Genomic DNA, 70,326 nt, shown 5'->3' on the forward strand with positions numbered 1-70,326 from the left:
TATTTACTTTGCAGCTGCTATAAAACACCAAAGGTTGAAGTCTATAGATTGAATCATCCCTTTATCTCACAAATGCAGAATTGCACTGCTGCACGCTGTCATCCACTCAGAGTTGGGGTTTGAAGCGTACCTGGGCGTTGATTGGCTGAATAGCCTGTCAGTCACATTTCAGGGCGTTGCCTTTATTCGGCAGCTGTCAGATTCAGACGCGGTGCTTCTCACACAAACGGCAAAAACACGAGCTAGTTCAAACAGCGAGACATATTAACCCGTACATATCTGAACAGAGATGTCCTTCTAAGCAACGGAGGTAAGCAAGTCATTTTTAAGCGAGCAATTTAAATGAAAATATCAGTGCCAGATGTTGAAGGAAAATTTCACCGCGTCGTACAATTAAACTAACGGTGCAGGTGATGTTTTTAGCATGCGCCTAGCTTGCGCTATCGGTCATGGCATTGCTAGTGACACAGTAGTGCTGTCATGGAAAGCAGTTAGCTTCAAGGCTGTTTAATGTCATGCCATTAGTTTAAGTCTCTCACATTGTCGCACCATTGTATAAAACCCTCTGTCATCGGATGAAGAGTGTTTACAGTGCTAACCTAGTCAATGGTGTGTTCACGCACACAGGCATAAATACGAATTCCTGGCACCCTGATTGACTGTTTCTCAGGCAACAGTCCCTCCTTCACTATATTAAAACAATCCGTGTTGGTTTTCTTTTGGTTCCCCAGACATTACGAGTTGAACCATCAGTCACTCTCATCCTCTGCTTTGTGTAGTTGAAACATAATATTTCTATTTTGCCTATTTTCAATATGCCACTCTTTTTCTTTTCTGGCCTTCCTTTAGATTTCCTGGACCATCCATTATCTGACTTCACTCACACATACCCTGACCCCCCTATCCCTAACATATTATCACCATGGAGACTGCCAACAACTACGTGCTGATCCATGGGAAGAATATATCCCATAATACCCTGGCGGGCTCCACTGCGGTGCCCCACATGTCCATCGACAAGCTTTTCCCAGCTCTCCTTGAGTGCTTTGGCATCATAATGTGTGGCTACATTGCTGGCAGGTAGGGCGTGTGCAAAAGCAGCTACTATTGTTGCTAATGTTTTTTAGTGAAGCTTTAAGTCATCATTGATCTTTGGCCGGAAATTAAACGGCAGCCCCCGACCAAAGGGCTGCCATTCTGTCCACTTCAGTTTTGCATGCATCCAGTCTGTAGTTTAAGATTCTGCTGTATGTGGGAAATTCTGCAGATACCCCAATGAAAATATATAAAAGTGACAAATGCACAACCACTGTGACTATTACATGTGTTTATGTCCGTTTCTTCCGTTCGTATCTACAGGGCAGATATCATCACAGAGAGCCAAGCCAAGGGTTTGGGGAACTTTGTGTCCAAGTTTGCTCTTCCAGCCCTGCTCTTTAAAAACATGGTGCTGCTGGACTTTGGAGATGTCATCTGGGCGTTTTTCTGGAGTGTCCTGATTGCTAAGGTTTGTGTCTGTGCATGTGTGTGTGGTCACGTTTTACCAGTATATGTTTGTACTTTGTATTTTATATCATGGTTGTTGGAAATAATTGTAGATTAGGAAAGCATATTTTTTCTGTGGAAGAAGTAGGGCTGAACGATTTTGGGAAAATACCTAATTTATTTTTCTGACAGATATTGCGATTCGATTTGTGATATAATTGTATGCGTATATGCCGTTGCTTTTGGCCACTTTTGATTGGTGAGCATGCTAGGTACACAAGGAGAACGGCATGGATTTGAAACATGATTGAAACAGTTTAAACCCTGGAAATCACTATTCTGATTTGAAATAAGTTAATTATTCAACCCTAGGAAGAAGTACTGTATACAAATATACACAACCTGACCTTGATAATCTGACCCTGTGTGTAGGTGACAGTGTTTGTGCTGGTGTGTGTGCTGACTTTATTGGTGGCCAGTCCAGAGAACAGATACAGCAAAGCTGGCCTGTACGCCATCTTCGCTACGCAGAGCAATGACTTTGCCTTAGGGTATCCCATAGGTGAGGCAGATACAAAACACTGTCGCTGATGTAAACCATTCATACAGATTGTCAATTAAGAAAAAATACTGTATCCCAGACATAAACAAACCCCTCTCCCTCTGTTTCTATATTTCTAGTGGATGCTTTGTATCGGAGTACGTATCCAGAGTACCTCCAGTACATCTATCTAGTGGCCCCGGTCTCCCTCATGCTCCTCAATCCCATTGGCTTCGCTCTGTGTGAGGTGCAGAAGTGGAAGCAGGCCGGCCATTCACAGCACAGCACTCTAAGCATTGTGGGAGTTGTATTCCTACAGGTATGGTATACAGGTATTTTTATGTGAATAACAAACCAGGCATAAAAACCTTTACACCCTAAGAGATTGCAATATTATTATTTTATTACCAAGTTTTAATGTCATTGTATCCAATCTTTCTGTTACCCCTCCAGGTGTTAAAGAACCCAGTAGTTTTCATGGTGATGGTAGGAATCATCGGCCACTTTGCCCTTGGCCAGCAGATCCCTGCCGTGCTTTCAGAGTTCATAGATGGCCTGGCTAACTCTTTTGGAGGGGCGGCCTTGTTTTACCTGGGTCTTAGTATGGTGAGTTTGGTTGTGTTCAGTCTTTTTGTAATGTCTGGATTCAATTTTTATTTACTTAAGCCTTTTACTGTACATTTTAACTTAATAGTTTCCCTTTTGAATGGCGACTGTGAATTCAGTTTATTTCTTTTATCTAAGAATAATTGATTTAACTTACTGTATTTTCAACTATTAGAACCCTGTGTATGTATGATGGATATGTCCACAGTAAAGTCATCTCTGTTTCTCTGGCAGGTCGGTCAGCTTAGAAAACTGACACGAGACAGTGGAGTTGCCTTGATTCTCCTCATCACAGCCAAACTGTAAGCGGGAATGGATGGTGTTTGTCTGATATACCATTCTTACATTACTTTTAAATGTATATACAGTGCATGTATACCTGAATAAGTAAAGTACATACATTAATGAAGAAGATTATTTGAGAAAAACTCAATATAAAGTGTCCAGTACAAGGCCAGCACAGACTACAGCCTCAGAAATAAAAATTAATTCTCTGTGACACATGGTCAAAAAACCTAAAAATGCTAAGCTTGACAAAGGAAGTATTTATTGCAAGTGTATTGCCTTAAATTGTGTTACACTTTACAGGTATATCTAACTTATATGTAAGTACTCAAATATAATAGGATAAAAATTGTGCTGTGCATCCAAAATCACATTAGAAAGTTGAATAATCGTTGAAGCTATAGCTACCAGGGTTTTTATACAAAGTGTATCAGCGTTAGTACAGGTTTTCCAGCCTGATCTCCATAAACTAAACCTGCCTTAACAACTGGTCATTGATTAAGTTGTATGTATGTATTCTATGTCTTTCTCCAGCCTTGTGATGCCGCTGGTCTGTAAAGACATGGTCGATATTTTGGATGTTGGAGTCAACAGCACAAGTTCCAACCACACTAGTTTGTCTAACTTTGCTTTCCTGTATGGAGTCTTCCCAACCGCGCCTAGTGTGGCCATCTATGCCGCACACTATAACATGGAGCTAGAGGTGGTAAGTAGTGTTGATGTAGTCATCCTACTTTAAACAGCACACTTTAAAACATCATGTTAAGTTTTGAAGCATGGTCAGGTCACAGGACAGGAATAAGATACACAACAATATAGAAAAGTCCAATTTTCAACTCGAAATCTGCCTTGTACTTTCTACTTTCTACAGTATTCATTATTCATCACCCGCAACATGACACCATTAAGATTGTATGTTATTTGGAAACAAGGGAAAAAAAGCACTGTCAACACGGACATCATTGTTTGGACTTGTTTAGTCCGTTGGAGCAAGCTAAGGGGAGTTTGAGAACGTCTGAATTGTGTCAGATCAAGTAGAAACACAAGCTAGCTGTGTTTGCTCTTTGCTTGATAATTTTGTGTTAAGTTAAACGTAACTTCAATGGCTATATTTTAATTGTATTGTTCAGGTGATTGACATGTATTGATTTATGCCTATAAAAGGTTCATAAGAAAAGAAAATTATAACTAGGGCTGTCAAGCGATTAAAAAAATTAATCTAATTAATTACAGGCTCTGTGATTAATTAATCTAAATTAATCGCATACTTTTATGACACTTTTATACCTGTTTATAAACGGCTGTATAGCCTGCTACAGTCTCTCTCTCTCTCTCTCTCGCTCTCTCGCTCTCCGTCTCTCGTAACTTCTGTCTCCACACAGACAGCGCTGCACTCCCACAGATGCCTATGCCGATTCATTCACCATCGTCGTACTCATAGGCAAAAATATTGACACACACGCACGCACACACACACACACACACACATACACACACACACACGGGCGGGTGTCCGTTTACACGGGAGACGAGACAGCTAGCAAACAAAATTGAGACACACAGAGGAAGATTGAGAGATACTGTTTTGAACCTATATTGTTGCACCCACAAAATCAATAATGCACAGACACTGTGGAGAATAAAGTAAGATGTCTTCCTACCTTCATGCTTATTTGCCCAAAGCATCACATAAACCGTCCATAGAGCCCTCGGCCTCGCCCTTTCCTCTGCTTCTCTCTTTACTTTTCTCCCTTTCACCCGTGCGGGCTGTGTATGCAAGCTACAGGTGCAGCTCAGTGCAGCTCACAGAGCTGCGCAGCACTTTTGCACCGGGTCAAAGGGCACTATAGAAGTGCGATTAATCTGCGTTCATTTTTTTAATCGCGTACATTTTTCTGTGATTAATTTATCGAAATTAACGCGTTAATTTGACTGCCCTAATTATAACTGTAAAGTTTTTGAATGAATAAGGACGGATCCAAATTTCTTGCACAGTATATTGATACAACATCCCCACAAATCCATTTGGCCAGTATCCCCATGTTAAAATGTCAGTTAGTGGTGTGCCTTGTGTTTTTTTTTTCAATGGTCTTTCTCTCTGTCCTTTCCTTTAGGTAACATCAGGGATGGTCATCAGTACGTTTCTGTCTGCACCCATCATGTACGTGTCGGCCTGGTTGTTAACGATCCCTCTGATGGACCCGACCCCCCTGGTGACGGAACTCGAAAACGTCAGCTTCAACATCAGCATCGTCAGCCTTGTAGCACTGGTGAGTGTGTTTGCAGCCATATCTCGGCGTAAGACTTATTTATCTTCATGTCCTCCAGTGGTTGTTGATCACAAAAAACTGTAATAATAAGTAGGGTTGCAAAGGGGTGGAAAGTTTCCGGTAAATTACCGGAAAGTTTCCGGAAAGTTTCCACGGGAACTTTCGCTCGGGAATTTTGGGAATATTCAAAATCGGAAATTATAGGAATTAACTAAATGTCGGTAATTTAAATGATTTTTTTTTCATATCCAAACATAAATCTAAACATTTAAACACTATGTTTGGTCATAGGCAGACATCCATGCAAAATAATACAATTAAAAAAACATTAGATTTGAACAGATTTATTTGTAAAAAGAATTTTCAAGTTTTGATTATTTTATGAACAATCAATAATTTCACTGAACAACAAAAAGATGTATGTTGAGTTAAATATTACTCATCTGTCTGACCCCACCCATTCAATGAATAAAGTAAATTGCCCCCCCACGATGTGATGGAGGAATGCACAGTGCATGTAGGGGACGTGGCCTCAGTACCCCTGCAGTAGGATGTGTGCTATGTGCAATTTGCCAAGTGTACTTGCATAAAATCTGGTTGTTTTAGTCAAGATTATGCTAAAATATATTTTCCCCAACTATATTTAAAATCACTGTTTAAGCCTCTGTAAGCCTGGTCTAGTAAAAATCAATAAATTATATCAAGTTGGGTGTCTCAATAAACTTTTTTTAAAAATCTGATTTGAAATTAAATGTTCATAATAAATATATTAAAACTTAGTTGAAAAAACTGCTTTTTACAGTCTAGAACATTTGCCTGGACTGAAATAACATAGTTAGGAGAATGTAATGCATTTGGGTAGCTTTAAATTTAGTAAATTCCCGTTTATTCCCGTTAATTCCCAAAATTCCCATAAATTCCCATGGAAAGTTTCCAACTTTGAAAATTCCCGGAATTTTGCAACCCTAATAATAAGTCACGCGCCTGTTTTTTTTCTTCTTAGGTGTGGACCATCGTGGTGATGTTGCTAAGCAGGAAATTTAACAGACTTCCTCACCTCTTTGCCTTAAATCTCTTCTTGGCTCAGGTCAGTCTCCAGTCACAACTTGAGCTCAACACTGTGTTTAAAGTGTTGTAGAGCACGCATTTCAACAGTGATGTTCATTATAATGATATTCGGATGTTGTTTTGGTTCTCCGCACTTTATAACACTGTTAAGAAAGGTGCTGTATACAGTAAATAAATAAATGTAAATGCCTTTGTTCATTTATCCTGGAAATTATAAATTGAGCCCATTGACTCCTTATGTTTACCGTTACTGTCCTACCTTAACCTGCTGTACTTTTCTCTGCTCTAGTTTTTGGTGTGTGTCAGTATGATCCTGTGGAACTTCTTGGTGAAACAAGAAGATAATCTGATCGGTAAAACATTCACCTTCGTTCTGCTATATGGCTCTCTGTACAGCACATACATTTGGACAAGTAAGTGTTTATATTTATAACCTCAGTTTCCCCATATTCAGACTACATTTGACTCAATACTATGATTTATTATGTTATTATGTACACACTGGCTCTCACATTCCTTTGTTTTGTTCCTATTTTCAGGTTTAATCCCTCTCTGTCTGGCGCTGACTAACAGAGACGATCTGCTGAGACTCCGACCAGGAGTGTTCATGATTTTAGGTTGGGGGTATGTCAGGACAAATTGTGACTTTCATCTTAAAGACTTTAAAATCTTGGTTTCAACCTTAACATTGTTATAAAATAATTGGTTTGATCTTCAGATCACTGCATTAAAATTATATTTAAATGACTGGAATAGGATCTCAGATATCTGAGAATAACTGTGTTAACATTACGTGTGTGCAGGGTTCCTTTCCTGATGGTCGGGGGTCTTCTGATAGCAGGAGAGAGGACTGACTCCATAGACTCTGCCTTCTTCTACGGCAGGGCTCAGGTTAGTTGCTCTGCTCAGCTTGAGTCTGATTATTTTTCTGTTTTAAGAAACTCAAAATAAAGTATTCCAGTATGTTTTTATTCTGTTCTCTCTCACTCCAGATAATCAGCACTGCGGTGGTGCTTGCAGTCAGCATGGTGCTGGGTGCTATATCCCTGATGGGTCTCAGCCAGGGAGACAGGGAGCAGAGAGGCTACGAGGCCCTGAGCAGAGCTGCTGGAGCAGGCATCAATGATGAGCTGAGGCCCCCTGGTGGCCTGGAGGATCCACCACAACAACAGCCAGAGTTGGCAAATTCCCCCGCGGTCAGCATCAACTCAGGTAGATTGATGTTTTCCCTGCTAACACACCTTTGGCCTAGTCTGACTTGCTTTGAAAGCAATCATCTGTCTGTTGGGAAGATGCAATCCCATTTTATGTGCCTGAATAAATACAAAATATGATCATAATCTGATTGTGTTAAATGGTTACAGGCAAAATATAAGATTATGTTTCTGTTGTATTGCCAGACCTCCACAGTTTCTCTCCTCTCCAAGCCTTACCTGACATGATAGCTAGCACGCAGAGGGAGCACACAAACAGCACAGGTAAAAAACAAACACTCTTTTTTATTTACTTTTCCTTCTATTGAATGTGAATTGTAATTACATAATTGTAATTTAAATGTGGTTGACAGCGAGTACACATATTTAAGCTTTCATCCGGTTCCAAAAAGAACAATGTTTATTACAATTATTCTTCCACAGCATAACATTGTCATTTTTTGGAATATAATTGATATCTGTCAGTAATGTATCCAATCAAGCCAAAGGGAACCAAAGCAAGACACCAGCAATGTATAATGCAATGATTCAAACAGCATTGCAATATCTGGATGTGAGAAATGCATCAAATCCCATTTAAGGTTATGGTGTGTTGTCCTCTGCAGGCCACAGTGGGGCGCTGTGTGATGGACTGCAGCAGAGTTCATCCTCCTCTGAGCAGCCACTGAACCTGCCGCCTCCCGGGCCTCCAGCCACAGATGATAAACAGACAGTGAGACACGTTCTGCTCTGTCTGCTGCTCTTTGTCTGCCTGCTCGCGGTGAGGATGTAATACTCGTTTCGTGTCCGTGCGAATGTGTGAGCGTAATTGGCAAATTAGCAGGTAAAAGAAAAGGAAATTAAACATATATACTCTCCAGATAGTCGATGTGTGTCGATGCTTATGGAAGGAGAGTGTGTTTTGGCATTCACATCACACCACTGGTTTTCCCTCCTTTATTTCTGGTCATTAAAGGGGACAACATATTAGGAAAAACTCACTTTTTCAGTGCTTATTCACATACATTTTATTACCTGGTGGCTTGAAACCCACAAACACTTAAATATATGACAGCCCAGTCAGTTTCCTTTGGGCTGTGTTAGATCGGATATGTGGTTCATCGAGCCGTTCAGATTTGTCGCCCACACAATGACAATCTCAGTCTTGTATGTGAACACTTGCTGTATTTGAAATGATGTTTTCTATGTTGTTGTATCCATACAGTGAAAATATCATTAACTAGTAGCCACACAATGTGTTGTTGTTTATTTATTTTAAAATTAGAATTTGTACTATCAACAAGCTGGATTGTCTTAGGTAGTCGTAGAGTACAATCAGATTGATCTAACAATATATAAGTCTATGGAAATAATATATATCGTCACCTTTTACTTGGCTGACTTGTATAAACCTAATATGTGGAGCTGAGTTGTTTAGATAAATGTCCTGATTGATGAATGTGTCTGTCTATCTAGAACCTGTCCAGCTGTCTGTGGTGGTTGTTCAACAAAGATCCAGGAAGACTATACCTTGAACTACAGTTTTTCTGTGCCGTGGCAAACTATGGACAGGTACAACTGTGTGTGTGTGTGTGTGTGCGTCTGTGTAAACATGAAGTCCAAAGGTAATGCGTTCCAATTTAAATAATATCATACATAAATACCTACTTCTCTTTGTCTTTGTGCCAGGGTTTCCTGTCTTTTGGGATCTTTGGTCTGGACAGACATCTCATCATCCTGCCTTTTAAAAAGAGGTGAGCTGAGGATTCTAATCTAGATGATCAGCAGATTGTCTGACTTCTCCATCATTGTTTATAGATTCCAGATAATGTGTGTGTGTGTGTGTGTGTGTGTGTGTGTGTGTGTGTGTGTGTGTGTGTGTGTGTGTGTGTGTGTGTGTGTGTGTGTGTGTGTGTGTGTGTGTGTGTGTGTGTGTGTGTGTGTGTGTGTGTGTGTGTGTGTGTGTGTGTGTGTGTGTGTGTGTGTGTGTGTGTGTGTGTGTGTGTGTGTGTGTGTGTGTGTGTGTGTGTGTGTGTGTGTGTGTGTGTGTGTCAGGTTGCTCTGGCTGTGGCAGGGCAGGGACAGTGAGGACATGAGTCCCTCAGGTGTACCAGAGGAGGTCAGACTCACCTGTACCCAGTTTGTCCGATACCACAAAGACCAATGTGTACAAGACATAGTACACACACGCAGGTAAGGACACTAGTTCTTGTGTGTTTTGCATATGTCATACGGTAATTTTATTTCCTGTTTGGTAAAAGCAGAAAGCTGACGTGGTGTTTTGATTTAAAAATCCTTACATTTGTTTTTTGTGTTCGGAAAAAGTGGAAATACACTTCTCTTAATGTTTATTATTTAGTTTCTCCATGATTTTTCTCTGCATCCTCCGCATGGTTTTTATCCGTTGTTCTGATTGACTGCTGTCACTGACATTCTCTTTCCATCAAGTAGTTAAATTTCTTAAAACAAATTCAAGTTGGACCACCAGACATTTCTACTGTTGGTTGTTTCCACCATGGTGTGCATTACATGCTTAATTTTGCAGATATAAATAATTATCTAAAAAAAACATGGGCTGTGACTATTGCTATTACCATGCAACCATTTGAAAATTCTGTATAATTAATCTTTTATTATTTTTTTTTACATTCCAATGTACTTACAGTATATTGTTTTTCTCGTTTTATTTAAGGTGGTAAGCAATGTAAAGTCAAGTTGTCATTGTTTTTTGACTGAATTGAACTACTCTTCTACAAAAACTAAAACACCTTTTATTAAAGATTTCTCTGTCTTGGGTGATTTTCTTTTCTTTTATTCTAACACATGCATCTCTTTCCACTTTTCCTTTCTACTGTTGCTTGTTCTTTCCTTTCTTTCTCTCACATTTCCTTTGCCTGCCCTCGTCCCCTTTTCCCTTTCGTCTCTATCACCCCCTAGTGGCTCGGGGGACAGTGTGAGCGCTTCGACAGGTGAATCCTTCCTCTGATAATGACAGGTGAGGAGGAGGAGAAGGAGAAGCAGGATAACTAGTGGAGGCTTTGAGACATTCCCCCTCCCATCAGCCCTGGCACCTACATCTGTTTCAGGATCCTCTCCAGCAGCTAAACCGGGAGGCGAAGAATTTGAACCAGATTCCCCAAACTCTCGATTCAGCTGAATCCTCCTGCCAATGTTCCCGTCCCCGGCTTGAGCCTGAGAATGAACACAGAGTAGTACATACTTCCATCTCTGATATCCCAGAGGAGCCCGTCTCCCAGCTCCAGTCCAACCAAGCTCACAACTCAGTAATTCCTCCCCACCCACACCTGCATGGTCTGGCTTCATGCTCACCCCGACCTCCCCTGCCCCATGTAGAGAGTGTGTTTGTGGGCAGCGACTTGGTGGACTGGCTGGTGGAGAGGGGCCTGTGCGCCGGGCAAACCGAGGCCCGACTGTACGGTGTTCGACTTCAGCAGGCAGGAGTGTTGGATCACCTGACAGCTCAGCACCACTTCAGGGATGAACCCAACCTGCTGTACTACTTCACACAGGGGAGATAGACAGGACGGATATGGGAGGAAGAACCAAGAGGCAACCACCACCACTGCTGAGTGCCAAAGCGTAAGCGCAAGTGCCTTATGGTGCAGTTTTTTCAACCAATGACCCCTATATGCAGACTGCCGGAAAGGCTAATTGTGTTGAAGTCCTTGGAACAAGACACAACTTCTCTATAAGAAGAATTTCCTCCAGGAAGAAGAAACTTGCTCCCTCCGTTGCTAATGTCACCTCTTGAAATGTAGTTATACGATTTATTTCACGATGATATTTAAAGGTGTGTTTGCTTTGATTGACGGGAGGAGTCTCATGCTATTCATGGTGGTTGCTGCTTGCTTGTCCTTGTCATTGGGAGTTATGGAAAGAGAAATACAATAATAAGAGGAGAAGGATGAGTAAACAAGCCCTTACTCTGGACCAAGTATGTGCGTCTCCTTTCCAGATGTGAACAGAATGGCATCTCTCTTCCTGAAAAAAGTGTTTATGATCATCTTCTTTTCTTTAAAGCCAGTGAATATTTTGAGTATTCCCCTTTTCAATGTGTGAAGGATAAATAAGCTTTGTTTTAAGGTACAATTCATCAGCCAATCATCCTTATATATATTGTATTATTTTTGTGACATTTGTGAGAGAGCGGTTAGAATACAATAAGAGCAGACCATTGAACTGATAGCACTGTGTGTTTGCTCTTAGCCAATGAGCTCTGAGCTGCAGGGTAGCTCATTGAAAGCAAGTCGTTCTTTTTCATGTTGCCATGTTTTCCTTTTATGACACATAATCATATTGAATCGTCCTGTTACTTCCGTATTTGATGGTTTGCACGTTGTGTCCTTTAACCACTCTGCTCTCTGTCCACAACTTGCATGACTCAGAGCAGTATGGATCTCTGCTCAGCACTGAATCTTTTGCACTGACTGAATAATGACATTCTTTAAAATGTTATATATTATGTAACTGATTGGATATTTTTTTTTGTGATGTTGCTTGTGTTCTCTGCATCTAACTTATCTTGTTGCCGCTATCAATTTGGAACATTTGTCTGGGACTGCCCATGCCAGACCTGCACTCAAGTTATTTTTGCTACTGATCCCTAAAATGAACTCCTAAAACACAGTTTCTTACCTCAAGAACACAAAAGTCTGTGGTAAAGTGATACATGTATGACATTAACCAGACCCCCTTTACCTAAACACGCCTTTTTGATTATTGTTTTTTTTTAAAGTGATCTACAGTTTGATAAGACAATTGCAGTCCTAAACTATACTACTACTACTATATTGTACATTAAACTGAGCCATTTGGATGAAGTGTTTAGGTCTAAGCTGAGTACCACTACTGATCTGTTTAAGTGACTTGGCAGAACCAACTAAATTGATTTACTATTGTTTGCCTGTGACTGTAAGTTGCTGCCATTTGTGAAACCATTACTAGTTGAAAGTGTGTTGTCAGGTTGTAGGAGATGGATGAATGGTGATATATGCCCACATGACAAAGGTATAACTGATGCTGTGATTTTATATTTTTTCTGCAAGACACAAGGAACTTGAGGTCGATTTAAAGTAAGATAAAAAGTTCCAACATTTTAGTGACTCTTGGCATTTCATCCGAAACATGAAGGTCCAAAGAAAGGATATTCCGCTAATCTTCTGGATCCCTTTTCTTCATAACAAACCTAGTTATTACTATCTATGTGCATGTATTTATATCCGTGTCGTCCTCTGCCACCTGACCTGACACATTTATCGTCATGCAGTTCACATCAGGTCTTTGTTTATTACTGAGTTGTTTATATGAGATCAGTGCCTGTCTATGCCAATGTGAAGGTCTGTGTATGAGTGCATGGACACATTTTTTTGTGAGTTTGTGTGTATGTGTAAGCGTGTGATGGAACATACTGAAAGAAAACGAGAGATTTTAAGGAAGTGTAACTGTGCTGTTGCAGGATCAGTGTAACTGTGGATGTTTTTGTTTTTAAGTGTGTTGCTGTAAATCAATCAGAGTCAATGACTGTGACCACGCGAAAGGCACAAATAAAGTTTGCAACCAAAACATCACCTGTTTCATTGTGTGTCTTTGCAAGAAATAATTGATTCTGATTCTGATTCAGGTCTGAAAAAAGAAGCAACAGTTAATAGACTGTAATAATGTTAGATCTTTTTTTTTTAAATATGTTGTCTCTCCTAAGCAGATTGGAGTAGTTTTTTTCTTTAACGTTCTTTTGTCAAGGAAGAAGTGAACAATGCCCTTAAGAACTTCAAATACTTTCAACAACAAACTTTTGTTTACCTGCCCCTGTAATTAAATGACTGCATCTGCACCACGGTGATGACCAAAAACTCTTGAATTTTATTTATTTAGCTGTTTGAAAGCAAATAGAATATATTTGGCTCTTTTTAAGGTCTACAATCCTAAACTAACATGCGACAATATTACATTTGATATCCAAAACACTACATTTATTATTTACAAATAAATAAATAAATATATATTCCAGTAAATCAATTACACTGACAGCAATAGACATAATGTGCAACCATACACTCAGTTAAAGGTGCTCTGAGGAAACTTCAGTTCGTGTTAATTCTTGCACCCCCTTTGGACAAAAGCGGTAGTGTTTTTACTACGCCAGCTTTTGTTCCTGGGCGAGCGTACCCATGGCAAAGGCATTAAGAAAACTATATAAAAATAGTATTATTTGCACTGATTGTCTCGTTTGCTGTTACATGTAATTTACGACCATCAGAGGAAAATTTCAGAAATATTGAAAAGTTCCTTGTAGCACCTTTAAAGGCCTCATATTAATGGAGCACAATATGTGATCTTCTCATGAATTTTTCCTATTAAGAGTAACTTAATACCTGTCTGATAAACTGTGACGTTAAATAACAGTTTAACAAACAAAAGTAGAACTGTAAGAGATACATCTCTATTTAAACTCCAAACCTCAAGTGAATCACTTCAGAGAAGCACCAATTACTATACGTTGGTGTTCGAATCCATGTAGTTGTATCTTTATTGAGACCATCATGAGAAGATCACACCTGCTGATCTGCACAAAGATACTGTAAAACATCTGTGCATACAGTCGCAGCTACAGTAAGACACATGAGGAAGTTCTGAGACAAAAGTCTAATATGTAAAAAAATAAATAAATGAGCATGCAATTACTGGAACTGTAATGGCTGCAAACCCAGTTACTGAGTACATGTATGTAAGGAGAAGAAAGATTGTCTGATCTCCATAATCCACTGCAGACGTCTATAAAATAACAAAATGGAACATAAAGCGGCAAAGGTTTGTGAGGAATAACTTTTTAAGAACAGACAACAGACCACTGCTGTTTTACTGTAACCCAATCATCACAGTATTCTCCCTTGGATATGTGAACTAATTGGGCAGATCTGAAAGCAACCAATCAGCCTCAAAATGTAAGACCTTAATTATTGTAATTCCAAAGATTGTAAGGGCCCCATCTCAGAACATTTCCCTTAAACTTTAGCTCTGTGTACTGGCGTTGAGAGATCTTAGGGAAACTGGTGTAACATGACCTGAAGATACATTTCCAAACTTGACCAACACATCACACTATAAGTATGGCAAGCCTTTGGTGTGACTTTACAGAAATTACCAGGCTAAAGTTGACAAAAGGTCACATGCAGACCAGTGGAGAGTTTTTGAAAGTTTCTTATTCCTTCTTAGTTTTATCTGATGGGAATCCCCAACCAGACCATTCCTCTTCATCATCGTCTCTTCCGCTGGTGCTTGCTTTCAGCCTGGCTGGTTCCATTAATGTCCATGCCGTCCACTTTGAGGTGAGCTTTGCCGTAGTGTTTGATCAGCGCCCCGGGGACCAGAGCCACCAGGGCGATGCCCAGCAGCTGGGCCAATGTCCCCCAGGAGAAGATGTCATCCAGAGAAGAGATCTTGGAGAGCATGGAGCCCGTACGAACACAGATGAAGTTGTACGGGATCAAACCTGGTAGAGAAAACAACAGCTGAGTGATTGTGTTTGTAGCCACCAGTGTTGTGTATGTACGGTATGTGTGTGTGGTCTCACCTATGAGCACAGAGAAGAAGAAAATAGGCATAGGGATGTTGAGGACAGGACAGGTGATGTTAAGGAACCAGTTGGGAGTCATAGGGAAGAAACGAAGGAAAAGGAGGAAGAAGAACAAACTGCTACGGTTTTCCTCCACCTGACAGAGGTAAGGAAGGAAGAAGAAGAGGGGAAGAGAAAAATATAGTGTGAGAGAAAATGAGGCGAAAAAAGCAGATGAAGTCAGGAAAGGAGCATCTCCAGGTGTATGTGTATGTAACATCGATTTAAAGAGGTCCTGCCACCACTGAGTAAAAGTGAAATAATTATCAAGTAATACTTAAAATATTCTACGATCAAAGCATGCTAAAACTATGTCTTTTAAGTTTCAGGTTTCTTAATTATCATGAGAAAGAAAGAAAAAAGCAATAGAATTTGTGAGTCTCAGGCTGCCTCCAAGAATGCAACATATTACAAGTATGAAGTAGAACACACACTTGAAAAGTGGATCTGAAAAGCACCAATGTAACCAAGTACAGCCTCACAGAGCTGCTAGCGGGGCTGTAGACCAACGTTACATCCTGAGTGGAGACATTAACTACCTTGGTCTGCAGCATGGCCACCTTCTCAGGGAAGAGCTCCACCACATGGTGCTTTCCAAACACAGAGGCGAGCAGGTAGCAGAATGTGGAGCCTATGGTGGTGAGCAGGCAGGCCAACACCAGACCCTCCCAGGTCCCAAAGATCGCTCCACCTAGCATGTTCTGAATGAGGGAGGGAGGGAGGTAGTTAAGAATGATTCAAAGGACTGAGCACCATTCCCCCACAACTGTGTGATGACTTCAGACAATGAACTCCTTATCAAATAATGTACAGTATTAGTCTGACTGTGTGTGCATGTCTCACCAGGAAGGAGGAGCCAGGTATAGCGAAGGACTGTTTGTAGAGGTAGGCGCTACAGAACAGTAGCAGAACGTAGCCGTGGTGTTCTGTTTTATAAAACTTGAGCATCGCAGCGAGCTCCCGCAGCTCCTCCAGGTCCGATGGGAACTTCAGCCTGAATGGGAAAAAAAACACAACAGGACAACACTTGGTACCTTTGTATTTTTCATCTGAAAGAAGCCGTTAATGTGTAATGTCCACTAGCTATTCTGTGAAGTGTTACGGTATAATGTACTTTTTCTTATGACCTGGCTTCATCTACATCTCTTGCAGCTTTTCATTTCATACATCTCTCAGAATGCCTTCAATTGAAGCATTAACAGTACTGGATTTTCCAGGCCACATGATCTTAATCTTTTGTGTTTTCTAAACGTTTATAATAATATTTCAACCAATTTACATTAACACAACATAAGCAAACTATCTTGATCCCTTTGATTTGTGTTTAAGTAAATGTATCTACCAACATACTGTTACAAATATACTGTATATGGACATCCTGTAAAGGCTAGTTGCTTTTTGGATATTAAAAATACTATCTTTATAACTTAAAAACAAAATCCATTCTCCTTCATGGTGTTGGGGCAGCAGCCAAACATTATCTGTGTGATAGCACTAAACTAACATGAGCTTCATACAACTAAACACAAACTCAACACTTCAAAAAGGAGGAAGAGGAAACACTGTATTAGAAATAAGGGAGTATGTAACTGTCTGTGTATGAGTGTGTGTGCAGATGTGTGCGAGTGCAAAGGCGAGTGGGATGGTAACAGGATACATTTGGTTGTGGGACAAAAATAGTGTGGCTGTAGAGTTGATCAGAGGGTAGGAAAACACATGCACGCATGCACACACCACACACACACACACACACACACACACACACACACACACACACACACACACACACACACACACACACACACACACACACACACACACACACACACACACACACACACACACACACACACACACACACACACACACACACACACACACACACACACACACACACACACAAACTCAAAATCCCCCGGCTTGAAACTCAAGAAGCCGACTACCTCTACCACCTGCTTGGACATTGAGTATTCCTTGTTTCTACTGGTCAGTGGGCAAACATTCTGCTCTGTCATTGGTCAAGTAAGGTTTAATTTTATCACTTTTTAATTATTTTCATAAACTAAGCCTAAGCCATAATGCCATAGGAGAGGAATGTTAATAAATAACTTAAAAGATAAAAATAGTTGGCAATATATATCTCATTTCATCTCTTAAAAGCAGAGCAAAAAACTCACAAAAAACATAAAATAATATTTAATAAAGTATTTTCATAATGAATGTACCTCATGCCTTTAAATGTAATACAAGATGTCCTTTTGCAAGAGAGGGAGACACAAGGTTCAACCAAGGACTTAGAGGTGTCATTTAACAGAAAAAATTAAGACATGGTGTCATGTGACATAACATCAGAAGAGGTGAGAACTGAAAAATGATGATGAGTAATCTGCGGCATGTAATTGTTGGCAGATGACTGATCTGTGTGTGAAAGCATGTGATTGTGATTTTTGCAGTCATTTTAATCCGGTGTATTTGACAGTTTATAATGTGTACACACACACACACACACACACACACACACACACACACACACACACACACACACACACACACACACACACACACACACACACACACACACACACACACACACACACACACACACACACACACACACACACACACACACACACACACACACACACACACACACACACACACACACACACGGGTCAGGCTCTTGGCTATGCAGCACCTTGGTCTGCGTTATTCTATCATCCCTAGTCAACCTCACACTCAACTGTCTGGCAGATTACAACATGCCATGTACAAGACTCACACACAATAATAAAAAATTAAAAAATGACACACAAACACACACAGTTATGTGATCAGTCCAGAATGTACTGAGGAAAGAGGGAAATAAAGGACAGGAAAGGAGAACAACTGCTTAACTTAAATACATGTGTTTAACACAGCAAATAAACCAATAATGATGAGTTTGAAAATATTTGATATCTGACTAAAGGTAAGTACAGCTGACAGGTGACAGGTATTTGGCATACACTTGGAAGGAGGAAGGTAAACCCAGTTAATGGGTCACTCACTGGTCTGATCTGGGAGTTGAGCAACCCTCAAATGTGTATCAAGTAGTCATATCGATTCTGCCAGTTTAGGGCATTCATTTCTGCTTCACTTATTATGTTTACATTCTTCACTTTCCCCTTTATTTGATATTTTTCAGCTCCTTAAAGGCATTACAATGATTTCAAATGAAACAATCTGAGGAAAGAAAGTTACTCTTTGGTTGAAACACTCACAATGAATATCCTTAACCTGTGATGACAGGTAATAAATAGCTTACATGTAGCCTAGGAGTCACTAAAGTAAGAGCCAAAAAGTTTGGGAAAGGGGAACACAGAGAGGGGAGGAAAACAATAAGACGCATGTCAATATCACAGTCTATGAGAAGAATAGGCCTCATTGTTGGATGTAAACATTGCCAAAAGCAAAATATGAATAGCCATCACTTGAATATGAATAATTAGTCATACGCTACATTAAATACACAGGCTACAAGATGTAACAGACTCAAACACAGTTGGATCCCATAATAAAACAATTGGATAGCCTAAGAGTAGGCTAAATTAGCCTAATTTAATAGCTAGCTAATTGGCCTATTATGACTATTTTGAGCAGTTGAATTCACAGGGAGAGGGGAAAAAAAGTTTTTCTTTCATTTAATTTCATTTTATTATTATAGGACATTTAAATAGACTATGAATTATAAAGTGTCACTGTCTCCTTTCTGGTCCCTTACCTGTTGTCCTGAACTGCCCCGTCCTCCTCGTGCTGCGTTCCCGGCGGAAGATGAGTCGACAGCAGGTAAAGGTAGACAGTCGACGCCGCCACAATGGCAGCAAGTCCCGCTAAGGAGCGCATGTTACTCCCTGCCGAAAAGCTCCCAGATCACCGGCTAAACTCTGCGGACTGGACTTCCTAAGATGGAGGGGAAGACCACCGGTGGAAGGGAAGTCGACGTGTTGCGGTTCAGTTGGACGGCACCGAGGAAGAGAGGTGTCGTTTACCGGGTAACAGGCTACAGATGACGGGTGACATTCTGACCGGGTTCACATTGCAGCCGGCGACCGACAACTTTCTTCAGGGTAAAGACACTGTTGACATTCGTCTATTTACTATCACACAACACACACAACGTCCGTTATTTCCCTATGTTTCCTGTTGTTTTTCTTCCAGACTATGTTTCAACTATTAGAATTAATATTATCAAACCGATTAAGCTACTTTTACTGAACTTTTTCTGTGAGAGTAAGCTTCACCTGCTTTTTCTGTGTATGTAGGCTACGTACACACGCAGACTGCCCCACTAGAGGGCGGCATGGTAAAGGCCAAGTGGTTTTATGTAATATGTAGCAAGTAAGTAACTTTATTTAGATAGGCTCCTTTCAGGAACAAAGGAGTCACACAATGCTTCACACAAGCAAGTCAATTATTATTTAGATTTTTTCTAGTCAACTAAGGAGATCCTCTAGACTATGATAAGACAATGATGAGACAAAAGACAAATAATATTGTAAAATCCCATTATTTCCTAATATTATGCCCTAATAAAGCTGGTTCTGTATCCTCTTTTAAACTGAAACACACTGTACACACCTAATGTGCGAATATTAAAATGAAACAACAAAGGAAGTGCATCTTGTTGTTTTATTTATTGAACATATTTTATCTGAAACAGTTTGGGCCAAACACAGAGTTCTTCAAAGCTGTTTCCCTTCACACTCATGGATAGACATCTTTACCTGCAACATAAATGTAAAACATTTTGTCACAAATAATATGAAAGTTAAAGGCCAGGTAGTCACAGCATATCCACAATACATTTACACACAACTTGATACTGTTTTTTACAAGTAGTTACACACCATACAGACAGCCTTTGGTTGTACATTTAACATGTAATATACATTGACTTTCTTGATTAGATAAGTAAAACATACAGCATTTTCATTGCCCTTTATTTTAGGTCAAAGGAATGTTGTCATTTTATGCTGTAATGCAGCTGAAAGTTGTAATTTAAAGAGAATGTTTCTGAACAAAATACCAATGACAAATATGGGTTGTACGACTTTGAGAAAGTAACATGAAAGGGAAATCATTTGATTACCTAAGTTTGGCCTTTCATGTCCTTGGAGCTTTCCTTGTCCATTTTCCGGTACCGGTCTTTAAAAGCAGTCCCCAAAATCCGTTGTAGGAAATCTTTCTCTTGCATAACTGTGATAGTGTAACAGCTGCTGTCAGTAACAGGTCCTCTAATAATTTGGTAAGTGGTAATCAAGTATGTAAAACAGGATTCAAAGTAGTAAGACATTGTCACACAGGTACAAACACATGGATACCTACCTTCACCGTTATGGTCCTGAGGGGAATCCGTTGCTGTCGCTTTAAGTCCAACCACAAGAGCAATGAGCAGGAACACAATCTGAGCTTTCATTTTCTACAAGAGAGCGTTCAGACTTAGTACTTATAGGCAAACAAGAATGATCCTGTTTAGAGTGGCAGTACAATCTGAAGTGAGATTTTAAATAATAACTCACTTCTCCTGTAAAATGCTGCAGCTTTAGTCTGTGGTGACTCGTATACCGGACGGACAGGCTTATGAATGGGCGTGTCTTTGTGTGTGAAACATCTTAAAAATCTAACCTGTTCAGTTTTGGGAAGTATGGGCTCTAAAAATAGATCACTAAATACTGTAGTTGTATTGAAATGCACTGAGCGTGGAAAACGACTCGGAGAGCAATCGTACAGTGATAGTTTCTCTTTGTGAACACAGCATGTTAAATTGAAACGGTAACATTGACTGTAACTTTATTGTGCTGCCTCCGATCTTTAGAGTCTTAAGATACACATCAGGTGAATGATGTAGAAACTGTTCTTCTAGATCTAGTGCATTCAGCTTTTTGACATAATGTGCATGAAACATGGCTGGCAGAAACAGGTCTCCATTTTATCAATTTTATCAAGCTCTAACAGATTATTTTTGTTAAGTTAGAAGGAGTTTACTGTGTTGAGAAGGTTTCTGCTTTTGCACCCGTGAGAAATAATCGGAGAAACTGTATAACTTTGCACACATCACAATGAGTTAGATGTTGAGATGCACCAGAATCATCAGACAACAAAGCTTATTCTGTACGTTGAAGCAAATCTCAAAATATTTCTTCATAGTGTGTGTGTGTGTGTGTGTGTGTGTGTGTGTGTGTGTGTGTGTGTGTGTGTTTGTGTGTGTGTGTGTGTATGTGTGAAAAACCAGCCACTTGGATTCATATAAGAGTTCAGATTTATTCATTATTCTCGACAAGAAAAATACTTAATAAAATCTCTAACACTGAATAAAAAGAAAAACAATTATCGACCGCAGTTCCTTACATATACAAAGGCTGTTGTTTCGACAGACAAAGAAAGAAAAAGAAAGGAGAGATGAAAAGTGATATAAGTGTAAGACATCAACATACCATTTACCTACCGATGATTTGCCCAAAATACCATACCGTGCTATCCTAGCTGGAAAAAAGGAGAGATGCAAAAAAAATGTGCTAGCGATATGAAAAGTACTCTCTAAATCTCATTTACGTGTTGTTAATGAACAGTGACAACCCCTGTGATGTTTACATTTTTCCTTTTACTCTAATGTTATAAAGCATTAACATATTCCTCACCTTACACAGCCATGGCAAAGTAGACTATGAAGATCATTATTGGTAAGTGAAACAGCTGGATGTCATATTAGGGTTTCTGCGTCACCCTCTGGTGGGTGATGGTGAAACTGTCACTTTGTGTTTACAGTGTAAAGCTCTGCATTTGTGACAGCCATACATGGGAATTTGAGCATGTAAATTAAAAACACAAAAATGGCTTTATAGAGAGTAATGTGGGTGGCTATATGGTTTTTGAACATTATGTGTGTTATGTTATCTAATTTTTAATTTTATTTGTGTAACTATACCTTTCATATTATGTCTCTTATATAGTAGTTGGACATCATGTTTTATTTCAACTAAAAATGTGTGTGATCTTTGAAAAAAAAATTTTAATCTGGAAATCTGAATTTTGGATAATTTTTTCCTTTGGTATGGTTTTACATGCATTAGATCTCATGGTTTCTTTCTTTTTCTTTAATTCAAAACATTTATCCTAAATTCAGTATTATATTTTCACAGTTCCAAATAAATTGCTTCTGTGGCAGAGAGCTCACTCAGCTGAATATTTCTTTGTTTTAAAAAGTGACGCTGGGAGAACTGAGAATCAGGTTAATGAGACATAACAACATAATCAAAACAGTTGTGTTGAAAATTATTAAGTAATTGACTCTCAATAGTCAACAGTTTAAAACAATGCTTGGAATCAAGGATCTGAATGGTGCAGTTAAATATCTACAGCTGTCAAGCTGGACCGAATGACAACACAAAGCCGATCAGTGGAACATGAGCTTGAAACAGTCAAGTGTTTCTTCTTTTTTGACTTAATAAAAATCTGTTATCACAATTTTATGAGAAATACTTCCATACTACACGAGTAAAGCAACACTTCATGACATTACCAAATATATAAGAGTGCAAAACACTGAGTTAGTTGCATTGAGATTATTATATTATGGCTACAATGTTCAAGCTAACAGTCTGAGAGCTATTAGGCACATATTTTAACACACAAAACAATTTCACACAAGGACTATTATCTAAAATGATGGAAAAAAGGTTAAAAAACAATCTGGCAATCAAATGATTCTAAGATAATACGTAACATTTCAATTGTTTTTAAAGCTCAGGCTTGACTTCCTGCCATGTGTTATCAGGTCTTCAGGATAATCAAGGTTTTCCCTCCACGCACAATTACATTTGGAACAATTTGCACACTATCCTTTGCTTCTGCTTTGTCGCAATATGATAAATTATATTAAATACAGAGAGCTCAATGTGTTGTTACAGGATATATGATGGCCATAGCGGGTGTATTCATCTCATGGGTATAACAGCAACAAATAGCTGGTTCCATTTTTTATGGCCACACATAACGCTGCCTGAATTATGCTTTTTTATTTTCTCTCCATGTGTCATACATTAACGTACTTATGCACAAAATAAATCTAAACTGTAGTTACGCTATAGTTCAGTTTACGCAACTGAAACTGTGTGATTAAGGGCAGGAAGTTTTGTGGTTATGATTTATTAAAATGTCCATTGTTGAGTTAGACAGGACTGAAAGCTGTGATGAAGCTCCTTCTGCACTATGTGACCTTTGTGCTACTCTCTGTATCTCACTGTATTGTTGAATTTACTAAGTGTTTTGTTTGTTTGTTGCTCATCCATTTAAATGTTTATGAGATATCTGAGGCCACCCCCTCAAAGAAAAAAAAGGAAAAGAAAAGTAATTAATTAATTGTGTTGTTATACATTAGTAATGACATCTGATACATTTTTGTTTAGTTAGAAAAAATAGAAAAAAAAGAAAGAAATTAAATCATACACTTTTTTATAAACAATTAATTCTAAACATTATTTTTCATTTCACTTTTTGAAAGCTTTTTCTTATGTCCTATGTACATTTAAACTGAAGATCTTTAGATGTTGGACGGTGGTCAGACAATCATTTACAACTTTTTACCTTGGCTTCAAGTAATTGTGATTGGTTTTTCTTTATTTTTTTTTCCCATATATTCTGACATTTTATAGACCACACGGTTAATAAATTGGTTTACACATTAAAATGTTTAATTGAGTAGTTTCCACAAGTAACTTGTTTACATTAACATCGGTTTCTCTCCTTAAAGTAGCTACTGGGAACTTTTTAATATTTCATGTAATACATTACATGTAACTGCAAACCGACCATCAGTGCAAAGAACACTGTTCTTATATAGTTATTCTTAATGCCTTTGTCCGGGTATGCTCTCCCAGGAACAACAGCCAAAGCCCCAAAGGGGCCGCTAGAATTAATACAAACGGAAGAAGCCACTTTAAATATCATTCAGATTAGTTATTAGTTTATACAGGTTAACTAAAGAGGTGTTTGGAAAGCTACACCTTTAGTGCAATAACAAAACAGAGAGAAGAAGAAGACAAAGGCAGGTGCAGCCATTACTCCAGTGAACGTTAAGGTCTACAGTTTAATGTGTAACTTCTTTGTTGCATCCACCCCCACCTCATCAGGAGGAGTGCTCTGGGCTACATTTTGCTGCTGGGGTCTCCAGAGCCCTTGATAGCAAGAGGTATGACAACTTGTACAAGAGTGGACAAATTGTGGACAACCCCATCCGCAGTGATAAACGATGAATGCTGTGAATAATTAACAATGACTTCAATGACATCATCATAGTGCCTTGCTCAGAAGTATAACAGACATAGCTGGAGAAGGGGAACATTTTCTCTTTCTGTCAAGGTAGAGTCCTATTCAGTTTATGGGCACAACCACTTAATCACAAACTGATGGTTTTCTTAATACCGCTAGGATACTATAACCACACTGGACGCTACAGAACAGCACACAGCTCTAAATGTTTACACACTTCATACCCCCTTTCCACCAACACAACCCAGTTTCTACTTCTGGGCTTTTGATAGTGCCATTCAACAGTTGGTTCAACTTGTGAACCCTCTTAAAATTGGTTTGCTTTTCCACAGGTTAGAGAGCAACGGCATTACGTTACTAAAGTCTGTCTACCTATACGCTCTCCCAGCTAATGCTAACTTCAAGGGCAACAACAACAATGTTGGACTACGTCACATTTTTTAAAGTGTTGCCACTGGCTTTGCTTTGCGAGCCACACAGGCATCCAAACACGAATGGTCCAGCGTATTTTTGCTGCTAGTCACAATCACTACGGATGTAAGTTGATTGCAGTTGTGTCAAAGTTTTAGTTGGTCTGCTTTGTCACAGTAATCCTGCTCTGAGCCAATGGGTTTCTTGGCTTTTTCCTCTTAACCAGCAATGAGCTGGTGCAGCTCTGAAACCAGCTTTCCTGACCAAGTGCTAGTTATTTTGCTGTTGAAATAAAAAAAAATGGTTCAAGATTGGGCACTGGCTCAGAACCAGCACTAAAACTGCTTCGGTGGAAAGAAGGTATCTAGACACTGGCAATCAGCAGTCCTGTTCTGGTCGTTGAGAAGGTTGGATACAATACAAGTTGTCAAGTATATTATTATCCAAAACATCATTAATATAGACTCAGCTGCCATGTACAACAACTTTTTCAACATAACACGCAAAAGTATTTTTACGTTCTGGGGCCAGTTTCAGGAAGCAGGGTAGACAAACTCTGAGTTCAACCCTGCACTCTGAGTCAACAAACTGTGAGATGAGCAACTCTGGGTTATCGGTTTCAAAACAGCGAATCAGCATTGGGTCAATCAACTCTGTTCACACTGGGTTGATCGTGTGTAAAAGCCATCGTCAATGGATCGCTGATAACATGATTCACCATGGAAACTGGAGAAACAAAGGCTTGATCCTCCCAATTCTCCACACACACACACAAAAAAAACTTCTCCTCCTAGACACTCCCACTAGTGTGAGAAATATTAATGATTTAACAATAGGCCTATAGTAGGCAACGGAGAGGAATTAACGTGGATATTATCTCAGAACTCCAATTTCATCACCTTGTCAATTCAGAAAAACGGGGCAAAACATTTTTGTCAAGAGAATCATTGCGCTTCCATATGAGGCAATATTTTAAAAAGTTACACATATCAGCAGCAGCAAAAGTATGAGCTTGCTTGCGCTGATGAGCTTGCTCGCATACAATTGCTGACAGCATTTTATTTTCGCTGTATAACAAAAGGCAAGAGGTTCTTTAATACTGTGCAGTAACCGTCTGTCGCTCCTTGTATGAGGCTTGTCTGTGACTTTGGGAATATTACAGTAACGATCATGTGCAGCCGCACTTACTTTTCAACCTGACAGAAATCTGTTCAGCGAAAACTCCCCTTAATAAATAAAAAAAGATACAACACAAATAGGCTTATTAATCTGAATGTAGAGCATGTTCTCGGTTTGTTAGGTGGCCGCCTATATGAACGACACAAGGGCTGAGAATACTGATCAGATAAATGATCGATCAAACAAAATCGTCAGGAAATGATAAAAACATCCCGATGGAGATTTCTATGGAGTGATTTTGCTTCAAACTGTACAGGGGCGCGTTGTGACACCTCATTCGGAGCTGCAGTGTAAAGTGACAACAAACTCAGAGTAGGTCAAACCACCTATCTGACAGGTTAGACCCACGGCGTATGTTGCCGCAGTAACAGACTCTAAGTTGCCTCAAAACCCGCTTCCTGAAACAGGCCTCTGGCTGTTTGTTTACACAACAACAGAGTTTTGGGAGACTGTAAATGAAAACTGGTTCCAAAGTGAAATCTGATTATGCAAGTCCAGTGTCACACATGCGTATATCGTTTATCTACAACTATCTACTACAAAGTTGCACCGCCAACAGCTGGCCTGGCATGCATACTACAGCATTGTAGGTCCTTGTTAACGGGTATGTGTGCATGCGGATCATATTCAAGCAATGTCAGCTAAATGCAGTACTTTTCAATTGTAAAGCATGACCGTTGTCGTGTAAACTTAGCCTAAGGTGAGGATCATATCAAAGTAGTTTGGGGGGGGGAGGGGGGTACTCTGTGTGCTTGTGTGTAACTTAAAGTTCTCTACGAAACACCACATTGATATTGTTTACACACAGTCTTTCTTAATCTACAGTATGATCACTAGATGTTAGCATCCAGAACAGCAAACATGAGACGTGACTCTTAGATCAGTCCTCGTCGAAGAAAGAGAGAAGAGCAACTGAACTAGACAATGATGTTATTACCAGATGGAGCAGTCTTTTTTCAAGGGAGCATCTCTGTGAAGACACACTGTTTTAAAGTACAACAAAATAAATGAGTTTTTATTTCGTCCGGAAAAAAACTTTATTTAATACTGGCGTCTCGGCTGGCTTTCAATCCACTGGGATGCTGCCGTTAGCACACCTTCAGCCTTATTTAGGTGTTAGCAGCTGTGGAAGATGTGAACATTTCATTAGAGTCCATTGTTTGGCGTCACAGCAGCTGCTAACAGCCATTTTGTGCCTCACATCACAAGTGTCTCTTTAATTCAACTGGGGACAACTAATAGCGCAGGTGGAATAAACAAATTAACTGTTCTACAAGATGGGGTTCGTCCCTGGTTCCCGGGAGTTGCCATCCTCCCCGCTCTGTGATTGGTGTTTATAGAGTTCACATGGCATGAGAGGAAGGGGCTGTCCCTGCTCGGCCAACACCGCCTCATATGGCGGCGCTGCTTCCATTGGGAAGGAGATGGAGGCAATGTGTTGATGCTCCTGCAGTCCCCGTGGGTAATGGGAAGGGGAGAACCAGGCTGCACTGGCAGAGGGTTCTTCATAGTATGGAGAGGGATCCAGATCGGTGTAGTCAGGCTGGCCCTCCTGCTCTGCCCCTCTCTGACAGGGGTCCACCAGGGCGTAAGGAGGCGGGTCATCTGTAGGTAAGTAGATCTGAGCTGATTCTGGGCCAACACACTCATCGTAACTATGGACATGAAAAGAACAATGACACAGTTAGTATTGAGTTGTTGAAGATGATGAACCAAAACATAATTCTTGTATGATTATTTATGGTTTGAAAGAGAAGTAAGTGATATTTTTTTGTTATCACTCTATATTCGTACAGCAATCACTTAAACAGTATGCACAGTTCATACCACAGGTCTCCTAGTCATTCAGCTTTGCAGTTATTGGCAGATACAATTTTGAGTCTCCCACTTGTTTTTATCCAATCAGAAGACAGGGCGCTATGATTCGCTGTTATCCATCATGGCACTTTCTGATGAAGTTGGCTGCACGTTCATGTTGTGGTGACGTTGGGACCAGGGAGGGGACGGCTAGCTGCTGTCACTGACACAAAGTTAGCTAAAAGGACCAAATCACTTACTACACTTTTAACACCTTTAAAAACAAATTGTGACGGGTTTTGGTAAAATGTATATTAAAATTATCCAGGTTTCACCATTCCAGTCCAATTTAGCAAAAATCGGCAAAGGCAGTACGCTCCTTCTGCTCTTTACACACACACACACACACACACACACACACATGGTAACGTACAAACACACAGAGCATCCTTCCTTTTTCCAGTTGATTTGGCAGATGCCCAACACGCTTCCCTGCCTGATGAACTCCTCCACAGGCGTCAGAGGTCAGGTTTCTACCACCCCCTCCCTCGTCACAGCCCAGAGAAGAGAACATATAAAATAGAAAACAGAATTATAAAATGTGTGTGTGTGTGTGTGTGTGTGTGTGTGTGTGTGTGTGTGTGTGTGTGTGTGTGTGTGTGTGTGTGTGTGTGTGTGTGTGTGTGTGTGTGTGTGTGTGTGTGCGTGTGTGTGTGTGTGTGTGTGTGTGTGTGTGTGCACACATGCGTGTGTAGCTAATGGTAATAGTGGAGGCATAGGAAGCGGTAAATCGGTGTAACTCGATCAGCACAATGGTTAACTGTATCAGTCTGGTACCACAGTGCAGCAAGATTATTTTTCTTTGTTTATTTCTTTCTGTGCACATTTGTCTCCTTCACTCCTTTCACTTTGTGTGTGTTTGCCCACTTGCCATCTATTTTAAAGCAGTGTTATAGACTTGAGTGTGTGTTTGTGGTTTCCTGTGAGTTGTGTGTGTGTTTGAGAGAGAGCTAGTTTAGCCTTGGATGTGAGGACAGAGCTCCATCAGAAAGACCTAATGTCCACTTCACCCACCGTCATCACACACTTCTCCCTCTCTCAAACACACATGCAGGACTGTTGGAGGAGACTGAAATAGTATGTGAAATTAAACCCTGTGTGGTATCTAGTGATGCAAATACATTTTACAATGCTATCACCATAAAGCTGTGTGTGGTCTCTAGCTAAATATGAATGGTTCTCTTCTTTTATGAAATATTACCTTGTCAATCATATTTCACCTGGTTTTAAAAGTCAGTATTAAGGCTGACAGTACTGTGTGTTGTTATGTAATCATCGGAATTTGACTAAATATATATGCATTTTACTTCAGTTTCTTCCCTGACACCCTAACACACTTAGACACACAACATAAATCAAAATATCAGGGGTTTAGAAGCAACATTGTTTTTTTTGTAATTTTTAAGATTTGCATTTTATTCATTTATTTTGCTATGGGAAAACCGACTTTGAAATCTTCAGGCAAAAGGATGTTGAGGTGAAAATTAGAGACAGGGGAAAGTGTGTGTAGGGCTGGGCGAGGGTGTTTTGAGTTGTTGTTACACACAGTAAGTCTGCCCTGTCTCCTTGCTCTCCCAGGAGTCAAAGGCTCTTCTGATCCCCTGCAGCTTTTTGCTGTGTGTGTGTGTGTGTGTGTGTGTGTGTGTGTTTGCAGAAGTCACACTACATAATGTTTGTGTCTGTATATGTTACCTGAAAATAATCTGTCCCCTCTGAAATACATGTTGGAAGTAACACAACTATGATGGTCTCTACTAACAATGACCCAGCTTTTGCCTGACCTCAAGTAGTTTTTGTGGTTTTGCCATTAACGGGTATGTGTTGCTATAAAGAAAAAAGGGTAATTTAGATAGACAAAGGTCAAAATAAAGGGAGGACCTCTGGCATGTATTCATGCATTGGCTGTGACGCTCTTCAAAGCCGGACAACTGTAGCTACAGCATAGAGCATATGGTCTCTGTGTTGGAGTTGGAGTGTGTGTAAAGCTGGCAAGTCCCTGCTCCTTGCCACTGTGAGAGGTACTAGCCTGTGGAGCAACAGGGCCATACTGTATAGATGCTGCATTCACAGGTGTGTGTGTGTTTTATGTTTTAGTGGATCATGCCAAAGCTGATCCGATTTGTCAGCATAAAGCAGCTCAGGAGACCCAATGTTTTAAATAAAGTATATTTAATCTATCAGGCTTCATCGGATCGCATTACATAAGACAGTCATGTGTCTCCTGCTCCTGTATAACTGTAATATGAATTGGCCTGCATTCACTTTCATGCTTACTGCGTATTTACATTACATGTCTCATTACATGTAGGTACTTTTACAAGATGACAGGACAACATGGTACATGCAATGTGGGCAGTACAGAATCAATGTTGTTTCGATTTGATTATTGAGCTACCATCATTGCTCTCACCTTCTCTCTCTTCCACTCTTTGACTTCAAGTCCTCATGCTCCTGTCTAGTGTTTACATTTCTATCAAGCTTTCACTGTTCAAATCACTGTGATATAGGCTATACTGACACAAACCAACTCTTCCTGTCTTTGTCAGTGACCCTGTCTGTAGAAATAAGCCAATTATCCTGAACACGTCTGTTGCCGTCAACCAACGATGCTGCTGAATAGGTATTTTATTTGTAGAATTTGTTTATACATTTTTTTTTTCATGAATGTGGCCTACTGTTTATATGCACTGTGTCTTGCTGCAAGCTGTAAAACAAATACCAAAAGCTTTATTTTAGTTTTCCTGCTGTGGGTTGAACAGATGAAATACCAGTGCCATGTAATCTATCTGTAATCAAAAATTTTAGTGTTCTGTGACAAATTGAGAATTAGGAGTATGTTGTTTTACAAATTCAATATATTCCTAATGCACTGCCACAGTGAGACAGATAAACAGAATCACTTTTTGGTTTCAACACTTTTAAAAATCTATTTGCTTTTTTAAAATAAATGTTTTGAAGGAAGTTTAGTATCAACAAACTTCCTTCTTCTTCCTTCTTTTTAGTAAAAAAAAACCCTGTTTGCAGCCACAGCAGGTGACAAACTGCAGCTGTTTCCAGCAAACAAGCTCTGATAAACCCACTGTACACTACCTGTACAGCAACAAACTGCAGACAGACAAAGTGAGAGACTATAGCTGGTGAACATAAGAGCATTTAGCAGCTTAATCGTGAGGTATTTCCGTCAGGAGTTGGTGGAGACTGGAACTAAGAGTGGCTAATCACATATATTAATACTACAATAAATGTTGTAAAGTGTGGATATCAACGAGAATGTCCAGAATTAAGCAGCAATGTCAAAACACATCTTTCTCAACTTTCACAGTTAACCTGTTGTTGCCCCCTGATATATGCAGCATAACATAAACACAAGCACTGAGTGTGTGTATGTGTAGCTGTGCCAAAAGCTTCTCCCTGAGAGGAAGCAGAAGCTTTCAGTATCCACAGGTGAGCTGCAGATCTGTGAGTGTGTGTGTGTGCGTGTGTGTGCGCGTGTGTGTCGGAAGCGTTGCGTTCACAGTCCCAGTAGGTGAGCTGTTGATCTGAGTTTCCCTCAACCATCTGTGGCCCAAACACACACACACGCACACACACACAACCCGTGCAGGATCATCACATGACTGCACCCAACTACCTGCATGTTGACAGTGCACCAAACAACAACTTTATGGTAAACAAAATGTGTGATTTGTATTCATGCATGACTGTTAGTTAGCGTGTGCGTTTCTGTGTGTGTGTGTGTTTGTGTGCATGAATGTGTGCGAGTTGACTTCTGTCCCATCGTCTAGGCCAGAAAGTCCGCTTCTCACACAGGCTGTCCAGATCACTCTGCTTCCCTGCCAGATCACTGACGTAGATATCTCCCGTGTCCTCTCCTTTGTCTGTCTTGTCTTGATACTTTTAGTGAGGACAAACATTGTTTGTTTCTGCCTTGCAGGTTCTGAATTATTATTATTTAATTTTTTTTAGATAATGAATGGTTTCATCACAAATCTGGTCTGAGCTGTAATGGTGCATACTCCCTGTAGCACCAAGCAGCATTTAAACACCCATGCATGTCTTTACCCTGCTGCTGACCAGGTTTTTCCCTCCACCATTGTTGTACCTTGAAGCATAATGCACTTTCTCTGTATTACCACATAGCTCCAAGAAGCTTTGGCTTAGTCCACAGTTCACAACCCCAGCATATGAATGTGAATGTGCAATGCTACTGAATCCGCATGAATCAGTATCCATGTGGAACATTTCCAACACTGTGTTTACTGTACCTTTTACAACACGGCTGGCGAGTGAAGAAGAAAAGTCAATATCCATTAAATTCTGGTTCACTTTCTGTATTGACAATGTAAGACGGGTGGCATCATGAAATTGAGTATGATCAGTAAGAAAACTTTCAGTAATTCCAATTCAGTAAAATTAACATAAATGCGATATTTAGATTATTTTTTAGATAGTTGTTTACCTTCTGTGCAGCCTTGGCACCACCAATTGTTGATTGTTGCTAATAGTTACAAAATTGTAATGGATGGAAACACATTAATTTGCAGTTTCTTGTGACTTTTATCTCAAAGAGCAACCCATTACACTACATTTGGATGGAAACCTCCAGCCCCTCTCACTCCTCCAAGAAATACAAACAGCTTATTGCAATTTTAATCACAATAATCTATCAGTGATTCTTGAGAAGCGAGACAAATGGCTGTCTTCCAATATTAACTGCTCTTGTGTTTAAAAGTAAACATTTAAAATTGTAGATTTTATTAGGGATTAAGAATAGAATGTCTGGAGCACAATTATCCCCTTAAATGTAACATATTTTTAACATTATCATGTCAAATATATGACACTTGTTCTTCTTCTCACAACGTCCAAAACAGTGTAAATTTACCTTTTAAAATCTTACCTTTTTAAAAGGTAAACTTACCTTTTTAAAAGGGTAACTACTCTTTTTTTGTGTACCTTATTGTAAAGTGTTACCAAAAATGTATATTCATATAAATATTTGTTGTGGCCTCTGTCAGTCTTGGTGAATATTTGTGATCGCTATACATCTCATGGGTCTAGCATAAATTGATGGGAAATTAATTTGTGTTTTTGGTGGCTGACGGAGTTGACACAAAATAAGGAATGGCAAGCTAAAAAGCCCATTTTGATAAGGAATGGCAAGGTAAGGTAAAAAGCCCATTTTGATAAAAAGGACAAAAGCTGGGATATTGTGTCAAAGCTTAGCTCAGTAGCTTAGTATATACATACAGTACTGTAATTTCATTTGCCTAAACATAGGGTTTGTATTTTTTAAGCATTACACCCTGGAGTGTCCCTCTTCTCAAGAATCACTGCTATAATAGTTATCAAGAACATTACAATTACCACTTAAAACACCACATAACCCAAAATGTTGATGCTGAAAGTTGTGAAGGGACATGGGAAAGTCAGACACAATTGTTTATGTCAGTAATGAACTATAGTTTAATTGATAGATAAGATAAGATAGTATCCATTCTCAGATCGATCTATTTGGGTAAAGTGAGAGAATGTGTCTAAGGCTGAGCAAGGAAGAGAATGAAACGCGCGCGCACACACACACACACACACACACACACACACACACACACACACACACACACACACACACACACACACACACACACACACACACACACACACACACACACACACACACACACACACACACACACACACACACACACACACACACACACACACACACACACACACACACACACACACACACACACACACACACACACACACACACACACACACACACACACACACACACACACACACACACACACACACACACACACACACACACACACACACACACACACACACACACACACACACACACACACACACACACACACACACACACACACACACACACACACACACACACACACAAACAAACTGCAGGGAATGGATGTATGTGAATTATTAAAGTTGCCAATTAGACCAGCTGACATTTAGATCAAAAACACCATGACATTGGCCTTTAGCGAGCTCTTTCTTTCTTCTATTGTCTCACACACACACACACACACACACACACACACACACACACACACACACACACACCCAAGGTGCACAAACACTCTCTCTGCATCCTTACAAAGGGCACCAAAGGTAGCAGTGCTCCTTGATAAATGAATAACTGCAGAGGAAGGGTTGAACCAGGTGGACTGTGAATAGCGGGGGACATGGGTTGAACGGCCGGTTACATTATATATTTGACATTTGACATAATTGGCAAAAGGAGGAGTGGAGGAGTTAGTTTGCTTTAACAATACATATACACTGTATTTCTAGTGTTTGTTGAAAACAGTCTAGGCTAAATATGTTTACTTGATTCGTAATTTCTGAATCTATCGTCCACAGCCACAGCCTCCACGGCTGGCTAAGGGTGTTTTCGAACCTAAAAGTCTGATCCAAGATCCGTTTTTTTGTTACATTGTATAGATTGGATCCAGATAGGTTTGGTTTCACATTGAAGTTCTGTGATCACATTCACATATTATGCTATTATAATGTCATTATAGTAGCAACAACGCCAAGCACCATACTCAAGACTAGTTTAAACAAGCAAAAACTGAGGTTAGGTGTGAAAGCCCCCTGGTTCTCGACAAGAAGGCGAGTGATATCTACTCGCCTTCTTGTCGAGAACTTACAATAATTAAAAAACGTAGATTTAAAAAACAGGATTGTGTGCCTGAATACTGAACCCATGCTTATGAAACAATTGGATTTCTACATGATTACCATAGATTCAGTACTTACCGTGGCGGTGAGTCTGGGTACAGGTTGTTGACCTGGGACAGAGTCTCTCTGTACGAATCAAAGTCTAAACCAGGAGGAAAGTCTTCTAAGCAGGTAGACCTCAGTTCTCCTGCTGATCCCCCATATGAGAAACCATCCAGACCTGCAGAAGTGAGAGACAATGATGCTTAAATCCCGTATCTCAATTGAGGTTTCATCAGTTGGGGACCTTGCAATATAATAATTGAGGTGATAGATGCAGTGTGGATCTTGTTAAATAAAACCTTGTCTATTTTGAGCAAACATCACATCAAACTGCATGACCAATACAGAGAATCAACATGATAACAGCAATAATTAAAAGGCCAATTAAATGGATTATGCCATTTGCTGTTTCATTCCATCCATAGAGTCCTGGCAGAGATTATTGTTGAATGTTTGCGAAGTGCTTCAAATGTTTGTATTTCTTTTGGGAAAACTGAAAACCTACTGATGTTTTTGGAAGCAAGGTATTTGCATGAAAGGTGTGGGTTTCAATACACAGCCTCTGTAAATGTGTACTTAAACATAGAGTATGCAAACAGGGGAGGGGGGCTCACCATATCAACATGCCCCTTTACAGAGCCTTGGCTGTGTAGTAAAGCCAGTTATTTTTTCAGCGAGCACACACACTACGGAGAGGTAGCAGATCTTGAGGAGATATTCCCTGATTTTGACAGAAAGTGATTTTGACAACAAGTATTCTCCACTCCACCTTTTAAATGCTAATAAATGAGTTTGGTAGGTGTGTCAGAAGGTGAGAAGATACTGACCGTAGCTAGCCCGGAGGTGAGGATTTCGGAGTCGACTGTCTTTGCGCAGGCTGCCCACGATGATGGTGATGCAGGAGAGGAAGAGGACCAGACCTATAACGATCCCCGCCACCACCAGCGGAGACACCAGCAGAGACGCCTCCCCTCCCGACTCCCTCTCACTGCGGCAGTCTGGGTACTCCCCATGGCTCTGGTTGGAGCTCACTGCAGGGGAGACACAAAGCGTGGAAGACTAAGGAGCGTTGAATGTGAAATTGTTATAATGGAAAAGAAAACGTGTTTTGACTGAGCCTGAGAGGGATACTCCTCATGTAGATAGTACATACACACACACCATGAGTACAAAATGAAACCCTTCGGTACAAGCCCTCTGATTTGTGCATAATACTGAGGAAGGTTCATTGAGTCTGTTTAACTGAAGCCACAGCGATGTCACAATGGATCCCTCTGGAGACCTCTACTACTGAAATGTAGTTTTTAACATGATCTTATATATACTGTAGTTGAAATTTCTGAGCATAACAAGCTAAAAATTAACCTGATTTTAATTGGGCCTACATAACAATTGGTAAACACCACTAACATATTATAAACTCATACATTTGTTCGCAAACTTCTGTCTGTCTGTCGGTCCGTCTGTCATCGTGACAGTAGTGCTGCAGGTGGTCGTGTTACATAACTGTTGTCTTGCCCTTCACACATTGTATCATTGAGGACTTTTTCCATTTCAGTGTGTGACAGATAGTTAGAGATAGAGTCCAAACACACCCACACACACACACACACACACACACACACACACACACACACACACACACACACACACACACACACACACACACACACACACACACACACACACACACACACACACACACACACAAACTGGCTCTTTCTCTCTCAGTCATCATCACAATTAGATTATAGAACAATCCTGTTCCTCTCCATTTCTGTTTAATGTCTCATCTGTCTCGTAGCTCTGCCCTCTCTTTTTCTGTCAATTTCTTTATCTTTCTCACTGCCAGTCTCTCTAGAACTGTCTGTCTGTGCTCAGCACAGCAAAGCTGAGACAACCCTTGGTATTGTATGTGACACAAATCTGATGTTTTCTTTTAAATATGAATTCCAAATTTAAGATTTGTAGCCCTTTGGCATTTGACTTGCTTAGGATGTTAATATAATCAAATCAGGAGCTACTTCATTGACATGGCACAAAGTTAAGTCTATATTAAATCAGGCAATTTTGTTCAACCCAAAGCAGTAGACATTAAGGACAACATGTCTCAACCAATTAGTGTTGGCTTATTTTAACCATGACTACAGTTGTTTCCTGACTTAAAACTGTTTTTCAATGTAATCATGATGATGCAGGTCCTCTAACCTTGACAAAGTTCTGACGTTGAACTAAACCAAGGTTCCCCTGACCACAACAAAGTAGTAGTCATATCAGAAAACTTATGTTATGTCATTTTTACCAAAACAAGATGTTCTACAAGCTCAACTAATACTATTGTTCCATATGTGCAGCGGGCTGTGAGAAGAGAGTGCAGAGACCATCTAATAAGGGCATCACAAAGCCAACAAATATGTAATACCTTGACTATTATCTAGTGCAGTTCAGTTATTAGTCAAGCTAAGAAGGATTCTGGTTTTGGTAAAAAAAAAAATCACAAAGAATTGCAAAGAATCACAGCTTGTGTATTAATATTATTTTGCTTATGAGTTATTGATCACAAGTTAGAATCTGTCAACATCTTTCACACTCTAATGCAGTGTTAAACTGTTGAGTTTAATCTCAACATTTAAACTTTATACACAAAATGGTATTTCAACTTTGTTCTCGACATTTCAACTTGTCCTCAAAAAGATCATTCTCTCCCATGGCCCTAAAACTCTTCCGCAAGTATGGGCATATTGGAAGACATGATGCTTCCTCCTTTTTTTTCTTTTTTTTGGCTCTCATTTCTGTCTTTCACTGCTCCGACTATAAAGCAGGATGAACATTCAACATCGCAATATGATTTTCACTCACATTATAATTTTCCTTTCGGGCCTCTGTTGCCCATATATGGTCTCCCCATCCCCCCTGAATGTCTGGGTCTGTGTAACTCTGTTGTCTAGAGTAAATTGGTTTAACACGGATTCCCGAGAAGAGGGAAATGTTCTCTCACCCCAAACGTTTCCCAGCAGACCTCATCCCGCTTCTCATCTCTCCCTCATAAACTCCATTTTGTCTCGTTTTCTCCAGAGACAACTCATAAGGAAATCTATAATTATATAGATTTAAATTATGTAACATTGAGAGGGACACACACACACACACACACTCACAAGCAGCAGACAATTTCATTATAAACTTGGTCGCTCTGCTCATTAAAAACATAATTTGATCCAGCCTTGCAGGACTCTAGGGATTGCATTGTGTTTCTGTCCACCACGTTTGATCCCAACTGAAATATCTTTGTAACTATTTCATCAATAGCCATGACATTTGACATCGTGCTACACAGGAGACAAACCTTTAATGATCCTCTGACTTTTGGAACAACTGGATGGATTGCCATGAAATGTTCTACCCAAGTTAAGTAGCCTATACATTGTTATAACATTGCTGCTCCCCCTGATTTTCCTCGTTTTAACTGTATTGCTTCCAAATTGATACATTACTAAATTGCTGTCCATATAACTAATTGTAAAATAATTTGATCACTGGCTGAATAAGGTTGAGGGCCAAAACATTTTTGAATCAATGAGGTTTATTACAGTAGTAGCAGTAAATTGTGAGCGGTGCACATGTTAGATGGCTGGTTTGGCCTTTACTATGCGATTCATGTAACCTATGTGTGTCTTTGATTCATTCATAATTCATGCTGCTCTCACCCAGTATAAAGGATCAATGCTGCAGGTTAGTGTGTCTGTCTAGTAAAACCTGGTGGCTGTTGAAAGGTTGTGACATTACTGGTGTAGTGTATTAACTTCTTAAAGCACATTTCTGTAGACTGGCTGAAAGGCCTAACAGTTTACCAACCCCCTGTCCTGTAGGAATGCGTAAGTTGGCTGGACAGGGACTGAGCTTCTTTAAATCACCTTATTTCTGTTTAAGTTAAGACAGACACTTGCATGACTGTTTTATAGATTTGAGTTAGCACAAGCCGGATTCGGGCTTTTCCCACCCATCAGGAAAGGGTATAATATATGACAACTGTCCAAAATTGTTGGTATTACTGGTCAAGGACCAGACCTGGAGACGCCAGCCTAGGCATCGCCTCTGTCAATCTATTCCACAGATGTTTAGAAGTGGTGATTGCGCAATAATTAAAACTGACCAATCACCACAAAGAAGGTCGTCTTCGACGACCAATCAACTTACTGAACCCCTGAATAAGATAACGAGCAAACAGCATTTCGGGGGGCTTTTTACGTTTGACCAGGATCAGTCTTGTACCTTCCTCTGTTTCAATTTGGCTAAACTACTCTGACTTTTATTTGGCTTCGTTTACTGCAGTATGAGATTTGTTGTGTTAAATAAATTAAGCTGTTCCTGAAAGCCTCCTCAAACCTGCGTCAGCTGTCAACTTCTTTCATCACGCCACACCACCACCAGAACCCAGAAACCACACTGGTAAATCAGGTTACGTGATGCTTAATTTACCTTGTGTATTGTCTGATAAATGCACCTGCACTCTTAACATTGGAGAGTAGATTCAGTGTCTTGCTCAAGGGCCCTTCAGCAGGGCTTTTATCCGCAGGCCTGTTGCACAAGAAACACAAAGAGACCCCTACACTAGGTTACTGCTGTGTGTGTGTGTGTGTGCATGGGGGGAGGGGGGGTTATATGGTATATGTTCATATATAACGGAACAGCAACAGAAGTAATTCACTTTGACAGCTTGTCACTAACGCTCACTGTTGCACATGCATCCACCCCCTGCAGCCTATACTAAAGTGTGTTACGAAAAGCCAGTTCATCATCCTGGAGTTGACACCGTGCCAGCCATAAGCGGAGGGTTAAACTGAACCTTGTTTACCACCATTAATTGTGCATGAGGCATAGGCATGAGTAATACATAGTATATACAAGGCATGAGGTGTTTAAGGGTGTATTCACACATGCCGTGTTTGGTTCGGTTGAAACAAACTCAGGTGCACTTCCGCCTTCGGTGCGCATCTTTCAGGTAGGTGTGAATACAGCAATCGCACTCGGGGGCGGACCAAACAAGCGCTCCGAGACCCAGCTGAAGAGGTAGTCTCGGTGCGTTTCCAAACGCACTCTGCAGCAGTTCGTTTGTGGTGTGAATTTGTCCGGACTCGATCCAACCCAAATGCAGGAGGCACTGTGCCTTTTCTTTCTTTTCTTTTTTAATAAATTGCCGTCAGCTTCACATTATGAGAAAGAGTTGTTGTCGTCATTGTTAGGACGATAAGTTGTGGTTTGACCGGGAGCCCAGAACAATATATTACATTTGATCGAGAGGACGCGTAAAAATGCTGAATGTGTTCAGCGATCAGATGAAGGAGAGGGGAGCGTCCCGCACAGTGCCAACAGGTTCACGCTGCGCAAGAAGTGTGTGTTTTTATTTTGCTTCCCATGTACGGGACTGTCAATACTATCCCCGTGTCAGTTTGGAGCGGAACTGCGCCGAACTCACACCCAGCTGATACACAGCTTAATCAGCTGAGTGTCGGCATGAGCCTATTCTTCTCGAGAGCCGCACGTCCAGCAGCAAAAATACAGTAAAAATTATGTTTCACATCGTAGACTACAAGCCACAGAACGTGGCATTGTCATAGGGCTTCATTGAAGCAAAAATAATTTGATATTCTTCTTCTTTATTTATAGGCTAAATGTAGGCCTTTTTATTATTTTTAACCCCATATTATATCAATGATATATTTCGCAGTTAATACTTTGTTCTTCCTGCTTCTCTCCACCCCATAATGTCTGTCCAATGAATGAATGACCTCAGATCACGTGTGGTTTTGCTTCGTAATGCTGGTTCACTTACAAAAGGGGCAATATGAAAGTGGACCTCACCAAACAAAAAAAATCTAAACTCTATTTGGTCTGGACCAAAGCAAGTGAACTAGCGGACTTTCCCTGTGTGAATGCACCCTAAGTTGTTGTTTTTTATTTCCTGCTTTGTATTTTCACACTAAGCATCTCACTTAGTTCTATGTGTCTGTGAGAAGAACTGCACACTGGAAATTTTGTTCAAAATACCGGAGACAAATTCATGAAAAGTAATCAATCAGGGTTTGTCAGTCCCTTAATATGAATCAAGGGGATGCTTTGGTGGGACCATGTTGCTACAGGTTTATGTCCAGTTTCAGTTACAGACCCCTGAGTGTGAGGGTTTATCACAAGCCAACACACTGCACAGAGGTTTATAATACTATGAGACAGGATTTTTAAATGTTCTGAAAAGGTGTCACAGGGGCCATCATTTTATTTCATCTCTTGATGATTGCAAGGTAAAAGAGAGGAATAATAACATTGTAATGTTATAAATTAAAATACTATGAAAGTTCCCCTTTTGCATAATGTGGTTGGTGAGTGGAGTACACTGCGACAATCAACTTTTTGCCGTACTACACTGCAATTTTTGCCCTTGCCTCTGCATCAGCTCAGGAGTCCTGCTGTACCAACACAAATCCTCATGTATCGAAATGAATAGAGGCATTTTTGATGTAGCACTATTGGTGGTCTGCATGTAGCCTTTTTTGTCTAGGGGAGATGTCTAAATTCATTCTAAATAACTAATATACATCATATCTAATAGGATTCCTGTCTAACCTGAAGTCAAACTTTAGATTAAAGTTGAAATATAAATATGCAGTGTATCACAGTCAGTCAAATTTGCATCTGTTAGCTTCCCTGCAATTACAAATCAAGACAGACAGACAGACATATCGGTCCCATGTTTGTGTGTGTGTGTGTGTGTGTGTGTGCGTGCGTGCGTGTCCCTCCAGACTGGGGAGTCACTGGCAGTCATTTATTTTTGGGTGTCACAAGCTATAAAGGTTAAGAGCCTGTGATATTGACTGCTGCTGCGTTCGCTGCATCACTTTGTACATTAGCTGCATACATTATACAGAAGCATCAAGCAGCCACTCAGATTCAATCTGACAGCCTGTCGTTATGAGTTACAACCACCGTCTCTTCACCATGAAATATTCCATAGGGCTGGCCGCCTGTACATCCACCGATATCCAGGCCCAAAGAGTTTGTTCTGGCAGGACGTTCAATAAGGGACAACCGCAAACTAAACTTAGGCTAACAGCGACTTCAACATAGATTTTTACTGAGCGTAAAAGAGGAATATCAGTTCTCTTCATTTTCTTAATGTTTCTGCATTATTTGTATTATTTATATATTTAAGTGCTGCATACACACGTAAGCCAAAGGAAGACAATGACATTTTTTCTTCTTTATATTCTTTGGCGTACATCATGTTCCACAGGTGTTACTTGTATACGACTGATTCCACAAAACACAACAGGTATATGGTAAATGTTTGAGAAAGTGTCACAATGCTATGCTATAGAACAAGCAGCAACTATGTGAAGACCTTCGATTGTCATTCACCCATTTTCAACCATCCACTATCTCATTGTCCTCTATTTTTCTCCCTCCCTTTAACACTTGTACATCCTTCTCTTCAACCCTTCTTCTTTCCATCACTGTATTCCTTCAGGCTGTGCTTCAGTAATCGTGGGCCGTTCAGAGCAACCCGACAAACCACTACAGACTTCCCTTTTTGATAGCTGACAGCTGACAGCTGTACTGTTACCCACCAACACATGCACACATGCGTGTGTACACACACACACACACACACACACACACACACACACACACACACACGCACATACACGCACACACACACACACACACACACACACACACACACACACACACACACACACACACACACACACACACACACACACACACACACACACACACACACACACACACACACACACATCCCTCCTGAGACTTCAGCTCCTTCTTCAAGGTCAGGACAATCTTCAGGCACTGTATGTGTCTGCATAGTAGAAGCTAAAACAATATAAAATGAATTGCTTTAGTGTGAGAAAAATATTAACAAAGTCACAATATTGAATCAAGATTGATCTATGCAGCACAAGTAAAAGTCTTAAAACAGTGGAAATTTGCCTCATTTTACATTATATGTACTTTGAAATTTATACCAGTTTATTTTCACATTTCATGTGGTTCATTTCAGTTAAACCACAATATATTTGCTCTTTGCTAAGCCATACTTTCAAACAACTAATTAGCATTGACTCAAAGTGATTGTTTAATTGCCAGTGATTAAGATTTGTTGATTATATTGTCATTTTTGCTGACATATAGATCCTCTTTGATATTTAGCTTTTTGCTTATTTAGTAAGGAACTGTACTATGGATGCCCATTTTAAAGAATGCACAGTTTGTAACCTTCACCAACAATCATGGTAGAAAAACAGTCAATGAGTGAGTGTTTACTGAAAAACATTAATTAGATAATGGACAACATTTATCGTATTTGACACTTAAGGCTAATTAAGAAACTTACAAATAACAATCAGTATCAATGCAGTTAGAACAAGATGTTCATTAGGATGCAGGAGTTTGAGGCACTCACCAATTGAATGACTGCCCCATCTAATAAGACATAATGTTTATAAACAGACATCAGGATCATGTGACATGTATTTCTTACAAGTGCATGTCTACAGTTGTTTTAATAGTTTTGAAGAAGGGCCCAGTCCCGTTGCCTGATTGGCCTGTTGGACCACTCGGCTGGTTTGTTTGGTTTGTCAAGAGGCCAAGAGCTTTTGTGTACCAAACATTGTTTCTTTGCTCATCAGACCGAAGGCCATCAAAACAAAAAAAACAAAAATTGCTGTGAGGAGTCGATTTTTCCCTTCATCTATAGGAATGGAGAGTTGGCACTGAAAATATTTGTGTTTTCCAAATTTTGGTCAATGTTTGGTATACTTGAATTGATTTTATATGCGCACTACTGCAGTTTTCACAAGGACACTGCTGGGACCCAGCCGTTGTATTTTCTGAGTCACAGTGGTGTCCACCCTGTTTTCTAGATTTCCTCAAACTGTGACTGCACCTTAAATGAGCTTGATTTGCATCAGCCAACACAGGCACCAATTAACCTCTCAGCTGGTGTTGTTATTGCTATATATGGTAACACTTTACAATAAGGTACACAAAATTGTAGTAGCTACATACCTACTACATAGATATGTGTTACCTACTACATAGGTTTTTTTTTGTGCTACCTAACACATAGGTAGCACAAAAAAAAACCTATGTGTTAGGTAGCACAACAACAAAAAAAAACCAATGTAGTAGGTAACACAAAAGAAAACCTATGTAGTAGGTAACACAAAAAAAAACCTATGTAGTAGGTAACACATATCTATGTAGTAGGTATGTAGTAGCTACTACAATTTTGTGTACCTTATTGTAAAGTGTTACCCTATATATTGACTCGTGCATTCAACGTAAATAAACGATTTATTCTTAGCTTTGGTGGTTGTAAGAGATGACGTGAGACTTCAGGATGCTCCAGGAGAGCTGCTTTTACTTTACTTTGTTAAAGTATTGTGGGTCTTGTCTCGTTCACCTTTATGAAAACAGGTTAGGACGTTTTTTTTTTTTTTTTTAAAGATAATTTTTTGGCATTTTCAAGCTACAGAGTTGAAACGGGGAGACAGAGAGAGAGGGGGGACGACCCGCAGTAAAGGCCTGAGCCAACATGGCACGCGCTCTATCCACCACGCCACCTGAGCGCCCCAGGTTAGGAAGTTTCTTTGATAAATAAACTACTATTCCTCTAGGGTTCCGGTTAGGGTTACGGTTAGAGTTGCAGAAACAATGTTGTACCTCCTTCTTCAACACAATTTTTCTATAAAAATAGCCCTTTCCAAAAGATTCTTAACATGCAGGGATAAAGAAAGCCAATTGTACCTGCGAGGGATGGTGGGGAATACTGCACAGTCATGGTTGGCAATACAATTAAGATCATTTCAGGTTTCTTTAAAAAATAATAATAATAAAATACCACCATTTGGCAAAGTTGTTCTGATTCTGAAGAAGTTTAAGAGTCAAAAACCAAAGGTCTGGTATCATATTGGCAACACAAATATTCTGACCAACCTCATTTGGCCTTAAAAATAACAAAGAATAGCTCAAATTCCCAACATTGTGATCCCCAAAAGCCTGCAGAAGGTCTTACAGCTAAAGGATGCCTGGTATCTTTATTTGCACCGTCGGAAGATATGGCCGTGACATAAAGTGACAAATGTTATCTCCTCCCTTGTGCAGTGAGCTGGAAGAGCTTCAACCTTCCTAGCACCTGGTCAGAGGACAACAGCGGGTTCAAAAAGAACATGTCTCTTCTTGACACACACTTCCTCCTCCTGCCTCTTGCTGTCTTGCTGTCCCCACTTCTTTTTCCTCGCTCTGTTCCTGTTGTTGTATTGAGCGAATGCCAGCAGGGCTTTGGTGTTGGAGGATGGAAGGAATTGGCCATTAAGCCATCATGTCGCATTACCACTGGAGAAGGGAATGGAGGAGAACAAGAGAAGGCCCTGGACTCATACTACATGAACACACCAGCAACATCCTTCACACCAATTGGGCTGAAACATCCTCATCTACATTGCAGACTAAGACCAGGCTGAAAAGCAGTGTTTCACAGCCCTCTCTGGTCTAATGTTTCTAGTCCAGCGTTTCTCAATCCCATCCTGGAGTCCCACTTGGGCCATGTCCACTGTTGTGTGAATATGGGTCAGAATACATCATACATCTCCATAATCTCTCTCCCTCCCTCCCTTTCTCTCTCTCTCGCATTCCCTCTCTCTCCCATGTGGGATACATGGCAGAGAGACAGATAATCACACCCTGTTGGCCCACATTCCTGCCTTCCCCTCGCTTAATCATCAACCCATTTCCTCACGCCTTCAACCCCTACCATCCCATGTTGTTATTGTTGTGGTCACTTATTTGGATATGACGGTTGAACTCTTGTCTGTCTCATCCCCTGACAGAGTCTCCCAGATCCGCAATGCCGAATCTTTAAAAATACAACTCCTGAAAAAGTACCTATTCAGCAAGGCCTATAGTCTTTTACGTACTTCCATCATCCCCTGTATTTCATATTTATTTTGTCTCCCTCACTATGTGTAATGCGTTTTTAGTTCTTTTTAAAGCTGCTATAGATATATAAACTTTTTTTTCCCTTGCCACTTTACTTTGCTGGCACACCTTCCATCTGTTATAAGGCACCTTCTATCCTTACATCCTCCATTTGCAAAGGGAAACATGTTTGGATGTCAAAAAAACAACGTTTTTGGGGGCAGTTTGCTGTGTTAAAAGCTTGAAAAAAAATTGAAGGCTGCCAATGTTGTCTAGCATCAACTGTAGGTGAAGAGAAGGTCAGAGGTTCACGGTAAGGTTGATGCACCTGTGAGTAAGACAGGTAACATGTCCTTTAAATATCACACTGAGCAGGGGGCAGAGAACTCACTGACAAAGTGGAGGAGACAGCTGACAGGCGAACAGGGGAACTGTGATGTATGCACACAAGAGAGATGTGTGGTCCCCAGACAGATGTTACCCTACTGTAGATGTGTGTTCATTATATGCATTTTGTTTGTGTTAAAGCGTGTTCACCTGCCAGTCTGTTTCTGCATCCTTTCACCGCCCCCCCCCCCCCCCCCCCACGTCACAATTGACAATGATGTCAGTTAATCCAGGCAGGTACACATCTGCAAACCGGGCCTGAGCGCTTCGATCGTTTAAGTTATTATGTGAAAGAAATATTTGCTTTTTCTAGCAAATGTGAGAGTGGAGTGTGTTGAGTCGTATTCAAACCTAAAAACTGTCCTGAAGAAAATATGGCTTGATGGATGATCGTTCCCAGCTGAACTCATTCTAAGATAGTCCATAGTGAAATCTATTTGCAGCATTTGGTGGTGTGGGTCTGAGAGAAGGGAGGGACAGAAATGTTTTATTGAGCAGGTGCATTGGCGGTTTAATGGGTTTCCTGTGGTCTGATTATGTAAATGAGTTACAGAAAAACCCATATAAAGAAATCATACTTTAAATAAAAAGAAGAAGAATTCTACTTTTAAACCTGAAAATACTGGGACTCTCTATGGCGGGAACCAAACAGAGAATACATCCTGGCAATGACTGCAGTATATCCTCCTCTGATTGGTCAGTGATCTCTGTAAATCCGGCTCTGATTGACCTGTAAACACTGCAGATCAACTCATGATAGGCCAATGCCCAGGAAACGTCACCAGTGATTGGTGAATGAGCCTCATAGATTCAACACCAAATGGTCAGAGAGCATTTTAAATCCAGGTATGATTGGTCCAGGTATGATATCAAAACTACGGTAGTGCTGAAAATCCAATGTTTGATCCATCTGATGACAAAACCCACTGTAAATGCACACATACTCTACAAACACAAACACACACTGTAAAGTAGGCATGTTGTACACACAGGACCATTTCACCATCTGGTTGTATACAGAAAATAAGTCTTGATTTATTTTTGAAACTCCAAACTTGATAGCGTTCATTTAGAAAATCTATGCATCACAATATGTCTTGTTTTTAAACATATCTTCCCCCTTAATGCACACTGGGAAAAACAGCATCAGCAACAATACCTTTGCTAATAGACAAAGTACGTGGGTCTGTTAACTTAATCTAGTAAGTACATCTTTAAAGTGCTATTCAAATGCATATCAAATGTTTTTCCTAATATTAGGAAGTGGATATGTTCCCCTAACAACTCAAATGTACTTGTATTGTTTTACCCACTGTGTATAGCTTCTCCTTTTCATTTGTGCATAACATTATTGAAAAATACCATGGATCAGCAGCACACACAAACATAACCGCATATAGAACAAAAACCTGATTGCAATCAGTATGTAGTGTGGATTTTGGGACCTGGCACAATTATCTCCTGTAAAGTAGGGAGGCAGACCACAGACTTCCAAACATTTGTATATATCAACTATAAAATTGCTTCTGTAATAAATACCACAACAATTTTAAGGTCTGCTTGGAGAAAATAAACAGTCTTTTGAAAATGTTCTGATCCTTTCCCTGTTACACAATCATCTCTATTACAATATGTTCACCTTTCTGGTCGGGCTAGACAGTTAAAAGCTGGAAAAATGATTGATATATGAAAAAAGATGTAGACGCAGGGGTGTCCACTGAGAGTTTGACAGGCAACGACATGCCAAACTGGGCAGGTTTGACCTCAGCAAACCAGCAATTTCACAAAAGAACATCATGGCATGGAGAAAAATTCAGCTTGAAACAGCTTTGGGAACAATTTTAAAAGACATCAAAATGTATTGCTGTTTTCTTTCTCACAGTGTCAATCTATATAACATGGACTTCGCTTCAAATATTGTCCAATAACAAAGAGTCATCAGGATCCACACACACAGCGTCTCAGACTGATTTGTTGCAAACCTGTCTGTTTAAGCCAGCTGATCGCACAATTTGCCCCAAAGGTTTTTCGATCTGATGTCTGTCAGGTCACTGAAGGAGGAATACACCCAATGCAGTGTCTATTTATTATCTGTTTACTGTTATCAGGCCCCCTCCGAATAGCTTTCAGTTTATTTAGGGTTCCCATTCCACACTTACTTTCCTGAGAGGGTGTACCGTGAAACTGTTACTTAATGATATGATCGAATAAAAAAAACTAAATTAAGCAAAACTAAACCAGAAAAAGTGACGGTGGCTGAGTGAGAGCAGTCATATAAATAAAAATAGTCATGACATCATATATGACAGAAGCCCAAAGCAGACAGAACTCTCCCTTCTGAATTATAAGACTGGGATATCCTTCTCTTTCTGACCTTTTTCCAGTCTGAGTCCAAGGGCCTCTACGGATTCTCTTTTTTGCATAGGAAATTTCCTTTCCTAACGAGATGACCCGGAAGTACTTGGCGGATAGGTGGTTCGAATTCTAAAAATGCTTAGGAAAGGAGCCTCGCCCTCGATGCATCCTTTAAGCCTCCTTTAGCATAGGTTACTCCTGACCAACCTTTACGAAAGGAAAGGAGATAGTGGTATCCCATAATCCTTTACGGCGGCAAAATTTCAACCAACAGGCCACCAACGGACTTTACTAATACACGAATATGAACGAGAGATGCGGTAAAACCGGGTAAAACAGAAGAGAAGAGAGGAAGATGTATCTCGACTGAAACTAAATAAACCCCCTCCCCCATAAAAATAATAAAGAACTCATAAAAGACCAACATCATAATAGTTATTTTCGTAGCCCATAATTTACACCATAAGGAAATACAATGCCTACTTCACATTTAATGAAGACTACTGGGGGCAGTTCATTTCAACATCAACATAAGTGTAGCCTCTTTTTTTCACATGTGAATTGGGATTCAAGTGGCCTTAGATATTCCCCTTGGCCAAGTCTGACCTAAGTGATTCTCACTCTGTTAGCGACAACCTGATTGAAATCAATATGACAAGAACGTATGGATCGAAAGAGCGCTTGTTGTAGTCCATTTTAGGAAAATAGTGTAGTTTCGCGCTAGAGAATTACGGCAGCAATACTCACCGTTGCGCAATGACGTCGGTAAGGAAAAGTGGAGTCGAATTCATTTGAAACAGTGCTGTCTTTTCCTATGTTCGAAAGGAAGCACCTTTTCATTTGTCCTTGAACCCGATGACGTTTAAGTTTAAAGATCTCCTATTATACTACTTTTCTGGTCTTAATTTCTTGTTAATAGAGCAACCTGACACGAATCACATCACAAAAAACCATGTAGATTTTCGGGACACTATTCCTCTCACCCTAGCGAGCACAGCAGTCTGCTCCACACACTGCCTTGAGCTTCTCCGCCCCTCCCCCCCCCCTTCTGCAAACCCCACTCTGTTGTGATTGGTTACCTTCCTTCCGGAACATTTCCAGCAGCGCGCGGGGAGATTTCTGAGAGAGGAAGGTGGGGGCATGGCCGGAGCTTGCCTGAGCAGCATTACCATACATGGAAACATCCGGGGACGTGACGACACGATACCCGGAAATTTGTGTGAATTCTCGACCGGCTGCCCTAGTGTTTAGTGCTCTGCATAACCACCCCAGACGGTAAGCAGGGAATACGTCTAAATGCATGTACGTAATTATTTGATACGTTAGTATGGTTAAACATGACTATAAATCATTATAACAACGTTTATAGGTCATAAAAGTTGAAAAGTATCAAAGGTCCTCTTTAAAGTTAAGTAAAGGAGGCTTAAAGGTTTGGAGATTTGACTATTCGTAGAGGCCCCAAGTCTCCCTTTCTTTACATTTCTACGTGTGATTCCCTGTGTGGTTCTTGCCCTTTTACTCAAACCCTCTCTCTATTTATCCCACTCTCTTCTTCAGTGCTGTGAGGGGGATAATGACCAGCTTGAAAAAAAAGGTGTCGGAGTAGCAGAGGAGATGAGAAAATAGAGGTGGTGAGGGGGGAAAGGAGATGTTTAATCATGTTAAAACAGCTGCAGCACCGACCCCCTCTGTGTAGCGTTCTCCCCTTGACACACACACACACACACACACACACACACACACACACACACACACACACACACACACACACACACACACGCACACACACACACACACCACACATACACACACATGTATCAACCACACATACATACACACACACACACACACACACAGGGATTGCACATGTTGCACAGCATGTGACGTAACTAAATTGTTAAAAATGAAAATAAATTGTTGTCAATTTAGTTGCCTCATCTTTCTTTCATATGTTCATTATTCCCCTTGATTTGTTAGAATCCATCCACCTGTATTCATATCTATTCTCAATCTGTCGATCCATCCATTTACAATTTGTTTTCATTGAAGAGCTGATTAAATATTTAAGTTGTTATTCTCCCACCTCCATCCATTTTCATCCATTCATTTCAGGCTGTTTGTCCACTTTGTAAAAGGCAGCTTTGGTACTTTTGGATCTTTGGATCTAACTTACTGGTCTCCAGCAGTAAAGTTTAAGATTCACCCATGTCAGTGCATTAAAGCGCAGTTGGGAAGCTTGGACACTTTTATTGAAAAAAAAGCACCGACTTATTTACAGTTTTTCTCAGTTGCTTTGGTGCTTTTCTCAGATCAGAATGAAAATTCTCATAACTATTAGTTCAACCTCCGCAACATTTAGTCATTTGAGCACATCATAGTAGCAATTTCTCCTTCCTCTGAACAAATTGCTAATGCTTTTGGACATGTATCAGTTGCTTTCATACAATTCTCTGCTGTTTTATAACATTGTCATTTGCTTATGTCATGTCAGTCAAAATGAACTATACTTATGGATGCTGAATAGTCGTTCCCAATAAAACTAATAGTCTTCATTTCATTGCTTGAGTCATTACATACAAAATTGTTGAACTAGTTATCAAATTCTGTCAAGCAAATTGTATACCTTTCTTCATTATTTTTTACTGGAAATGTCTCCTAAATTGAACAATTGCTCTCAGGTGGACTTCAGCTTTCACTCACGAGGAAGTGTGTGAAGTATTAGTTGTACTTTCCTCGCTGCATTGCAAGGGATAATATCCGTTGTGATGTAGATGAAAATATGTGGCCAGACAGACAGGAACATCTGCATGTGCCAGAATGATTTACCTATATATGTTCAGTTATATTTGTGCACAGCTCTACCAAAAGGGTGTTTTTTTTATGTTTGTTCTAAATGAGTGACTGAAGTGTATTTTTCTTTTGCACAATGCTGTAGAATTGCAAAGAGCATATACAGTAAAAATGTGAAACATACGTATTCAGTGTCTTGTACTCACTTACTCCCCTAACTACAGCAATGTGTAACTTTACTGTAGTTTTCAAATGGCTGTACAAGTAGTGTATAGTGCTGTCTTGAGCATTTTCAGGTAGTGTCACCGAGTTCTGACCTTTTTTTTGCATTGGAAAACACTGAGAGAATAAACTGTCATAATGAAAACATGACCAAGCCATTTGACTATCTTCTTCATAAACGATGGTGTCAAGACTTCTCATTTTGATGACACTGGCAGTTTCATTGACATGAATACTTGCTTTTGAGGAATAGACTATCCATTTTGAGCAAGTGACGTACTTTTGCAGGTTATCCACTAGGTTTTGCAGTTTGCACTAATTGTTTTGAGAAATGCACTAACTGCTGTGCAAATGTTAATAGTGATGTGAGAAAAGCACCAAAGCAACTGAGAAAAACTGTAATTTGTTCTTTTCAAAATGTCCATGTTTTCTTGTTCTCAAGGTTTAATCGTATTACAATATGGCAGGTTGCAATGCTTTTTGGCAGCAGGTGCCAAACCTCAGAATTCAAAGCTTCCCACGAGAATGAATTAACCAAATATAACAATACACAAAACCGAATAAAAAATAAATCTAAATAGATATTGATTGTCCGAACCTTTTTAAATAAGTTTAATTTGTCTGCTACCTGATTTGGGATGAATAACAACACCTTTATCAATCTCAGTAGATTAACTACCCTACCGTATGCTAAAACTGTGTGTTTGTATAACGTGTGGCAAGTAAGCTTAAGTAATATTGTCCTTTAATCTTCGATTCTCTACATATCCATCAATCCATCCATCCATGGTGACATTGAACAGCTGAGCCAATACATCCATTTCCAAACGACAGAGCTAATGAACTGAAGAGGAGGATGCAGCAAGTGTACTGAAGTCAAAGGGAGCCAGTCAATATTGGCATCAAAGACATTAGCAAAGACATTTACCCTTCACTTCTCCTTCTACCCCCCCCACACACACACACAAAAACACACTCAACCCCCTTCCCCTATTCTCTCAAATGTTCCAAGCCACCTCACTCAATTTCTTTCTCCACTTTTCTCTTTGAGAGTGACTGTTTTCCCCACACATTGCCGATTTCACTTCCTACTGTACCTTGCTAGATAGATAGATAGATAGATAGATGGATGGATGGATGGATGGATGGATGGATGGATGGATGGATGGATGGATGGATGGATGGATGGATAGATAGATAGATAGATAGATAGATAGATAGATAGATAGATAGATAGATAGATAGATAGATAGATAGATAGATAGATAGATAGATAGATAGATAGATAGATAGATAGATAGATAGATAGATAGATAGATAGATAGATAGATAGATAGATAGATAGATAGAGATGGTTGAATGAATGGAAAGTTATGCCTCCCTCTCTGACACTGGTACCCGCTCTTGAAAACCTGTGGTGTGTATTAATTGTCTATGGGCCCCGATGGTTAGCGAGGTGGAACACCCTTGGTATTTGCTGACCTGCTGGGCCGTGAAATCTCCCTGCATATCCACACGCCTCATCACCATTTAAATAGATTTAAATAAACGACCTAACACTGCAACCCGATTGGACGTGAGGCACAGATAGATGGATAGATGGATAGATGGATGGATGGATGGATGGAGGGATGGATGGATGGAAGGACAAAGAGAGAGAAACAGAGAGAGAGAGAGACATGTGGATGCAGTAGAAGGTGAAATGCCGGTAAATGAAGTTTTCCCTCCCATTTCCATGAAGCATGGGAATGTGATGATTGATGGCTGGGTGACGGGGAGGCGAGGCGCTGATAGATAGATGGATGGATGATGTGTGCGGCTAAGGGAAAAAGAAGGAGATTCCATTTCAGATCTGCCCTCATATGATGTGTGTGCCAGTGCTCTAATATGTATTGTGTTTTGCCTTTATCTTATTGCTGCAAAATGAGAGGGTGGGGCAGGGGGACACGCACACAAATGCACTCATACAATAACACACACCAGCACGCCCCACAAAAAAATTGTCGAGTACATACAGTTCATGGCCTGTGCATGGATTACTATTTTGGAGTTTGGTTGGTTATGACACTAATATTTTTTGTTTTTTTATTAGTAATTAGCCTTAGCTATAGTTTAAGCTAATTTTTCTTTTTAGTCAGATGTTTAGTCTGTAAATACATATACTGAGTGACTTTCCCACTATCCTAAATCTAAGGACAGATGTCGTGTTGATGCTGCCAGTTGGGGACTGCGTGCCCTTCTCTGGGAAAAGGCAGCAGCAACCCTGGGGCACCGACAGCTGCCATGTGGTGCATGTCAGCCTCCTTTACACACTGCAGAAACACCCAAAGGTAGGTTGGGATAAAGTTTTTTAGAATCCTTGTTTATTCCATAAAAGTCGGCAGATTTCTTGTTTTTTTTAACGCAACCTTGCCTTAGGTGGATATACTGCAACATATTCTACTGCCATAATCTCAACAGCATGTGTTGATGTAAAAGTGTTATAGGGATTTGAACCACATCTTTTCAAGACCATGAAGATCAACCATTTTACTGTACAGTGTTATGGAGCTCAAACACCTCTGTGATGTCCCTCTCTTAACGAAAAGAAAAGGAAAAGTCTCAGCCCTGGTATGTCACAAATACATTTTATATCTTAAAGGCATACTAAGCGATTGTGTTCCAGAGAGAGTTTTTTGTCAATATCAGCTCATATCTTCTCACCATCCGCTACCTGTGCGTCGTGTGTGCACGCTGGAAAAAAAGGCGGGATGTTTACACACTCCCCTAACGGCTATCTAAAAAGCTGACTTCTGCTGTGACATAATAACAACATGTGATATCTAAAGGATAAACTCAGATTTCAAAAAGCACCACACAGCTGAAGTCATTGACCCATTCCAGGTGTATTGAACTGCTAAATTATCCAGTCTCATGTCTTTTTTCCTGACTGAATCTTTCACGGTTGGACTCCGGGAACCATATCTTTTTAATGGATTACACCGGCCTGTGTAAAATGTCAACCTAAACAATGAGCCACGTGCATAAAAACACCATAGAGCTGCTGCCCATCCCAAAGCTGTTTTATCTTTGGTCTGTTCTTTTATTCATCATTCAATTTTTCTTGTCCTAGGAGGGAAGCACACTGCTGCTGGAGGTCTAAACGCCCCGCAGCGGACGGACGGATTTCAGGTGTCAAGGGAGGGAGAGAAAGAGTCAGAGAGGGATGTGAATAATAGATCAGAGAGAGAGGAGAAGAGAAAGAAGGGAAGAGTACAGTGGAGGGGAGAATAAAAGGTGGGAGAGATGCAGAGAAAGAGAAACAGATAGAGGGAGGGTGTCAAAAGGACACGGGGGCCAGATAGGGAGGGAGTGCCTGAGAGATGCATTGCAGTGAGACAGAGGACAGGTAGTAGGATTGACAGGTTTCTTAGGGGGCAACCATGACAGGAAAACACACATCTACTGTATAAAAGTCAAGCATCTGTCCATCCATCTATTCCTCCCTCCTTCTCCTGTCTCTTCCCTGCCTCAGGTGTGGTCAGGAGCTGTTGCATAACACAGTGTTTCATCTTTTATTGAGATGTGAAGCTTTTATAAAACAAATATCTACCTTTTTTTTGCCGTTCTCTGGAGTTTAAAAGCTCAACCTGTAAGTCCAGCTAAAAATAAACAGAAGGATACCCACAGCAACACATCAAACATATACCGCAGAAGCAAGCAGGGCACCACTAAAATATTTCAGGTGGGCTAAAAAGTGGTTTTGTTTTGTTGTGAAGTACTTGGATTCTCAGAATTCCTTCAAATGATCGGATTTTTGACAGTATTGGCCAGTGACAACGTTGTTATACCTACAGATACAAACATTTGAATTCAACAATTTTATTTTAAATTCAGTTTCCTCAGTCACAACTTCACTGACAATTACACATGTTATATAGTGTGTGCTTTTTGTATCAATTATTGTATTCTTGTGCTTACTCTGTTTTCTGTATTAATCTGACATATTTGATTTCTTATGACTTTTCTTTCTTTAAATTGAATGTACTAATACAAGTTCTAAGAACGTGTTATACTGTTATTAAGTTTAGTAGGACAGTAATTATTTTGGTTTGTTGGATTATGGCTCTATCTGTATTTAATCTTCTTTTGCATCAATGTGGCAAATAGGAGATAGTTGAATGCAACCCTGTTATAACCTTGCATGTCCTCACCAATTATTTCCACTGATGGTAATTTGCAATACAACAACAAACAAAGTATTTTCTTCTTTGCTCTTTTATTTGAAAGACCAGCACTCATCTGACATTCTATTCCAAAAATACTGTAATTACTGCAAAGTTATTTTTATTTTCTTGTCTTATATTTGTCAATTTCCCATTCATACCCAGATTAAGAATTCTCAAGACACCTAATTCTACATTACATCAATCAAATCAGACTTTGTGTGATGCCCCTATAAGGAACAAATAGCACTTAATACCAGGAGAATAATTAAAGCACAAAAAACTGAAAAACAGGTGAAAGGAAAAAAGAGGCTTGTTCCTTACCTGAGCAGATCAATTTCATCAGCATGAACCCCTGTTCACAGTGTTTCCTATTGGCACATCTCAACAGGCAGGAAGCCAACTTTAACTGGTCTCGACCACACAGTGCTGCTATATTTGTAAGTACCAAAACAGAAAGAGAGAGAGAGAGATGGAGAAAGAGAGAGAGAGAAACAGAGAGAGAGAGAGGCAGATCAGCACATTAATGAAAAGGCACGTGGGGAGCTGGGCCTAAAGAGAGAACAAACAGCAGGTAGATTAAGAAAGAGGGAAAAAAATGAAGAGAGAGAGAGAGGGAAGAAGGGACAGAGGGAGGCAGCAGAGACTGATGTGCGAGTCACAACCTTCAAGCCTGGCTGTTTATAAAGCCCCATGCAGTGTGTGTGTGTGTGTGTGTGTGTGTGTGTGTGTGTGTGTGTGTGTGTGTGTGTGTGTGTGTGTGTGTGTGTGTGTGTGTGTGTGTGTGTGTGTGTGTGTGTGTGTGTGTGTGTGTGCTTGTGCATGTGCATGTGTGTGGCAGTCAAGTGGCCACCCACCCACACCACCCTGAATGTATGGTTGTTACTTGTGTGTTCATTGCTCTTTCCAGAGCATGGCCAAAGGGTTTAAATGTTCCAATCAATAGCAGAACCACACACTTACTCACTCACTCACGCTCGCACGCACATATGCAAACACACACACACACACACACACACACACACACACACACACACACACATACACAATTTTATAACCGCAACTACCTTAATTCAGAGCTTAATCTATAATTTATACTTTTACAACCTTGTCTGATCTTATTTTTAACATGTGCTGTAATTTTGTAATTGTTTAATCTGTTTTCTATAAACATCACTGCATATGACATGCATTGTTTTTTTTCCCATATCCCTTACACCATACAAAAATAAAAAATAAATCCTTGCTGCTGTCATGGAAGATTGTTATTGTCATGCAATCTTTAATACACATTCAAAACATGTTTATTATCTGTTTTTGTTTACCACAGCTAACCTTATAGTGTCCATATATTTTCTTTTTTTGTCTTCTCAGAGAGACTATCACCAATGGTCAGGAATCATGGCGGATGTGGGCCCATAAAGCCCATTGAGACATTGTATTGTTCTGGTCTTTGTGGATGGAATTGAGTCAGAAAACACATCCCAAGTTGTCAAACACTATGTGGAGTCGTGCCGCCATTCCTGTAATTCGGATAAATCACAAATGGTGTGTAAGATTTAATCACTCACTTCCTGTTTCTAAGCAGAGCGTGTACAGAAGCATAGGTGGGATTGTGTGTGTGTGTGTGTGTGTGCCTGTGACTCGTGAACCTACAATGTTGTTTTGTAACATAACTGTCCCTGTTCACACAGAAAGATGTTACAGTCAATGCACTCTGGAAGCTATCTCTCTTCGGTCCTTACACTCTCTCTCACACACACACACACACACACACACACACACACACACACACACTCTTGGTAATTATCACCCCAGTCTTGTACTGTTGTGTGTGAGCAACCAACTGAACTCAGAGGATATTTGCGTCAACTCCAACACAAAACGTTGAAAATTAAAGTCTCGGTCTGTCATGACCTTGATGAGCTCTGTTACGAAGGAATGAGCACACCTGTGGTGTTTGTAAATGAACGTGTTTTCAGGTAGATTTTAAGCCTGTTTAAATATTGTTTCATTCTTTATTTATTTTTTAAAATTCTAATGGTTCCAATACACCCTCTAGTATACAGGTCTGATATACAATACAAGGTCCAGTTATGGAAGACAAATGCACATAATTTAATTTAATGCATTTCCAGGAAAAATAAAAGATTGCTTCGTCGGAAGGATTCAGGTTTTTATAGACTCGAGTGCAGTTTTAAAATGAAAACTATGTCATTTCTCTACAGACTTGTGATGGTTATAGTTGCCAACAGCAGGCTTACCGCCAGTTTCTCAAAATCACATATCACTGTCCTTGGAGAGAGTTTTGTTGGAGATGAAAGGCTTCTGAAAATCCAAACTGAACAAATAGTCCAGAGCTAATACTGCACATATTTTAGATTTCACATGCATTACAGAAACAAAGCATTTCTGGAGTAGCCTGGCTCCGCCCGCCTACCTACTTCCGCTCAGTTTTCATTTCACTTCAGTAGTCAGTCTGGGGGTGGGGTGTGTTAGTGGGATTCTGCTCGTCCAAATTTTTGGCGGTCCAATCAGCGATTAGAGCGAGTGGCTGAGAATGATGACGTCGAAGTCACGCTCCAGTTTCAGTTGAATGCTGCGTTCCTTTATACTCGGAACTCGGAAATTTCCGACTTGGTAGTTCCGAGTTCCGACCTGTCTGTGTTCAAGTGCATCTGCTAGGGAAAGTATGGACGCCTACAACCTTTCTCATCCAAATAACTTAACGTTAGGCTCTAGCAAGTTACCGTTGCCAGGTACGGTAGATCCATAGACTACAATATAGTGAAGTCGGAAATTTCCTATTTCCCTGTACAACTGAAACGCACCGCCAGAAGCCAGCTCATGACATACGTCTGACCAAACGTGATGTGATTGGTTGGCTAACCCAGAGTGGCACTGGGCAGATCCAATAGTTTTAAACTTCAACAGACACCCGCCTCCAAGTGAGTGAACGTTTGCCAATTACAGCACTTCCAGACCTTCTGTACAAATGAAATGAAGTACGATGGTCTGGTTGGACCAGGCTATTTCTGGAGATGAGTCAGCACACAACTGCTTAAAGAAAGGCAAAACTATTGGTTGCAAAGGCATGCCACACAAAACCACTAAGGGAGGTTTTAAAGAACAATTAAACTTAAAGATAGCCAACGTCTGTAGAATGTACTGGCATTTTCAGAACAGACTTGGTAGAAATGGAATATAATAGTATGTTTTGATTAGGGTATTACCGCCTCTTGTCCTTGAAGGCCACCGTAGCCTCTGTCAATTCTCTGAAAGGGTGGGGTTAGCTAGGGAGCTTTGCAATATAGAATCTCACCAATAGATGCTTCTAAATACTGACATTACACACTACACCTATAACCAAAGCATAATCATATACAGATGTTGGCAGATCACAATATACTCATGACTCATACTTCTTTGCAAACCATTTTGTGTTGCTGAACTGATGTGATGAAATGGAAATGAAAATGTTAAATGGAAAAAATTGAAAAAAAGATTATTGTATAAGTAATTTGTCAAGTTGCCACAAGGCAGTACCTGGCTGCAACATATTTCTGCAGGTGTTATACAAGCACTAGCTCTAGATACTGTGCAGAGTGTGTGATACTCTACAGATTACACATAAGCAGGCAATGATAAAGGAAGAGGAGAGGAGACGGAAGGGGTGAGAGACAGGACCAGTCATGGAAAAAGAAACTGAGGGGAGTCCGGTATTGCCTGTTGCTACAACAGCACTCCATCATTCCTTCATCTTTCTTTTTCCGTCATATCCTATCTCTGATGCTCTCTCTCTCTCTCTTACTTTGTCCCTCTCTCCCTCCTCTCATCCATCTCCTCCCAGCTCTCTCTGACAGTCTATTTGGCCCACACAGCCCTGTCATCCATTCCACCTGTCAGTCCTAGCAATGGCACCAAATCTCATACCGACTAGTGTTGAAGCCGGATGTGCAGGCACAGAGCCCCACGCGGTTGGAGCGAACGTGGTGCCATCACTGAAACCCTGTGGGTTCAATTCCCTACGACAGCCCGGGTCATGGAGTCCACCTCACAGTGAGAAGGTCAGAGGTTCAGTACTTGTGGGAGTACAGCGCTCATCCCTTGTCACGAGATTACACACAATCTGCATTCACTTCACTGTATATTGTACAGATGTTTTGTCCAGAGAACAATGGAATTTCTTAGACAATCTTGACTTTTTTCTATAGGATGTTTAGGTATATACTGTAGGCTTGGTTTACTCACCAGCTTCGAATTTAGAGAAGCTATCAAGGAAAAACAATACATTTGGAAGTGAAGAAGAGTGGACCTATTTAATACTGTTTGTCCATTTCTACATGCATGTTAACAACAACCATTTTGGGAACAAAATTAAGTATTCTTGTCAAATGCTGTGTCATTCCATTTTGCTTCATCGTCCCAAGATTATTTGGAAGCAAACTTGATTATGTTAAACAATTCACCTTTTTGGAGTGCGTGTTGATTTTTTAACATTCACTATACAATAATGGATTATAATACACATGACTTGTACAGCACCTTTCATACAAGAAATTCAGCTCAAAGGACTTAACAATAAAGAAATCACATTTACCTTTACATTAAAAAATAATGCCTGTGTAATACATTAAAATTTAAAAAGCCAAATATTGCATTAATCTGTAAGTGTCAGATTGAAGTCAAAGGGCTCCTTGCAGCGTCGACCTTCATAGCTGAGCGGAGAGAGAAAGCTTTGATAACCCATGAGAGGGCTTTGGTTTCCTCAGGGGGAATCAAGCATTAAGACTGTGTATACAAACCTATGGTACAAACCTGATACTAAGAGGCTCCTCTGAGATCAAAGTGCCACTGGAAAGTCACAAGTATTCAAACTGGTGCTAAGGCTTTTATCACAACAACACAGAACACCACACTTTTACTCCATCAAGGGAATTCTATACAAATAGGGGAGAACGGGGTAATTTGTCACACGGGTTGGTTGTCACAATCGTTATATCTCGGAACCAGAAGGCGCTGTCTGTAAATTTTTTATATGTAAATATCCAGAATTGGCATCAGAGGTCACCTACATAGTCTTCCTTGGAGTTAGACTGCTGCTTTTGAGGTGAGAGGACTGTTTGTGTTTTTCATGTCAAATTGAAAATATTTAGCTCCTCAGTATTTTTCTTCTAGGCTTTTACACAATGGGTTTATAACAAAACACTTGTTACCCATACAAAGTGTGAAGGGTAAACTATAGTTTAGATTGTGGTTAGCAAGCTAATTAGTTGTCAGATGGTTGTTGGCCTTGATGCTAGCAAGAAATTCAAGTTGGGGTTGGTCGTCAAATTTTTTGGGGGGTTGGTTGTCACGTTATCTCAAGGCTGCAGCCAGAAAAGGAACCCAATAACGAAAGAAATTGTCAAGCTGTATCCTCACTGACACCCCAGAGAAGGAAATAATAGAGCAGGAAAAGGCAGCTAGCAAGCAAAAGAAAAAAGGGCAACAAAATCAAAACAACCCAGTGCATCCCAAACTAGACCAGCTGCCAAGGCTACAGAACGTTATGTAGGCCTATTTGTCAACTTGACAATGCAATTCAACTTTCAAATTTAGTTCTACTTTCTTGCCTTCTTTTTAAGATTATTCCCATTAAGATAACATTGTGACAAACAACCCCATAGTGTTTGACAACCGACTCCTTGATGGGGTTGGTTGTCACAATGTGTAAGGGTGTCTTTGATGATTAATTTCTTCTTTATTATAATAAGATAGAAAAAGTGAGGGGTACACATTTCAAGCCAACACCTTAAGCTTCAATTTAATATAGGAATGACTATTGAAAGATGTTTAGGTGATAAGCAATTCTCACTAGAGTAAAAAGTGTGCCTACTTACCCCATTCTCCCCTACATTTTCTCGATTGCTGTAACACTTTTTGCCATCTATCGTCTGTTTTCCAGTTTATGTAAATCTTTTTTTTAAATCTTGACCCATATGTTTTCATCATGTCATGTGGTCCTATGTTCGATGTCCTGCTCTTTTAAAGGCCTGAGTAACTTTTAACTCTATTAAATGACATGCAAGCTTATCTATTAAAACATTTGACCTGTGTTCCTCTCCACACTGTTACTGTGTAGGACAGTTATTGTACTTCACTGCTGAAACAAGAGAGTGCCAGTGTGTGGGAGGAAAGCCTGGGAGGATATCTGAGCAATAGAGAGATGAGCCTATCCAAAAATCACTATTACACACCTACAAATAGTCCTCCAGAGGCCTACAGTGTGTTTGAGGTGCTCAGTAGTACATTTGCTTTAGGATGCTTACTTCTTCCGGTACCACTGTAAAGTTCTAAGATGGAAATTTGATTTGTTTGATTAAATCCCCTATGCATAAACAATGTATAATAATGTGATACCACAAGTAACCTATGCTCTTAATGGATAGCGTGTCTGTTTATATTAAGTGTGTGCTTTTGTTCCCTCCTGTGTCATATTATCTGTAAAAGAAAAATCCCCTCAGTGATCAACTGAGATGAGATCTGGTGACAACAAAGGACATTTCATACTCACCTAAGCATTCACTGACCCCGCTTGCCCTGTATCTGTTTTTTTTAATTTTCTTACACTCTTGTATTCCTGTTGCGCCAATGACAAAATTATTTTTGAGATAATTTACTTCAGGAAAAGCAGTAATGCAGACGTTTAAAAGTAGCCTACACATTTACATGTAAAAGTCCTGCATTCCTAAGTCAAGTCAGGTCAGGTCAGAAAGATGTACTTACAATATCTAAAATACATCATTAAGCAGCAGATTTTCTCTTATCACTGTAATTATTATATATCAATTTTGGATTGTTGTTACTGTTGCATTGATGAGTGTGCTGCATTCTACATTGTAGCAGCTCAAGGTACATATCATTTTACTTCATTTACTCATTGGCATTTTGAAATCCTTTCCAAAATTCTTGCATATCATGAACTGATTGTTTTTCATTTTCAAATATTGAAAGTAGTAGAGTAGCCTACAAAGTCAAATATGCCTCATATATGCAGTGGAGTGGAGTGGAGGACAGGCTATTACATAATATCATTCTGATGCTGTAGGAGGTACAAAACAAAACAAAACAAAATGCTAGGGGAGATAATGTCAGCATTGACTCACATTGACAATCATACCTTCCCATAACTCTATATTAGTGTTGTAGCCTATACATTTGTAATGTTATTATCCCCAGAGAGAAGATAGTGTTTATCATGGGTATGGGGAGAGAGGTGTTGGAGAGAGACAGAGAAAGACAGGCATAAAGCAAGAGAGAGAGGGAGATTGTAGCTGCTTACCTGCAAAAATGGTATAAATATGTGTCCACACTGAAGCAGCAGTCCTTTCATCAGGTTCCTTTATGTGGCTTTACATCACTGTAGCAGCAGCAGCAACATCCCAGCCTGATCAGCCAGTCCGAAGGTCCACTCTCTCTCTCTCTCTCTCTCTCTCTCTCTCTCTCTCTCTCGGGACTTGGCCCACCTCCTCAGAATAGCGCTTCGTTAAACTCTCGGTGATACCCGAGATTGTAGCTGCATGCACAATGCTGATCAGCAGCACTGAGCAGAGAAGCGATCCGATAGTCGTAGCAGAGTCCCCCGTGCCGTGCTCCTCACAGCCGACACGTCCTCATCACTATCATCAGCGTCACTGTCACCACCACCATCCCATACAGCCACCGCAGAGCTTGCTTCTCGCTTCTTTCTCTCTAGGAACACGGAACGAACGTCCCTCCGTCGATAGCAGTATCAACAGCATTAGCTCTCGTCTGTGTTTCTCTCCCGTATCCTCCTCTGTCCCGTGGCTCAGCTCTGCAGCCCAGTTAAAGTGTGTCATGCATGGGAAGAGAGCCGCATCAACCAGGGCAAGGCAGGCAGGCATATGCCGACGGTGCAACAGACAGCCAGCCAGCCAAAATCCCCTCATCAGAGAACAAACCGCCGATTGCTCTGCGAACGATTTATTGCGCACAAATCACCCCACAGATACAAGTCCCTGTCAGAAGATTAATGAACTGGTTAGGTGCTACAGTTTAGTTCCACCAACACAGTTTTCTGTAGGCTATACGGGGGTAACAATAACACATAATAAACCAGAATGATTGTTTTGATGTCGTATCTAGAATATAACACCATAACATAAAAGGCTGAAATGCCTGATATGATGTTTAGTATGAAAATGGATTTTGAGTGCATTGGGTCCATATATAATGGCCACATATCATTTTGGCCACATATAATTTTTATAATTTGTGTCTGTTTCTCATGGTTTGAGAAATTGTCAGCATACACTGACATTTTAGAATGTCTTTGTGCCTTTCCTGTTTTAAAGCTAAAGTGCGTAAGTTTTTCATATAAATTAATGTCAGTTACATTCAAGCCATCGCCAAATGAGTTGACCCAAAGTTGATAAAGCCTATCAGCTCCACAAAACTCTCTCTGTATTTCTCAGTATGGCAGCGTTTACATACTGGTGGTGTCACCCCCTGGAACAGGAGCTTGAGAAGAGCCAAAGAAATGTGTATACTGCTAAGAAAAGACCTGGACGTAGAGCATGTTAGTATTAAAACCGTGTGCGATCACCAAAGGCTTAAATCATGTAGATGCACCAACAGTGTTGTTGTCATTCCTCATTATTCCTCATGGGTGGCAACAGAAGAAGGTACACACTATAGCTTTAACATGACAAGGCATGACAAGTTGTGCTTTTATCCCAGTTTGGTGTGGACTATCTCAAACCTGTAGGATGAACTGATCACCAGCTGTGAGCCTGGCCTTATCACAGGATCTCATTAATGTTCTCGTGGCGAAAGGGAGCATATCCTTGCAGGTTACAGAATCTGGTGGAAAGCATGAAACCAGGCAACCGGGAGGGCAAGAACCAAGTACACCTCTACATTAGGCCTTTTCACAGCATATATTTTGACATTTCAAAGTAGAAAATTATATAACGGCTGAAGTCACTTTAGAGGTGGAGTCAGCCATGCTGTAGAACGCTTGTTGACAAAACCACTTTATTTTTTTAAATACTTTATTTTTGAATATTTTTTTTACAGAACACAAACACACAACCGAAAAAGTGAACACACAAAGAAAAGACAAAACAAAATAATCAACTAACATGGCACACTCTACTTAAAAGTTTAAATTCAGTGAATATCTCCTCACAATCCAATACCAGTCCTTACTGTGTTTGTGTGATGAAAATAAATTAGGTGTTAATACACAGCCTAGGCTCTGTAAACTGGTGTGTAAACAAAGAGTACGTAAACAGAGGGGGCCCACCGTAGCTAGAAACATGCTAGTTTGCAGACAATAGGCTCTGTAAACTGACCTGTTTTAATACTACCCTAGCCTGTTTTAATACTGGATTAAAATGTCCAATTGAAAAACGGAATTTATTGTATCAATACAGATCGAATATAATATGAATATGGAGTTTCCCATGTTTGACTTGACATCGGGGAACATTTGCTGTAGAATGACTGGCTTTGCCCAGCAGATTGAATAAATTATCATCGTCTATTCTATTTCTTTAAAATCAAAACTCATTGTATTGTTGTATTGTTTGCTTTAGACCACAAGGTGGTGACAGAGCACTTTCAGTTTTGAGCCAGCTGGTTATTTAAGGATTGTGCTTTTCTGATCTGTGTCGCTTAATAAATTATCCACCATCTAATTTATCATGCACCTAATGAGCATCAGAGATGGTAATTAGCTTTTTAGGCCACGGAGTAAAACTCACACAGTGATTTGTCTCACACATACACTCTGAGGTTAAGCATCTTGGCAAAATGTTCACGTCTGTCCCAAAAACTCCATTGCAATGTGCAATGACATGTTTTTCTTTTTTTCTTTGAGTCATTCTTCTTAATTTGATTCCCAACTGCTTATGCATAAATATCAGCGCGGGGTCTTTTAACTATAGACACACGTTTTGTTAAATTGCTCTGAGGTGCAATGAAGTAAACACAACATGTGGAATTGCAGCAGATCAAAGGCACAGTGATTTGTATTCAGGCAATGCAGACATATGTATAAATACCTTAATTTAATTATTTGCATTATTTTGACTTTAATAAATATAGTATGGCTCCAAGCAGTTCTAAACTGTTCACTATTCTTTACACTGCATATGGATACAATGTTCTACTTTTGCTTTGCTGCACTACGCATGAAAAGGGCCAAACAAAGAGGATGAGAGGATGGGGTAAGGGGATATCCTCCTTCTGTACATTGTTGTGAAGTATTTACCGTTTGCAGACAGGACGTTTGTCAAACAGCGTTACAGTCGCATCATTGTCAAAGTCCTCCTTTGTGTATATGTTTCACTTTATATTACAGCATCTACATTACTCGGTGTTCAGTATCGAAGCATAAAAACCACAACATTTCCCAGTCGATGAGTTACCAGAGCTTGTCTTTCTTGTTCCAAACACAGTCAGTCAGATGTCCCTGGCACCTTGGCGTTGTCTACATCTACAACAGCTCCTGCTTTTGTGGAGGTTGTTTTGAAGCCAGGTTTGTTTGTCAGTGTGTCAGTGTGAGGTTTGATGCAGCTCTAATTTTGTGATGGTTGGCTGCAGTGGCTTTTCCAACCAGGAATGAGGACCAGGCCTGTTTCCAGTGGGCATCCATATAGGAGGGGGTACTGGTATGTTTGAGTAATCCTGCTCTAGCGTGACTTACACGTAGGGAGTTAAACCCCCCTAAATCTGGCAATGCCATGTTCTACCTTCTTAGCTTCATGCCACAGCTTTATTCCCGCCCCTGACAAAGACAAAAACACATCTGCTTTACAGACCAACAGGGGACATGAAACAAAAGGGACACACACACACACACACACACACACACACACACACACACACACACACACACACACACACACACACACACACACACACACACACAAACACACACACACACACACACCCACACACACACACACACACACACACACACACACACACACACACACACACACACACACACACACACACACACACACACACACACACACACACACACACACACAGAAATACTGCAAGAGGCTACAACCACTGTGCTGCAGTGTTTAGTCTGTAGATGTTTGTGTTACACCACAGTGACATATTTCCACAGACATCCCAAAGAAAAACAGTTTTTCCACCTCCTGCATTAACAATAAAGACATAGTTTGTATTTTTGAGATTTTATCAACAGATGTGGGCTAGGAAACAAGTTGGCAGGTTTAAGAAACCACATCAGTTTGTCTCTGACAATGAAAGAAAGCGTATTCCATGTTGCAATGCAGAAAAGAAAAAATCATTCAACTGAATTTAGTCCTTAAATGTATTGAAATGTATGCTGACTTTGTGTTAGGTTTCCAACATTAGCAAAGATGCAACACACTGTGTAATCCTATGTAAATGTGCATCACATTATAAATGACTTTATAGGTTTTATATTACAGTGTACAACATTCTCCCTAAAGATCCCATTAAATAGCTTTACATGAAACAATATTTTTTTGGATGCATCATTGACTCAGGATGTCATTTTTACGACTGCAGTCTCACATTCATTTAACATTTCAAGGTGATTTGCGCACCTTTTTATGTATTTCCCCCCTGACTTATTTGAGATCACATTGAGAATCATAAGCGTGTTCTTAAATTTTTTAAAGGGTTTGGGGGGTTTGCACATTGGGTACATCATAACGAATAACCTTTGAAATATTCAGGAATTTAAATTGATGATATAATGACATTTTAGATATTAAAAAAGATGGATTTATTATATTATATTATATTATATTATATCATATTACTATTGAAGGCAAATTTATGTTGTAAAATGTTTTGATCAAGTTAATATAAGTCCGTTTGTCATGCTAACAGAAAGACACAAAACTGCTTGTATTCCCAAACTGGATTGCATGCTGCAGTCGTGTAAACAGCTATAGCCCTATCAACAACCCTTTTGCATGTAAACAGAAAACTTCAGCCCACTTCAAAAAATGCAGACTTCATTTGATCAAGCTTCAAAAGATTACCCATTCGCAGTCTCCATGTATCCGTATTCAAGGATATAGCATGCCTGACTTTAATAGTCTGTTTTGTTTTGTCTGACCGTAAAATACAATGTCTGGCATACCGTCCCATCCTAGCCACAGAGTTGAGCCGAGGTTGAGGGAAATGGTGAGAAGGTAGCGTGCCTCTCTGCTCCCCCCATCACCGTCTCACTTCCCTCTCGGTCTCACTCCATCCTGCAGACATCCGTCACATCTTCCAACCTGAATAACTGATGAAAGAGTAACTTTGGTGTATGTGCAGCTCAAAGGACTCTGCCAAAGCTTTTTTAAATCAAACCCGTTCTTGATTAGGTGGAATAAGACAGTTTTAATCATAAAGGGAAATATGACAACACTATCAATATTTTGGATGGTGGACCAGATGGAATTATTCAGAATTGTTTTGAGGTCGTAAGGTCCACGGAGATATCACAACGCATCAAAACTCTGCTTGACATTTTTGATTTGTGGTTTAAGATTAGTATTTTGGATGTTATAGATGTTAACTATCCAGTCACATTACATTTCAACTTGCCCTACATGCAGCCCTGAAAAAGGACAAAATTAAACATTTATAAATAAATTTGGTCGGTGAGAGGAAACACTGTTCACTGCAGTTTGTAATCTGGTAGTGTGTTATTCTCCTGAGGAGTGAAATAAAACACACTCAAAAACATGTATTTATCAGCCAACCGAGCAAATCTGCTTGGTCAAAGTTGAACAAAGGTAAACTGAGTGAATGAGAGACAGAGTGTATATTTTAGGACAGCAATGTAATGTGACCTTAGTCTATGCAACCTTTCCACATCTCCACACCCCATGGTATTTTCCTTTTGTTTAATTCAGTACATTTAATCGTCAGTCATAACCTTTGCGTGTGGGAACACTTGAGCCAGGTTCAGTGGCAGACTCAGGCTGTCTAAAGAGCATGGGCTACATTTTTTAAAGGGCACCAACAACATGAGGCGTGGGCACTGCACGCAGAAAGTTGGGACGCTTTTATTGTGGAACAGTTCCAAAACCTGGTTCAGAATAAATTGGTTTAATTATGTGCAATATAACTACTACAATTTTGTTATAAAAATACATAGGAAACAATGAAATATTTAACACAAAGACACAAACTCCTTTACATGAAGGACAGCCTTTATGGCACTGCATCACGTCTCTCCAACCACATGGTCACTTTTGCAGCATCTCTTTTCAGATATGGGTGCTTTTGTGACACGTGGCCAGGTTTGTAACGTTATGTAATAATATTGGATCCTGATTGTAACTTTTCCAAATTCAACTTTTCACTTTTTACAAATTGTGTTCAGTCTTTGGTCAGCAATTGAATGTTTCAATACAACCAATTACATCAAACAGTTGTAGCTGACACAAAGTGTTTTTCTATTCCTGGAGTCACACAACTGTATAAATAGGACGTATTAGCCTTCGCTGGGGTTAACAGGTAAGATTTTCCCCTCTACTCAAGGCCGACCCTAAACTTTTGCAGGTAAGGACATAATATGGCTGCTGCATGGTGGGAACAATTATAGCATTTTATTAAACCCACCTCCAAATGTCATTGCTGTTTTTGCTGTTTTCTAACAAATTGTTTGCTAAACAAATGACAATAGATTTTTTTTCAGTTTTTGTTTAGGAAGTTACATTTACTGTATATTTCTTTATTGTCTCTTGTTCATTTATACTTTCTATTTTCTTTGGAGACCCCAGAGACCAGGGGGCTCTAAGCAACTGCTTATATTGCTTGAGGGCAGGCCCAGCCTCCACTACATGTATTTATTTACTATCTTGGGTCTGCATGGATGGCACTGTTGGCTGTGCTACCATTCCCCAAAACAACAAATCAACAGGTGGTTGCTATGAAAAGGCAGAATTGTAGTAAAGGTAAGAATGTATTGTGAAATGTGAAGACCATGCGAACTGGCTATGATCCCCACAATGTAAAAGCAAGTTTGTGGTGTAGCTGTTGAAATGTGGCCTGAATTTGAGAAACTGTGAAAGTAGGTGTATTAGTCTTCGATATTTTTTTTAAGTGAGTTTTTTTTGCCTTGTAAGTTGGTAAGACAAATTAGTTAAGTTGACTTTAAACTTTCTGGATTTGTTGGTAAGTGAGCTTCCTGACACATATATGCGTATATTCAGTCTGTCGTCACACATTACAAGATTAGAGTACGTTAAACAAAGCCTGGAGGTGTATGGACACCTGGTACTATTTTAAAAGTCAGATTTGCCAGCCAGATCATATTCACAAACACTTCTATGTTTATCTATGAGAGAGAGAGAGAGAGAGAGAGAGAGAGAGAGAGAGAGAGAGAGAGAGAGAGAGAGAGAGAGTGTGTGTGTGTGTAGTCCCTGCAGGATGTCAACCCAAGACGCTCAGGGATAATTTACGTCACTTTGGTATTTCCCTTCTCGCCTCTCTCATTTTAACCTCTGTGATCTTGTGCACTCAGTCAAGTCTCATGTTCATGTCTCATATGGATATGATCACATACATAAAGGGTTGACCCCTCAATCCGCCAAGACTTACAATAATAAAACTGCATGAACTTGCAGTGAATTTACACTTTTTTTTAAGGAGATCAGATATTTCCTAACACCAGCTCACAATATGTTCAATTGACATATTGGATCATTTTACACAAGTGAATTGAGCTGATCCTCACCACATGTAATCTCACATATAA

The 70,326-nt window shown here is 40.0% G+C and overlaps 3 protein-coding genes and 1 long non-coding RNA gene across 4 annotated transcripts; 1 reads left to right on the plus strand and 3 right to left on the minus strand.

Annotated features, from left to right (window-relative positions):
• Nucleotides 1-922: 922 nt before the first annotated feature.
• On the plus strand, nucleotides 923-10,516 carry gpr155b (G protein-coupled receptor 155b; the record flags this gene model as incomplete). The annotated part of the gene is made up of 19 exons (XM_080037032.1): nucleotides 923-1,080; nucleotides 1,360-1,507; nucleotides 1,918-2,047; nucleotides 2,167-2,345; nucleotides 2,480-2,632; nucleotides 2,867-2,934; nucleotides 3,452-3,623; nucleotides 5,032-5,187; nucleotides 6,191-6,274; nucleotides 6,545-6,668; nucleotides 6,795-6,879; nucleotides 7,059-7,146; nucleotides 7,248-7,467; nucleotides 7,656-7,733; nucleotides 8,075-8,229; nucleotides 8,925-9,020; nucleotides 9,138-9,202; nucleotides 9,504-9,641; nucleotides 10,386-10,516. The coding sequence occupies 19 exons, from the start codon at nucleotides 923-925 to the stop codon at nucleotides 10,432-10,434; spliced, it is 2,346 nt and encodes a 781-aa protein (XP_079893158.1). The 3' UTR covers nucleotides 10,435-10,516.
• Nucleotides 10,517-14,722: 4,206 nt separating this feature from the next.
• Nucleotides 14,723-18,963, minus strand: LOC307257734 (transmembrane protein 41A-B-like; the record flags this gene model as incomplete). Its single annotated transcript, XM_080037035.1, has 5 exons — nucleotides 14,723-14,958; nucleotides 15,040-15,178; nucleotides 15,621-15,782; nucleotides 15,925-16,075; nucleotides 18,842-18,963. The coding sequence occupies 5 exons, from the start codon at nucleotides 18,961-18,963 to the stop codon at nucleotides 14,723-14,725; spliced, it is 810 nt and encodes a 269-aa protein (XP_079893161.1).
• Nucleotides 18,964-19,735: 772 nt separating this feature from the next.
• Nucleotides 19,736-20,674, minus strand: LOC307257737. Its single transcript, XR_013845102.1, has 3 exons — nucleotides 20,446-20,674; nucleotides 20,210-20,316; nucleotides 19,736-19,844 (listed from the first exon to the last, which is right to left on the minus strand). It is a non-coding gene; the product is annotated as an uncharacterized lncRNA (long non-coding RNA).
• Nucleotides 20,675-27,247: 6,573 nt separating this feature from the next.
• bean1 (brain expressed, associated with NEDD4, 1) lies at nucleotides 27,248-55,899 on the minus strand (the record flags this gene model as incomplete). Its single annotated transcript, XM_080036874.1, has 4 exons — nucleotides 27,248-27,632; nucleotides 34,633-34,774; nucleotides 35,424-35,627; nucleotides 55,875-55,899. 4 exons carry the CDS (start codon nucleotides 55,897-55,899, stop codon nucleotides 27,248-27,250), a joined length of 756 nt encoding a protein of 251 aa, XP_079893000.1.
• Between the last annotated feature and the right edge of the window lie 14,427 nt (nucleotides 55,900-70,326).

This window comes from Ammodytes marinus, assembly GCF_949987685.1.
Source record: "Ammodytes marinus genome assembly, chromosome: 11".
NCBI classification, from domain to species: Eukaryota; Metazoa; Chordata; class Actinopteri; order Uranoscopiformes; family Ammodytidae; genus Ammodytes; species Ammodytes marinus.